Source organism: Helianthus annuus, chromosome 9, assembly GCF_002127325.2.
Source record: "Helianthus annuus cultivar XRQ/B chromosome 9, HanXRQr2.0-SUNRISE, whole genome shotgun sequence".
Classification (NCBI taxonomy): Eukaryota; Viridiplantae; Streptophyta; class Magnoliopsida; order Asterales; family Asteraceae; genus Helianthus; species Helianthus annuus.
Window position 1 is genome coordinate 163,832,846 of NC_035441.2, and position 71,607 is coordinate 163,904,452.

The 71,607-nt window shown below is 37.3% G+C and overlaps 6 protein-coding genes across 15 annotated transcripts; 2 read left to right on the forward strand and 4 right to left on the reverse strand.

Moving 5' to 3' along the window:
* Nucleotides 1–19,308: 19,308 nt before the first annotated feature.
* Nucleotides 19,309–20,768, reverse strand: LOC110876658 (flavonoid 3'-monooxygenase). Its single transcript, XM_022124823.1, has 2 exons — nt 20,727–20,768; nt 19,309–19,770 (listed from the first exon to the last, which is right to left on the reverse strand). The coding sequence occupies exons 1-2, from the start codon at nt 20,766–20,768 to the stop codon at nt 19,309–19,311; spliced, it is 504 nt and encodes a 167-aa protein (XP_021980515.1).
* Nucleotides 20,769–23,592: 2,824 nt separating this feature from the next.
* Nucleotides 23,593–26,471, forward strand: LOC110876657 (protein FAR1-RELATED SEQUENCE 5-like). The gene is made up of 5 exons (XM_022124822.1): nt 23,593–23,679; nt 23,772–24,582; nt 24,688–24,946; nt 25,059–25,622; nt 25,713–26,471. The coding sequence occupies exons 2-5, from the start codon at nt 23,876–23,878 to the stop codon at nt 26,469–26,471; spliced, it is 2,289 nt and encodes a 762-aa protein (XP_021980514.1). The 5' UTR covers nt 23,593–23,679; nt 23,772–23,875.
* A 4,229-nt stretch (nt 26,472–30,700) lies between these two features.
* Nucleotides 30,701–42,892, reverse strand: LOC110874877. Its single transcript, XM_022123244.2, has 6 exons — nt 42,739–42,892; nt 42,533–42,639; nt 42,255–42,381; nt 41,903–42,172; nt 31,638–32,098; nt 30,701–31,356 (listed from the first exon to the last, which is right to left on the reverse strand). Exons 1-6 carry the CDS (start codon nt 42,890–42,892, stop codon nt 30,913–30,915), a joined length of 1,563 nt encoding a protein of 520 aa, XP_021978936.2. The 3' UTR covers nt 30,701–30,912.
* Nucleotides 42,893–46,421: 3,529 nt separating this feature from the next.
* Nucleotides 46,422–51,312, reverse strand: LOC110879342. 9 transcript variants are annotated; one of them, XR_002558614.2, is made up of 7 exons: nt 50,728–51,309; nt 49,302–49,389; nt 49,034–49,109; nt 48,755–48,849; nt 48,459–48,594; nt 47,868–48,081; nt 46,422–46,590 (listed from the first exon to the last, which is right to left on the reverse strand). XR_002558614.2 is itself a non-coding variant. In XM_022127787.2 (6 exons), exons 1-5 carry the CDS (start codon nt 50,840–50,842, stop codon nt 48,483–48,485), a joined length of 486 nt encoding a protein of 161 aa, XP_021983479.1. In that variant the 5' UTR covers nt 50,843–51,312; the 3' UTR covers nt 46,422–48,073; nt 48,463–48,482. The 9 variants fall into 9 exon arrangements, 4 of the variants coding, with proteins under 4 accessions (XP_021983479.1, XP_021983478.1, XP_021983477.1 ...); XR_002558615.2 differs by having other exon boundaries at nt 46,422–47,784; XR_004867730.1 differs by having other exon boundaries at nt 47,654–48,081.
* A 1,902-nt stretch (nt 51,313–53,214) lies between these two features.
* LOC110879341 (adenine phosphoribosyltransferase 1) lies at nt 53,215–55,925 on the reverse strand. The gene is made up of 6 exons (XM_022127783.2): nt 55,548–55,925; nt 55,362–55,472; nt 54,558–54,650; nt 54,160–54,309; nt 54,009–54,067; nt 53,215–53,496 (listed from the first exon to the last, which is right to left on the reverse strand). The coding sequence occupies exons 1-6, from the start codon at nt 55,828–55,830 to the stop codon at nt 53,449–53,451; spliced, it is 744 nt and encodes a 247-aa protein (XP_021983475.1). The 5' UTR covers nt 55,831–55,925; the 3' UTR covers nt 53,215–53,448.
* A 7,246-nt stretch (nt 55,926–63,171) lies between these two features.
* LOC110879340 (UV-B-induced protein At3g17800, chloroplastic) lies at nt 63,172–65,705 on the forward strand. Of its 2 annotated transcripts, none has more exons than XM_022127782.2 (3): nt 63,172–63,475; nt 64,354–64,652; nt 64,718–65,705. In XM_022127782.2, the coding sequence occupies exons 1-3, from the start codon at nt 63,359–63,361 to the stop codon at nt 65,502–65,504; spliced, it is 1,203 nt and encodes a 400-aa protein (XP_021983474.1). In that variant the 5' UTR covers nt 63,172–63,358; the 3' UTR covers nt 65,505–65,705. The 2 variants fall into 2 exon arrangements, with proteins under 2 accessions (XP_021983474.1, XP_021983473.1); XM_022127781.2 differs by having other exon boundaries at nt 63,203–63,475; nt 64,351–64,652.
* Nucleotides 65,706–71,607: the final 5,902 nt, after the last annotated feature.

Below are 71,607 nucleotides of genomic sequence, written 5' to 3' on the forward strand. Positions count from 1 at the left end.
TGATTTGGAACCACATGCATAATATACTCAGGAAATTGAACGAATCCTCTCAACGTATATACATGCGATTGCATGATCACATAGAAGAAGAATTGAAGTGTATATTCCTTTTAAGTGCATTTAATCTTGAATTAACAAGATGTCAACGTACTTGATATGTGATGATGACAAGTGACATATGTAAAGATTTTTAATTTGAGTTGTGTTCTCGTTAAGTGTTTTGTCTATGTCAGTGATCTAAAACTAATATAACTATATTATCTCTTAGCTAGTGTGATCATGAAACGGTAATGAGAAAGAGAATAACGTGAAAGTAAATGATATATGAAAGAAAAAAAATTAAATATAATTGTAAAGAGAATTTTAACGAAACAAGCTCAATAACAATCAATTTAATCTCGAGTTCATATTACAAGTCAGACTATTTCGGCTCATCATCTTAATGTTCAATAAGAAAATTGGGTTCCTTAACCAGAAACCCGGTTAGCTGACTAGTAGGGGTGTTTATCGAATCGAATAACGAATTTTTATTTTTTACATGTATCTGATTCGATTAGTATTTGATTTAATTCAAATTCACCCTAAATAATAACTTATTTTACTTTCATTTTTTAAACTACTACAAATAATTATATTTAACATAACATAAAATAATCTGCAAAATTAATTAACTATCAATATGTCAAAACACCAAAATTTAGAAGATATGTTGGTTAAGTTAGGTAAAAATTTGGAAATAAGTAGTTAGGGCTATTTGTCAGAAGGTTTGTTAATGTTATGAATAATAAACTACCAACTATGGAGGTAATTCATACTTTGGCCAAGTTTAGAAGTTATATATTTGTGTGTATATACATATATTAAAATATATATATATATATATATATATATATATATATATATAGGGAGAAGATCATGCGAGAACCACCTCTTATTGTGAGAACCGCGAGAACCAATGTGAACACACCAAAAATGCCTAAAAATAGCTAAAAATCACACAAAAAATTTTTTTTTGAGTTTTTTAATATTTTTTATAAAAAAATCGCTACTTTTCGAAGCAAAAAAAAAAAAAAATTTTTAATTTTTTTTTTTTTAAAAAAATTTTTTTTTTTTGGCTTCTAAAATTAGCGATTTTAACATAAAAAATATTAAAAAATTCAAAAAAAAAATTTTAGATTTTTTTAAGATTTTTTTAGGTTTTTTGGGGGTTTAGTTTTTAGCATTTTAGCTTGGTTGGGGGGGGGGGGGGGTTAGGTTATTTTTTTTGGGGGGTGGGGGTTAGGTTTTTTTAGCTATTTTAGGTTGTGTTCACATTGGTTCTCAAGGTTCTCACAATAAGGGTGGTTCTCGCATGAGCCCCTCCCTATATATATATATATATAAAGTGAATTCGAATTTCGAATCGAATTAAAAATCATAAATTTGTATTCGATTCTAATTCGATTACTGAACTCGAATACGAATCAACTCAAATTCAAATATTTTTAATCGAATTCGAATCGAGTCGAATTTCGAAATTTTCGAATTCGAATCGAATTCTGAATACCCCTACTAGCTAGTATATTATATTTTTTTTTATAATTTTATCATGGCCGGCCCTGGAGGTGGGCAGGGAGGACCACCGGCCAGGGCCCGATATTTCGAGGGGCACGTTTTTTATGAAAAAAAACCCGATATGTATATGTAAAATATTTTTTAAATCGGGTATATCCATACAAACACGAACATAGGTCCTCTTACAAAACTATTTTTATGGTTTAGATTAGTTATTAATCCCTTTGGCAATAGGTTTAGACCATTAGTGAGCCAAATACCCAATTTCGTTAAGGCCTAAGGGCACATTTTTTCGAGCTCGAAAAGGGTACACGAATTCTCAGGGCCGACCCTGAATTTTACATGTCTTAACAAACATACAACTAGAATCTTGATATGCAAGAAATTAAAAACAGGCGAACTTTTACCAATCCATTAGTATGAACGAGTTGTGATTTATAGGTGTTTTCGATTCTCATATATCTTTTTAAACAATATAGACTTACACATCTAACACAAATGATACACATTTGTCTAAAATTAATCACAATTAATTTCAATTAAATGGATTAAAACGTTCTCATTGTTTAACTAGGTATATTTTAAACGTTTCCTAGTTTTTTTTTAATAGCAAATAAGCTAGGTTTTCTAATTAATTAAGTGGTGAAATTATTATAAAGAAAGTTAAAAGTATCGCATTAATTATCACATTCAAAAATATAATAACCTCAAAATCATGCGTAAGTTAAAGAAGATGATATGTCCCAAGGAATCACAAGATACAAGGACAAAACCTAGCTGTGATATATTTGCATTCATCATAGAAAGATGAATGTGTGAAACAAGAAATAAATAAAAAAATAAAACCCTAGAAGTACCATGAAACTAAATCTAAATCAAAATGGTATAACAAGTAAGAGTGTTCACAGATGAGTTGAACTTGGTCTTTAATTGACAAATCCAACCCATTGATTCTGCCGGTTTCCCTGGTTAAGTCCACGCGTCCAATCCTCGAACATCAATATTAATTTTAAAATATTACCGTCTAATTGATTATTAGTTAATAAACACCATCAGTTTAACATTGGCATGTGTTATAACGTTATATATTATCCATATACAGAATCTTATTTATTTTATTTTTTCCAACATCGATTTTTTTTCTTCATATTTGTCGTTAGTTGGACTTTAACCCAAGACATCCCTTCCCAAACCTATGTATTTAAAAGTTTTACATTCACCAACTCACCACCACCCCATTAGTCAGAATCTTATTAATTTGATCGACCATTCACTCTAGCTACCACACTTACCATTTTGTAACCAAAAGCAGGCTGTAGTTGACCCCGCATCCTGCGTTTTCTATTTCTTGGGAAATTTTGAAGGCGAGAAACGAAAAAGTTTTTAATGAGAATCAAACTCACTTCAATCGAACGATGGAATTAATCAAAGAAAACTCTTATCTTTGGATTTGTAATAGATCTGAATTTTGAAATCTTGGATGGAGTAGGTGGTATGATTTCAATGTTAGAGACGTGATCTTGTAATTGTCGGGTGTTCAGTTGCTTGCTGGCCAATTTTTCTATATTTTATATAGAAGTTTCGCCTTTCAAAACAAGTGTAAATGTGAAATTTGATGATTATATGAATACATTGTTTAAACGTAAAATCACAAGAATGTGGTCAGTTTACGCAAACTCACGAGAATATAGTCAGTTTCGTGTAAAGACAACCATCTGTGTCTATTAGACTAGACATTGACAAAAAAACAGTATCATTTTTTCGCCGGTTAAACATTGACCATAGTTGCAAAAATCTCATATACTTTTGCGCAACTTGACCAAATATTGGCAATTTGGCACGGTGTCTTGTGATATTTTTCCTTGTAACTGAAAATTATGTATAATGGTTAGGGGTGTTCATGAACCGATCCGATCCAATCGAGGGTCTGCTCATGCTCGGATTGAATTACAACCGATCTGATCGGATCGAATTTGCAAAACCGAGCACAAAAGTGATGCTCATGCTCGGATTGAATTTGAATCGATCGGATCGTTTTCGCTCGGTTTTTATCAAATCCTAAAAAAATCGAGCGGATCGTTTTCGCTCGGTTTCGCTCGATTGAATTATAAGGCTGCGTTCAAGAAAAACAAATCCTAACTTAATTAAAACATGTCCAACACTTTACTAACAAAAGAAATACATAACTAAAATCATGATTAGGAATTTAGGGTTAGATTTTGGTGTGTTTCTGGAGCGGTGATATGCAGATCTTCACACAATCAAATTATGACTATGTGAATATTATTTAGGAATAGGGATTTATAGTTAGATATTGATATTAACTATTAAGTTGGGCTGAATATTTTTTGAGCTTTTAATTTTTTTTTTTGCTACTAAATTTTTTGGGTTTTTAATCTTTAAAATCTATAATATATATATATATATATATATATATATATATATATATATATATATATATATATATATATATATATATATATATATATATATATGTAGAGTAAGGTTAACATACAAAAAGGCTTATCATACATCACGTAGGAGACAATGATAACCGTTAGATCAGGGGTATAATCACGCATGAGCCCACATAATCACGCATGGGACCACATAATCACGCATGGAACTATAATCACGCACGTTCTATGATAATAACGCACGTTATATTTTTTGTCATGTATGTTAATGTAGGTTAAGCCTTGAAGTACATTATACTTTCTCTCTCTCTCTCTCTCTCTCTCTCTCTCTATATATATATATATATATAGGGAAGGTTCAAATGAAAACCACTAGTTATTGTGAAAACTCGAAAACTAATTAAAAAAGCCAAAAAAACATACCAATTTTTTTTTGCATACCAATTTCGCAGGTTTATGTATATAAAAAAAATTTGTAGTGCACATGTGTAATACTACACATGTGTATTATTACACATGTGTAATACAAAATTTTTTTTTTTTTTGAAAAAAAAAATTTTTATATACAAAAACCTGCGATTTTTTATAAAAAAATTGAAAATTTTTTTTTGGTGTGTTTTTTAGGCTTTTTTTAGTTAGTTTTCGAGTTTTCACAATAAAAATGGTTTTCATTTGAACCATCCCCATATATATATTTATTAATAAAAATAATTCGAGCGGCGAAACCGAGCGATCGACGAGCGAGCGGACCTTTGCTCATGCTTGGATTGAATTTGAATCGAACCGATCCGAGCGGCTCATTTACAAACTTAGCAGGAATCGAACAAGCATTTTTCGAGTGATCGTCGAGCGATCCTCGATCGTCGAGCAGTTTGGACCCCTAATAATGGTGAAGTTGATGATTTATAAAAATGTCAACGCATGGTTATTTTGATTAATACATTTGGCCGAACATTTATCTCGTGACTTTCCCTTGTTTAAACCTACTATTTCCTTTTTAATTGTATCAGTTTCGAGCTGTATCTTTTTTTAAGGTAAATATTTTAAATAAGATCGTCAAGATACAATACACACATGTTCTAGCATATTAGGTATTACCGTTATCATGAACTACGTGATCTATCATAAATAATCATCACGTATATATAGCTTATCATTTGATTTGCTATCTCTTTAACATCTACACATGTACCTAAAGTGATCATCATGGTCATCTCATGCTAATGCTATTAACCAGACCGTATGTTTTACCCTTTTCAAATCCTGCTTGGTTATGCATAATGAGTTTACGGATAGAAGAAATTCAATTGGTTAGATAAGCAAAAGTTCGTTTACTGATCAGCGCATTACTAAATGCAACCAAACCTCGTGAAAAAAGAGATCAACTTCTAATAATTATTCACTAAATCCAAAAGTGAGCAAGCAAAATACACTAGTCACTAGCTATGCCTAACATTGAGTAGCTTATTCCACATTTTTCAAGAGTTGACATTGCTTCTAGGGCGAAAAAGGCTAACACGTTCTTTATTAAAAAAAACTAAAACAGGTCTTTTTTGGGTGATCCCCACCGTTGCTGGTTGGCATTGAGAAAACTCATATATTATCGTAGTAATTTTAATATCTTTTTATAAGCTCTATATTTGTTAAGAAGATAACTTCTTTTTTTTATATCAATCAAACTTGTCAAGTTACATCAAAACAAGGTAGACGAGTAACAAGCTGCTCCGCCAACCATTTCTGAATTACAAACCCTAATTTACAAAAGACAAAACCCTGCCCCCTAGGGTGGATGACCCGTTGGACTCTGGTCAGGAATTGGATAGCTTCTGGCGTTAGAGAGCCAAATGTGTCAAAGGAGAAAGGGACAAAAACATTTGGTTCTCTGCACAAGCTTTAGCGTGTTTAAGAAGATAATAAAATTTTAAGGAAAATATCATATGATGAACGGTAAATAAGTAGTTAAAAGTTGAAAAGATATCATCCAAAATAACACAATGGTCTATAGTGATCCTGATTGTTCAGTCGAGATCGTCTTCACTATCTTTTATCTTCTTCACTATCTTTTATCTGGCCAGCACAAAAGATCATTTACAAATATTCTCACCAATCGTAGTATGCATAACCAATCTACTCTCTAATGAATATACAAGTCTCCATAGTCTTTGGTGGAGATTACCACTCACAAGTTTTACCATAAGTGTTTGATATGGTATAGAAATGGACTTAAGGGTGGTGCGAGTGGTGTCGGCAAAACCAAATGGCAACCACACGCAGAATCTCGACAAGCACCAGTCCACGGCAAGTTGGAACCGGGAGCATGTGCTCGGTGAGGGAGGTTAAACATTTTCTACTCTTGCAACAAGGTGAGGGAGAGAGAGGTGGGTCCCTCCTCAAAATCTAACCAATCACATTCTAGTTAACTTTTTTTAGATTTAATTAAAAAAATTAGTGTTGCCATGAGAAATGTATGAAGCGCGTAGCATTTCCTTTGATTCGGCAAGTAGTGGCAAGTAAAATGTAAGTAGTGGAAAAGGCTAATATGTCGCTAATGTGGAGGAGATAGAGGTTGTGGCAGTTTGACATCGGAGACAGGCACTCCCTCCACCCTAAAACGCTTCCTATCTTGCCAATCCATGATATTCTGTTTATTATGGTCTTTAAATATTATAAGATCACTTCATATATATTTTATTATGCGTAGGAAGTTGCAAAACAAATAACTATACTTTTTTATTAACTTTTATTTAATGTCGTCAGAAATTCGTAGGAATGGGGTGTTAGAAATGCGTCAGAAAGGAGAGAGTCGGAAATCCGTCAAAAAGAAGAGTGTCAGAAATGCGTCAGAAAATTGTGTCAGAATTGTGTAACATAACTAAAAGTAATAATTATATTATTATTAATAATAACCGTTATAATGTGTAGAAAATGCGTAGGAATTATCGACACCAAATTTTGGTCGGAAATGCGTCGTAAGTTGCGTAGGAAATGCGTAACAAACCAGCTTCCTACGAGGGGTTTTCCTACGTATACATTTTGTCAAAGATTTGTCAGGAATCGCGATTTGTGACGCATTTTCTACGAAAAACGGTGTATAAAAGTTTGGATTTTCTAGTAGTTATAACAAGTTATAAGGGGACCCGAGGTGGAAGAAGTTTATCACGTGAGGATTGCCAACACGCGTGATGGGGAGAATAACTCCACCACCGGTTGATTTCATAATGCGTGGATTTCATAACGCGTGAAGTTTATCACGCGTGAAGAACTTGATTTGAATTCAGTTTTGTTTTGGTTTTTTTTTTTTTGAATGATTTTATAGTGTGTGGTAAGTGATGGGCATTTCCACTAAAATTCATCCCTAGTGATGGAATAATGCTTAATGACATTGCATAACTTGATTCGAAGTTGTGAGTGAGTGATGAGTGATTAAAAGCATTATTAACGAAAGTAAAGTTACAAATAAAATAAAAAAGACACGGAAAAGACAGGAATAAGATGCCGTATCTTAAGATTTGCAACCCATATATAGTGTTATCAGATTGTGTTCTTAATTATGGCCGGCTTTGCACGACTTAGGTTTAAGGGTTGTCTGTGTGGTTTACGTGTGTGTTTGTGAATTTTATAATAAAACAAAAAAGCTGTCACTTTATTATTATTATTATTATTCTACAAGTAGCATATGTTAACAAAGTAAAATGGATGTGTACCCTTTGGCCCAAAACAAGAGTTAGAGGAGCCAGCTAGTTATGTCTCAAAATACCATCAACAAAATCTATTTATTTATTTTGAAGTAATCCTACCATCCACCAAATATATAACTAGTTTCCCCCCAAAACATATGTGGAAAATAGTATGTGTTGTCCATTTGGAACGACGATGGAGCGTTAGATACTAGGAAAAAGAAGAGGAGACAAGAGAGGAGGTATTTCCTTTTTTTGTTATCATACTATAAAAGATATAAGGATATGTATCTCATACAAACGAGATACAATACAAAATAGATAATAGATAGAAACCTAACTCATCTGAAACCCTAGAACCCATTTGTATAATGACAAATTGCGCTCAAACTTATCTACATGGATAGCTTATGAAGCGAATACATGTAATTTATTTAACGGGTATTAACTTAAAAGAAGTAAGGTTGTTTACGAGTTGACTCGGACTCAACTTGGTTTTGAGCTCGAAATTGTATGAGTCATCTCAGATTGGGTCGGAATCTCTCTACTAATGTGAATTTTGAGGTCAAACTTGACTCATTTACAACTAAAGCCAACTGGTTTTAGAAAAACCGAGTCAAAATGATCGATGGATGTGAAACTAGAATCGGAGGGATTTGGTTGAGCTTGTGGCTTTTTTGTGAGACCTTGGAGAATTGGATGATGCACTCAGATCATTTTAGTATAATTAGATTAAAATGAATTTCTTATATACATCTGTACACCTTAGAAGGTATGAAAGACACACTTGGTTAGGCTAGTAATTTTAGGAACCAACGGACCGCTGTTCAAGGGGCAGGGCCCCCTTGGTGGGGTTTGGTGGCCCCATGCGGGGTCAAGGGGTATAGCTTGTGTGGAGTCTTATTGAATGGAAGTTGTTCCGGATTTACATGATTGATCAAAAGTTGCACAGAAGTTGATCATCAGTCCCAGCCGATTACCAGTGGTAATCGTCAATCGTCATTTGTAAGTTAATAATGATCAGTATTAACTAGGATGAGCATATTTTACTGAATATTGGTACCGTACTGATAGTATCGACACCGTGCCAAACCTCAACCAACCAAAAAATCGATACCAGTACCGGTATTCATTTATAGAGTTTCCTTTTCGGTATTTTTGCACTACCGGTACCCTACGCTATAATCTGTACAGTATTTGTACAGTATTTGATTTATATTTTTACTCGTTTCGGTACCAATACTGTACTGTCTCACCCCTTGTAGTAACAACTTAACAACCAACCCAGAAATAACAACCTGGTCATAGTGGCAATTACACCATCCGTAGCAACTTGGAATTATCGATACTTGTTGATGGAGTTTCAACTAATGGTTTTACTGTTAATGTAACTGAATAATTGATGATAATACTGAGTTACTGACAACTAACATTTTTTCACAAAGATTTGTTTGTTTCAACCTAGTGATTATGATGGTCCCTAATTCACAAAAGGAGAGTCTTTGGTCTGATTCCATTAACATAACTTATGTATTTGTTCTAGCTTGTTTTCTCTTTTAGTTGTCCGACTAATTAAATTTTTGAGAGTAACATCAACAAATTCCATCCTAATCATGATGTTTACATGATTCATTGAGTTATCTAGACACTTACAAAATACATAACATAGAGTTGTTACAAGATTTAGGAAGTGTTACATCATATAACTTACAGTTGTTACAACATTTAATGGTTGGTGCTATCTCACGATTAAAGTTGAAATATAGCTCGGAATCATAATTTGCTTGGACAATTTTTAGTAGTTTCTTCAATTTCCTCGGTTACGGGTTGTTTATAAGAACATTCATTGATGTCTCCTCAACTCACAAAAGAGCTAAGGCTTATATCACTATTCAAAGCTTCATAAGTTAACTCTAATTGTTAATTAAGATCATGGACCATGCATGCATTAGTTTAAGTAAGGCAGGTTAATTAAGTACTCAATTAATTCAGGAAAAAATAATAAAACTAATTGACTTATATTGACTTTGATTAGCCAGGTGCAACAAAATTTAAATGATAATAATTGTAATAAAATACTAATATTGACTATGATGATGATTTGATGCTAGTAGGCAAATCTAGATAAAGTCGTATTTGTAGTTTAAAATATTTTCTTCTTTCTAGATATGTGATAAATAAAGTACGTGTTAAAAATGCTGGAAATAATTATAAAAAAACTGTTAATCAATGTAAGGAAATATTAAAAGATACATCCTTATAAATATGACGATAATGGTTTAAATATAATGGTGGTTAACAATTATAATAAGGAATCATACGTGCTTCCCCACGAATTCAAGTTGAATTTATAGAGTATATAATGATATTCTCCATTCTTTTTTGTGGGTATTTCCCCATTCCCCTCCTTTGGTGAATTGCCAAGAACCTTCACAAATGCCTTCTCTAGTCACATAAGAGCTGAGACTTACACAGTTCAAAACTGCTGTTAGTTAATTAATTACTCATAATTAGTTATATATTATTCAAAATATATATATATATAATATATATATAATTATTAGCTAGCTCCATGGATCATGAATACATTACTTTAACCAAATCAAGTTTATGACTGGATCACTTCAGCAACAAAAAAAGACTTAATTAAGACCTAGAATGGAAATGATATATTCTAATGTAACATTCAATAAGCTTGATCTTTTCCAGATAGACGCCTTCTCAATTAAAACAAACGGCAGTTACTCTTTAACCTCATTAAATATCTATTCGAACATCTTAAAGCAATGTATCATATTTGCATATGGTGGCGATTGTGTTGGGTTGGGCTGAGGGGTTAAAATAGATAAGCATCACTGTAAAAGACATCAACTCTAACATTAACATGCTTAAAACCACCTAACACGAATACGACTTATTTAACCTATTTATCTATACAAGTTAACGGGTTGTAATAATAGTTTAAATAAAGTTGTTGACGATTTAAAAGAGTGGTAAACGAGTTGACATGTTGTAAATTGTAATAAGATGATAAATCATAATTATGGAAGTTTTCTAACTATAAATAAGTTGACAGACTGACCCATTTTATTTTAGTAGAACATGACCACATGAGCATTGCATGTTTAGGCTATGGGGTGTGGGGACTATGGATTGGAACATTATTTCCACATACGATCATTAATTAAATCGTACACCACCCCCTCCTTAGTTGATTGTGGTTTCCATGGATTAAACCACGATTACCATGACACTTCCATTTGATAATTTTAAGACAAAATATATTAAAAAGATAAAGGGGATAGTGGTTTGGGTCATGATCATACCCTTAGGTTGAACGTAGTGGGCGCCATGTAGCGCCGGAAATGGAGTTCGCGCCCTTATAGCGCCGGAAACACCGCCCCCAAGGGCGCCATGTTTCAGAAATTGGGGGGAGGCGCTATTATCTTCGCGGCGTTATTTGTTGTTTGGTTAATCATTTGGCCAATCAAAAATGAGAAGAGTTTTTTATATTAATTAATAAAACTTAAAATTATTAAATAGGTAATGATGGGTAGGGGCTTTATGACTACGGCCTCAAATTGCATAACGCCCCATAAAGCCCCGGGGTGACGTGGCACGACACGTGTCGCATAACGCCCCCGAAAGGGCTTTATGACTACACATGGCCTTAGGGTAGTGATCTTGAATGGTGGATTAAAGATGGATGACATGACGCCTATATGGAGGGTCATGATGGTCATAAGAATCATGACCACACCCTATAACAACGGATCAGACAAGATCACAAGACAACTCAAACAAAGTCTGTTTAATTAACGAGGATACTTACAACACAAAACCCAATTATTCCGTATTGTGTTTTAGGTCGGGTCAAAAAATATCAACTTGTATTTGAAACCCTAGAAGTGAATTGTCTTTTGGTAAGGCACGAGAACAGTTGGTGAAAGTTAAAAAAATTAATTTGTAATTCTATTTCACCAAAAAAATCTTTCTTTTAACAACAAATACATTTATATTATAAGCAATGAAAATTGTTAGAAATAAACATAACCAAATTCATATACAAGGAGTTACATGTATAAAAGCAGATTTTTCATCAATTCAACCCCGGTAATATTAACCTTTCTACTTCTATTACAAATCCAAAGAAAAGAATAATGCATAATATTCTTGAAAATAATACTTTTCATGGATCATTGGCTCGAAATACCACTTTATTTCTAGAATTCCAAATCACCCACCCTATCGTTGAGAAGATGCCTTTCACCACCGATTTTTTTAGAGTACCCAACTTTGAACCATCTAGCCATTCCAAAGGAGATACTAGGCGGAATGAACATGTATAAGAAATCTCTAGCCATTGGAAAATCGATATCCAAGTGCATTACCACAAGAAGCAAATAAATGGTCAACCGTCTCTCTCCATTGAGCAAAAAGGCCACATAATATACGGTTTGTCAACACCTCTATTATAAAGAATACCTCTCGTCGGGTGAGAATATCAACCTTTTGGGCACCCCTATACACCATCTAATTTTCAATGGATTAATGTGAAGCATGACTTTGTCAATGAATTTCCTTATCTTTTCACCTTAAAACCATCTTAAAGATAAATCCTACCACCACTCATCTGCTTTATCTGAGAACTTAATTGGCACACCCCAACCGATGGCGAAAGCACCGGAATGAGCAGGGCCGGCCCTGAGAATTCGTGTACCCTGTTCGAGCTCCAAAAAACGTGCCCTTAGGCTTTAACGAAATTGAGTATTGAGCTCAATAAAGGTCTAAACCTAATGCTAATGGGCTAATAACTTATCTAAAGCATAAGAATAGTTTTGTAAGTGGGCCTATGTTGGTGTTTGTATTGGTATACCCTATTAAAAAAGAAATTTTTTCATATACATATCGGTTTTTTCTAAAAATATTGGGCCCTGGCCGGTGGTCCTCCCCGCCCACCCCCAGGGCCGGCCTTGGGAATGAGACGAAAACGAGATTATAAGAGACTTCATAACACTATTTGTGACAATATTTAATAAAATCAAAATTTCATTTCATTGCTAAATTCAAGTACATCGTTTTGAAGCAAATACAACAACATAATCAAAGAAACAAAATACAACATAAGTACTAAAATTTAAAGGTGTGTTTCTAGTCTTCCTACTAGATTTCATTCATTCATTCATCATCATCATCAATTTCTTGCAATACGTATTAAAGTATTGGCGAGCATACAAGTTTGATTACTAGCATAAGTATAAAAGTTTAAACGAATCCACATTGTATAATTGTTATCTTAAAACTAACATACGATACTAGCATGCAACTATAAATGTCAACCTAAAGATTCATGCTAACATAATCTTATCGTAGCAATGATAAGACTGTTTTGTTTAACTTAACATGACCTTAAGAATATGGGCGATCCGTTAATCCTATAGCACTATACATGTTAAGGGAGGCTTGTACAAAGTTAATGACAAGTATAAAGCATAAAGAATTCAAGCATATATGAGTCCAGGTATAACCTATTAAGCATCTATGCTGGATTGTTTGTTTGTGATTTAAGCATAAAGTATGTGATTGTGTGAGTTTAATAGCATTTACATGTAGCACCCAAAAGTGTTAAAGGTAAAAAGGGAGTCATGTATACTCACGGTTTTGTAAACTTTCCGAGTTAAACCGCGAACTTAATAAGTTGTTGGAGATGGAACACCGAAGTTACCCTACACCGGGGAAACATATGTGTGTGCGTATTCAGATTTGGTGGAAGAATCGGATTCGGAATTAAGTATATAAAAGTATAAGTACACGAAAGTATATCTTGTCTAAATACTTGTTTTGACATTAAGTTCTTATGTGATTTCATAGGTCCTAACTTGCCCATTAGAATCACAAACGAGAAATAAAGAACAAAGATAATATAGCCTAAGTTCACAACATCTAACCATAGTTCGGTTAGTATAATGATTTCGGCTAAAGATATATATTTTATATTATATAGTATAAGTCCATCATATATTATCATGTAGTGTTATATAAGTCAAGCATTGAGGTATGATTAACCTCATTGTATGATTCACCAAAGCACAAGGTTATCAACATAATTGATAACGAGGTTGGCCATGAATAACAAGAATTATAAATTTACTAGTTTTACCAAGTAGCCAAGTAAGATCAATGCAGGTGTTCCATATATACCCATCATGTTAAATGTTGGAGGTGTGGCAGAGCTGTGTTACTTTAAGTCTCGGAAGCTACTTGGATGAACATAAACAATATAAACAAGTGAGATAGTGGAACTATTTTGGAAAGCCAAGGCTCCCACGGTTCACACATAACACATGCCCAAGCTTTTCAACATAGAAGGTTGAAGCTTGGATGGTTTCAATCACTTGGAACATGTATGAGCAGAATTTAAAGAGTCTTTAAGCTTGTTTCTTGGTGGAAATCAACCACAACACAAACCCACAACTATGAGCTTAGTTGGGTGCTTGGTGGGTACAAGATTTCACCAAGTTTTAGTCAAGAAATGCAAGATACAAGAACATCAATGAAATCAGAATTTTAACTCTACTTTGGACCTCAAATATGGTGAGGTTCTACCTTAGTTTGCCATGACAAACTTGTGGAAACCTTCCTAGAGGTTATCCAACTATAATGAAAGAAGAAAACATGAAGAAATAAGGAGAAAAGTGAGTGAAAACTCACATAGAATGCTTGAAACTTTCTGCCAAAGTCTTGAAGATTAGAGTGAAATAAGAAAATTTGAGACTGTTTTAGATGTTTGATGTTTGGAAAGTGTTTAGGAGTGTATGGAGGCTCCAATTTATAATGGGGTTGATTAGGGTTAGAGTTAAATGAGTTAGAAGGTGACTTGTGGTGAAAAGGTGGAAAAAAAGGGAAATTCGCACTTTTTAAACAAGTTGTCCGCCCAACACCATAGGCTACGGCTGGCAGGCTGTAGGCTGCGGTCAGCTCTTGTTTTGGGTGTCTTAAGGGATATATATGTGTGTGTGAATATCAAGAAGGTATATGAGTACGATTCCAAATATAATTTAAACATCAAGTATAATTCGGTTTCGTATATAAAGCACGTATTCGAGATTGATTAAGTATCATGTATTTGTGCATAAACAAGTGTGAATAAAAATGCATTCCCATTATGATCAAGGTCTCGGATTAAAAGATTCGAAAATGAAATACGAATTACGATACAATTACAAGTTTCTAAAAAATAGAAATACGATTACAACTTCCTAAATAAGGAAGTGCAGAAATGTGAAGCGCTACATTAATACTTTCCAATAAAGAGCAAAAAGAACCAATTTGTGCTTGCTTCGTGCCGCCTCTTGGACATCTCCTCCAATTCTATGCCCAATTCACACCCGAATGGTGATTAGCAATCATGCATTCCTTATAAACTTATAGAGCTGCAAGGGTAGGAAAATAGGAGGCAATAGAAGAATCTCCTAACTAAGTAATTAGTCAAAACCTTGTAGTTTTCCCATTACTCACTTTTCTTTTATTCGCCGAGAAAGAAATTAACCCTTTTAACATTAAGATTGTTTACACACTTCACAATTTGGTTCCAAATACCATTTCCTTTCCCCATTTTATCGCAACCAAAAACATCGGGATTCCCTTTATACATAGAATCAATTATTAAAGCCCAAAGTGAACTAGGACAATTGAAATACATCCACCTCTATTTTAGAAGAAGAGCCAATTTAAGAGAGTGTAAACTCCCTAAACCCAATCCTCCACAAGAATTCTCGACCTTAGTTTACTCTCAATTAATAAACCATGTCATTTTGCTATCGCCCTCTGATCCACCCCAAAAGAAACTAGAACGTAAACTTTCTAGTCTCTTGCAAACAATTGTGGGCATAAAAAATAAAGACAAATAACAATTACCAACTGCGCCATTAACCGATGTAACGAGGGTACTCCTACCTCCAATCGAGAGAAAATTTTCTTTCTATTGAGAAAGTTTATTGCTAAGTTTTTCCTCAATCATATTCCAACTTTCATACAAAGCAAGATTTCGCCAAACGGAATCCCTAAATATTTGATTGGAAACAATTCTGTTTTACAACCAATAATAGCTGCCAAGGAGTTTACCTCGTTGACTTTCACCTCAACTCCACGGATGCTCGGTTTTTGGATATTGGTTTTGAGACGCGATGCAAGAAAAAAAATTTAATGCCTATAAAATAGGCATTCACCTTTGACCATTCCTCCTAAATAATCACATCATCTGCGTAGAATAAATGCGAGAGAAAAGATTATGACATGTAAACCTTCCATGGTAAGGAAAAAAGAGAAATGGAGAAACTTGGTTTTATTGTCTTAAAGCTCTTTCCAATTTGAACTCCACCGAAGGGCTTCCATTAATCAATATCGAAGCGTAACCTAAATCAAGGCAAGCCTCAATCCACGATATCTAAGTCTTTCCAAAACCCACAAACTACATCATAGATAATAAATATATACTCCCATGATAAAGAATCATATGCTTTAGCAAAATCTGCTTTGAAAAGCATTATTTTCTGTTTACTTCTTTTGCACTATTCCACCACTTCATTAAGAATGAGAGCTCCGTTAAGAATCTGACAACCTTTAATAAACGTTGACTGATGATGATTAACAATTGAATCCACAACTAAAGCCAACTGATTAGCCATCAATTTTGCAATGATCTTATAGTGAAGATTAATTAGGCTTATAGGTCTGACACCCGACCCAATAAGAGGATTTTACACTTTCAAGGTCATGTAATAAAAGCAGCATTGCAATCTTAGGTATTTTACATTTCTTACAGAACTCCAGAACAACATAAAAAATATCACCTTTTGAATCTCCCAATGTGTCTTAACTAAACCGAACGTAAACCTGTCCGGACCCAGGGATTTATCATTCCCACAATCTCATACCGTCGGGTTAAATATCATCCAACAATTTTATAAGATGTAATATGTTTTTTAAAAATCACACATTTTCTATGAATAACTTATATAATGTATTTTTTCAATATATAAGTTTGTTTCATTTTCAATTTAACCATTTGTAACTTATTTATTTTAACTAAAAATATACATTGTATATAAATATAACATATAACATGTAATATGCAGTATTACATGATTTTTTCTTAAAGGGTTTGTTTTAGTAATACATATAAATTTATATATTATTAACTAATAACATTTTAGAGCTTTGGTAGGTTATACCAAATGCTTACATGATGTTATAAGATGTTGGTTTGTACTTTGTGGTTTATAGATTGTACCCTTAGTGGGTATATAAGCCTTTTTTGTGTGTTATCTACTTCATTTGGAAGCTTTGTTCTTCTGTTCCGGCCACCGCAAAAGCACACCTCTACCACATACGATGAAAAGGGTGTTCCACTCGTCCTTCTTTCGCACCAACTTTGCCTTTCTAGCCTTATTTAAGGTAAATCATTACCTTATGTGATGTTTAAGTCATTGATTTCAAGGGTCTTAACCCTTTTGGGGTGTAGTCACTCCGATCGTTCTTATATTTGGTGATGTGTTTCGCTGGCTTTTCGATGTGCCTTCATGTATTGTTGGTTGCGTGTGGTGATTTAGCTTTGTTCGATTAGTTGTTCTGATGTTTTGGTTATGATTTTTTTTCGTTAAGGCTTAATGCATGTTGTTCTGATCTCGAGGTTGGTTAGGATATTGGTTTTTCCGGCAAAGCCTTGATGTGTAGCCGCTATGGATGACTACTATACTGTGAAATAGGCTTCCTTTTACGATTTCTTTGTGTTCTTTGTCTTTTGGTTTCGTGAAGATGAACCATTGTTGTTCATCCGAGATTTTGGGTTAAGTTATACAAGATCTTTGGGAATTGGTTATCGAAGAAGACAAACGCTTGTTGTTCGTCCGAGATTTTTGGTTCTGTATTAACTGTTGTTTTGGATTTTGTTTACCACGGTTGAACCCTTGTGTTATTCTAGTATGAATGAATTTCAAGCCGTTAGGTTTGGTTGTTTGATCTGATAAATTTATGTTGTTTGTCGTTTGATTTCGATGAAGATGAATCGTTGTTGTTCATCGAAGAATTTTTTGGTGATAGAGGTTGTTGGTAATGCATGGTTGTTTGGCTAGCTTAATAATTATTTTTGGGTCTCGATTGAGATGATTTGTTGCTCGTGCGAGAGAAATGGCAATGATGGCACCTCTGTTTCGTTGTGGCAGTCTTAGGTGCAGCCATCGTGAGGTTATAAGCCTAACATAATGCTTCTTTGTGTCTCGATGAAGATGGTAGCTCGGTCATCTAAGAGCAATGACTATGATGGGGCTTCTTATGTGGCGTGGCATAGTATATTGCGGCCATGCGGAAGTTTTGAACTTGGGTTTTTGTAACAATGACAGCTTATATATATGTTACTAATTAGTAACATTGTTGTGCTTTGGTTGGTTTGTACTTTGTGCTTTTGTGTTGTTAGAAGCTTTATTGGTTTGGACTTCATGCTCTTAAGTTTCTACACTAACTTAGTATACGATATTGCATGTGTTTGTTCTCAGCTTCATTTGGAAGCTATTATTCTCCTATATATTAAAAACCGAATGGAATGAACAGTAGAAGGTTATTTTGGTCAAATTTTAGTATAACCAATTTAAAATATAGATAACAGTGAGAGAAGATAAACTGAGAGAGAAAGATAGTCATTGTGGCTGCGGTCATCGCCTCCGGACGATTATAGCCGGCCATGGCCTCCGGCCGACCGATCTAACAGCGCCACTGAACGACAACGACGACTAGGGTTATCGGAATGTCTACAGGAGGCGGAAGTTTTCTGCAGAGGGCCTTTGGTTCGAAACGGCAGCAGCGACGGTGGAGTTTAGGGTTCCGACGACCCTTTTTGGTACTCCGACGAGTAGCTGCGGTCATGGCTTCCGACCGATTGTAGTCGGTCATGGCCTTCGGCCGATTGTAGCCGGCCATGGTCTCCGGTCGACCGATCTAACAGCGTCACTGAATGACGACGGCGGCTAGGATTACTGGAATGTCTACAGGAGGTGGAAGTTTTCTGTAGAGGTGATTTGGTTCGACACGGCAGCGGCGACGATGGAGTTTAGGGTTCCGATTACCCTTTTGGTACTCCGACGAGAAGCTCCAGGCCTGAATGTCATTTTCTCGGCTACAAGTTAGACGACATGCAACCCTCCGACGAAGATCCGACGAAGTTCAGGTAATCCCTCTTTACCTGCATGTTCTGCTTTTACAAGAATTGACAACCTGAATATGATGAGGATTATGATTAACTGATGAATATTGTGATTTTTTTTCTACAAAATAACTTAACTTTCTAAACGAAAAAGAAAACTTATGAAAAATCCAGGTAGATTCCACGTATTTGAATAGATATCAAAGAAAAATAGGGATTTCAGTTTGATGTCAGTGGTTTATATGTTAGTTAATGTTTGAATAATGACATGTATATAGTGAATATCATAGCTTTGATCATAATTGTTCTTTTGTGAAATAAGCTCTATGTCAGAATTAATACAAGTACTCATTTTTATGTCGGTATCGTATTAGGCATTTTGTTTTTTTCTTCACCAAGTGCCCATACCCTAAGGGGGAGCGGGGTGCATGCAGCAAAGTATGCGAGGAACCCGTTTGCCGGTTTAGGAACATACCAGAAGAAAAGCTTTGATTTCGACATCCGAAAGCTTCCCTCCCTCTCCATCAGCATCCTCCTTGAGTCCAATCAGCGTGCTCAACAAGTCACCATGCCCTGACCCGCCACCTTTGCCGGACTTATGCTCCTCCAGAATCACATTAAGAAACGAATCGAATTGCGCGTGCAGCTTCTTCATCTTCTTTGTAATTCCTTGTAGGTCTAGCCAGTCAAGCACCGGAATAAAATCACCAATATTAAATTCGCCGGCCAACACCATCAACTCAACCACCATATCTTTAAACTCATTCGCCTTCGGATCACCGCCTCCACTACCATCACCGAACACTCTCCGGCCTAACATCACTCGCGCTAATACGTTCGTGGTGCACACGTTGAGTAATTGACCTAATTTTACTGTTGATTTCATGGCACCGTCTAATGCACGCGTGAGTATTGCTACCTCCTCCTACATGTTCAAAATTCCACATCACACACGATTCGAATCAAGATGCTCACAGGTAACAACAGATTCGGAGGAGTTTAGGGAGTCATGGTGGTTATAATCCTGCGGCGGTATGACGGGGTTAGGTTTTCCAGGCCCGATCTGTTGTGTTGTCTATATTGTCTTTGCTTTCACAGAACACATAACTATCTTCCAGAATTATGATTGCCGGCGATAAACCATCGTAATCATGTAAAAACCTCACTTTGTTTCTTTTTTTGCATATTGGAAAATGGAAGAACAAATGAATTGGTTCAAAGAACTTAGACTACATACATAAAAAGAGAGAAAGATAGAGATAGCGAGAGAGAGTAGAATGTTAGATTCACGTTTTATACATTGCATAGAATATTGTTTAGAAGCAAAATTGATCCAAAATATGTTTGAAGGTGTTGAAGTCACTGAGTTTTAATTCCTTAGTAAGATCAAGATTCGATTAACTTCTTCTGGCATCCTTACTTAAATATAGTTCTTTGATTTCGTGTATATATATTACCTTCGTAGTATATACATCTACATATATAATAAGTTTGCAAGTATGCATGCCTTTGTTTTGTTCCTATTTGATTATTGATCGCAGAAACTTGCACATGAAAAAGTTTAAGAGTGGAAATTCAGTTTGGCTACAGCCTTTGGACTTTTTTTATAAAGATGGAAGTGGCTTCATAACTATGTATAAATTTTAGCAAGTTAATGATATGTTAATTCTAGGAGTTATGTTTTCTTACTTCATACATAATCATTTAAAATTCCCATTAGACATTAACTTAAAAGTTCCACATCTATATTTGTAACTTACTGTTTCATGAATTTAGTGGTAGCTTTTCAGGTGTACTACCTGATGAGCTTACTTCAGAGTTGGTTATTTGACCCATTCACTCCTCATTATTTGTTAAATTGCCTTACAAACTATTTCTTACTCCTACTAGAAGGACTGGTATCTGTATTATTATAACCGACATCGTTGTTTGTTTGTATGGTTCTAGACAGATATGTTGATTTCTTTTTTGGAACATCACGACTTTAAAATTTAGATTTGCTCTTCTGGTTGCCATATCACAAGACGGTACCGTGCCAAACCAATACCACTGGTTTATATATATATATATATATGATTGCGCTAAAATAAGAACCACCTCGAGTTGTAAGAACCGCGAGAACTTTTTGATCCGGGGCGAGGTGGACCAAATTTTTTTCATAAACGTAGATGCATGTATTATAAACACATTTGTAAAAAAAAATTTAAAAAAAAATGTCGTGTGCGTAGTTTTGAGCACCACAAGTTTGTCTTTACGGGTACCGTAAATTTTCCGGTAAGATTTACGGTACCCGTAAACACAAACTTGTGGTGCTCAAAACTACACACACAACATTTTTTTTTTTTGAATTTTTTTACAAATGTGTTTATAATACACGCATCTACGTTTATGAAAACAAATTTTGGTCCACCTCGCCCCGTACGGTGTAGTTCTCACGGTTCTTACAACTCGAGGTGGTTCTCATTGTAGCGGTCCCCTATATATATATATATATATATATATATATATATATATATATATATATATATATATATATATATATATATATATATATATATATATATATATATATATAGGAGGAGTTGGGTAGAAAGTAGGTTTTTCCTAGAAAGTCTAGGAAGCAATAAGAATGTGACACATGGCATGGAGAGATTTTAACTAAAAGGGCACTTGTGTAATAAGAATGTGACACATGGCATGGAGAGATTTTAACAAAGTCTAGGAAGCAATAAGAATGTGACACATGGCAGATTCATACAGTTGTGTTTTAACAGCAAGCAGATTCATACAGTTGTGTTTTAGCAGCAAGCAGATTCATACAGTTGTGTTTTCGCATTCAGATTCATACAGTTGTGTTTTAACAGCAAGCAGATTCATACAGTTATGTTTTAGCATTCAGATTCATACAGTTGTGTTTTAACAGCAAGCAGATTCATACAGTTGTGTTTTAGCATTCAGATTCATACAGTTGTGTTTTAACAGCAAGCAGATTAATTCGCTGTGTTTTACCATCCATGCTGGTAATGCTGGAGGATTTCTTGATGATGTGTTTTAACAGCAAACAGATTAGCAAGCAGATTAATACGATGTGTTTTGTTGATGTGTTTCTTCATAAATGATAGAAGGAAGAGAGAGAGAGAGAAAGGGAGAGAGAGAGAAAGGGAGAGAGAGAGAAAGGGAGAGAGAGAGAAAGGGAGAGAGAGAAAAAAAATCGCATGAAATGTGGGGTGGTTATGGAATGACAATTATTTCCATATTTAAAACAAGCTAAATGACATATCTACCCCTGATTAACTAAATAATCCTATTTTTAAGAAACAAATATTACCAAAATGCCATCAAGATGATCTCAACCATTAAACACACCCATTGGATGGCCCAGATCGCTTCCTAGACTTTCTAGGAAAAACACACTTTCTGTAGGATCCCCACTCTACGAGATTATGTGGGTCGGTTTATATATATATATAGAGTAGGAGTTGTGTGGAAAGTCATATTTTCCTAGAAAGTCTAGGAAGCAATAGTATAGTGACATGTGGCAGGGATGTATTTTAACTAGAAGGGCAAACATGTAATTGCATATATTTTTTTTATTTTTGGTAATTATCTCAATTTATATATTTTTGCATGTTTCGTTTTTGTAACTGATTTCTATGCATCAAATTCGGGATTGTAGTTTCTTTTCAATCCAAATCTATTCCAAATTCCACGAACACGAGACACACATCTATATATTATAATCCGATCATTCTATTATTCACTAGCAAAGTTCTTATTCTATATTTTTTAAGTCTGAAAGATCATGGCTTCGAACACCCTCGCTGATGGTGGAGATGGTAATTGCAGTTACTTTTTTAGCAGTTTGTCTTGTTTTACTATAACCTTTAGTCAAAATATTCAGATTGTTCTTCATGCTGTGTTTTAACAGCAGAGTTATTGAGCTTTAGTAAGTACATAAGATTACACATGGTTTTTCCTAATCTTGATGCTGTGTTTTAACAGCAGAGGTCACCTTGTTAAAATCCACAGTTGTTTTTTACGAGCAAAACCATCAAGCTTTGTTATTGGTGATGTGTTTTAACAGTCATACAGATTCTTATTGCATGTGTTTTAACCGTATTGTGTTTAACAAGTTTCCTGTTGTAACAGATATTGAGGTTGTAGTCAACGTTTTATATAAATCATCTGAATGTTGTCTTTTAAATAGTGTTGTGTTTTAACAGTTATTGAGTCTGAAGACAATTTTTTTTTTTAATGTTCCAAATTGGATGTTGTGTTTTTTAAAGTAATGTGTTTTACTAGTTATGTGTTCTAATTTAGTTTCTCATTGAATGAATGTGTTCTAAATGTACTGTGTTTTACTAGTTATGTGTTCTAATGTAGTTTCTTATTGAATGATGTGTTCTAAATGTACTGTGTTCTACTAGTTACGTGTTCTTATTGGATGTTGTGTTTTAAAAGTAATGTGTTTTACTAGTTATGAGTTCTTTTTTGTAGTTTCTTATTAAACGATGTTTTTTAACTGTAATGTGTTTTACCAATTAGGTGTTTCAACAGTTGCTGAGGTTGTGGCAAACCATCATCATGTTATTGGTGTTGTGTTTTAACAGTCATACATGTTCAGGGTGTTTTTGTTCATTGTTTCAAATGAGTTGGATGATGGTTTGTAGTCCGAAGGTCACCCCTTTTTTACATAGTTGAATGGTGTGTTCTAAATTCCATAGTTGCAGTTTTTTGTTCATGTTTATTTAAACTCTTTATGTGTAAACATCAGTTTGTTATATGTGATGTGTTTTCAACAGTTGTTGAGTTTGATGTGAATGTTTTTTTATAGGTTCACCTTTTATCATTGATTCGCTGTTTTTTAAATTGCATTATGTTTGGTTAGTAATGTGTTTTATACCCTTTTTTTGTCATGTGTTGTAGATGCACCTAATTACCAATTACGTGGTGTTGAACAAGTTTCTCCAAACACTGGAACGAAGAGATATATTCCGGATTCACCCTCTTCGTTGACGCCAGCAGAGGGAATGTTATTCGACACAGTTGATGACGCATATAACTTTTATAAAACTTACGCAGAAGCGGGAGGTTGGACTGTAAGGAAGGGCACACAGCACGAGAACCGTGGTATTGTTATAAACAAGTACTTTTTCTGTTCAAAGGAGGGTCAAAAAGACTTTCGACCAGTTGATACTTTAGTTGAACAGCCGTCCGATAGGTGGGTACGTAGGGTACCATCCAAAAGGACCGGATGCCAGGCTGCGATCAGAATAAAACTTACCGATGCTAAGAAGTATTTGCTTTATCATTTTATAGAGGCGCACAACCACGATTTTGTGCATGAAGAAGATTTACATCTTCTCAAGGAAAACAGGGGTATTAATCGTGCACACGAAGAGATGATAAACAAGATGTCACATCTCAACATCGGGCCTGTTCGTGCATTTAACATTATGAAGGAAGTGTATGGTGGGTTCGACAAAGTCGGTGCTACCAAAGTCGATTTTAAAAATTTCAAGAAAGAGTTAAATCTTTTTATCGGAGAGTTTGATGCGGAAATGTTTGTCAAGCGTCTGATGAGGAAAAAGGAGTTTTTACCGAACTTCTCTTGTGAATATGAAACCACAGACGAAGGTGTGTTGAAGTGCATTTTTTGGGCCGACGAGGATATGAAGAGAAATTATTATATGTTTGGGGACGTTATATCATTTGATGCTACATACAAGCGTAACAAGTAACGATGAGTTTATTTTTTTACATATTCATTGTGTTTTAAATCTTACTGTGTTATAAATACATCATGATTTTTTTTCATCGCTGATTGTGTGTTTTTTTAAAGGTATAACATGATGTTTGTCCCTTTCACTGGGATTGATAATCATAATAGGAACGTGACACTTGGTGCTGCAATTCTCGGTTCGGAAACGGCAGAGACGTATAGCTGGTTACTTAGGGCGATCAAGAACGCATACGGGTACGCGCCTCCTGTAATCGTTACTGACCAAGACCCTGCGATGAAAAGGGCTATAGCTGATGTTTGGCCTGAGTCGAGGCATCGGTTATGTATGTGGCATATCATGGATAAACTCACTACAAAGGTCTGGGTTTTATATGGCAGGGTTTTATTTTTTTTATTTTTGTGTGATTTGTTCTGTGTTTTAAAAATTTTTCTTTTTTTTTTGTCATTCACGATACAATGTGCCATTTTAGGTCGGGGCTGCCCTATGTTCAAATACAGATTTCAGGAAAAGATTGTCTGCAGTTGTTTGGACTGATTCTCTATTGCCCGAAGCTTTTGAGGCTGAATGGGCCGCTATTATTCATGATTTCGGTTTAACCGACCATGAATGGCTGACGTATATATATGGGCTACGTGAATCATGGATTCCAGCTTACTATCGTAAAGAAGAAATGTCTGGTCTTATGCGGACATCATCTAGGTCCGAAAGCGAGAATCACTTTTTTGGAAAAATTAGCAATCCAAAGTGCACGTTAGTTGAATTTCTTAGCCACTTTGATACGGCTATTGAAGCGCAAAGGCATGAGCACCGAAAAAACGATCATGACACTCGATACACCAACCCTGGAGAGTGGAGTGATTTTGTTCTCGAGAAGCAAGCAGCTCAAATATATACTAGAACTTTATTTTTGGATGTTCAACTCGAGATTCAACATGCTATTCATCGTTGTACGAGTGTCAGATTAGATCACGTCGGTGATTTCATTAAGTTTTTTATAAAGGATCTCGATCAGCCATGTTCTTCGTTCTTCGAGGTGATTGTTTATTTTTCTTTATGTGTTCTTATTTTTTGTTTATTATTTATTTGTTTATGAACTGTGTTTTATTGATATTAAATGTTACAGGTTATGATACGAGAGGAGGATGTTACTGTTAAGTGTATCTGCAACAGGTTTGAGCAGTTTGGGCTGTTGTGTAGTCACATTTTTTGTGTGTTACGGATTCTTGATATAAGGGAGTTTCCTAAACAATATATATTGAGGCGTTGGACGCGTGAAGCTGTTCCAAATAGTTCCCCCGGGTCCATTCTTACGGATGGTGGAGATCCAGATCGTAGTGACGAGGTTAACCGGTGTGTTCGGGAGATTAGTCACGCAACGGAGTATGTCGTGAACAAGTTGATTTCAAAATTTGATAAGTTGTCTGATTTTCGAGACCATATCAAGCAGTTTATGTCAGTCGCGGATGAAGCTCAAATAAATGCACCTCCCAAGACACGACGTAATCGATTTGCTGAACTGCTAGGAGTTGCTCCAGAGAGCACGGCCACTATCCGTGTTCCAGTTGGTACCAGGTTCAAGGGCTGTGGTTCTCATAAACGCCTTAAATCTCAAAAGGAGCGAGCCATAAGTCAGTCTGGAAGTAAAGGTCGTCAATGTTCATTATGTAAAAAATACGGTCATAACAGAGTAACGTGCTGGAAATACACCGTGGCTGGGGCTGAGGCAGGTTCTTCGCGGAATGCTGGAGGTAATGAAGACACAATTCCTGAAGGAGATGCAGCTATGGTTGTTCAAGGTGATGGTACTGGATTGAACGATGATGATGATGTGTTTTACACATCTGGAAACGATGCAGATATGGACGATGAGGAGATGGCATAGTAGGATCTTTTTTTATCAATATTCTAAGTATTTTGCTGAACTATCCGTTTTTCAGTTTTATTTTTTTATCGTATGTTTGTTTTGGGATTTGGTTTTGGTGAATTTAAGACTGATTTGTATTCGACATTTTATGAAAATCGTTGCTTTTGTGTTTTAGTTTTAAGCTCTTTATTTAGTAGCCATCTGTGTTTTACGGGATTCTTGATTTGTTAGTGGCTTTGGCATATTGTTTACTTCGTTAAAAATGTGTTTTAAACGTGTTTTAATCCATAAATGTTAATGTGTTTTGCTAGCCATATGTGTTTTATACGATTTCTGATTTGTTCGTGGTTTTGGGTATACTGGTTACTGTGCAACAAAGTGTTTTACATGTGGTTTTAACTATAAAGTGCAGTCTTTCAACTGTGTTTTAAGTATTAACTTTGTTCCAGACAAAACACAAGCCTTTTAAATGTTAATGTGTTTTAACATTTTTAATTTGGATTATGTTCCTTAGAATCCATCCGCCTGTTATACGTAATGTGTTTTCACAGATATTCGAACCTGAAGTCATTCTTTTTTATACTTGAAGGTTTTTGTAAACTATTTAGTTTCTTTTATTGTTTTAATATTCGAAGTTGAAGTCAATCTTTTTAATACTTGAAGGTTTTTGTAAACTCTTTAGTTTCTGTATTGATATTAATGTGTTTTAAGTTTGTTTTAAGGTATAGATGCTTGATGACATAGATAGGTTGGTTCCCAGATCACATTATTGGCACTGTGTTTTAAGTATCTAGACTGTGTTTTAATAGGTCATAGAACTGTATGTCCTTTGTAGATTGAAACAAAGTAATAATATAGCCATAAATTCACAAGGTTGAAGAGGTTCAAAGTTAACATATTCGTACTTGTTAAAGTCACTGAGATAACTGAACAAAACGGTTAAACTGGGTTTTAAGAAAATCAGTGCACAATACGTCAACAAACTACCGCTAACAAAGTTTTTTTTTCGAGAACATGTCATTTTAAGCTAGTTATCCAATCTTGCAAGGATTGTGTCATAGGCTTTTGCTTCTAGCCTCTTTTTTTCATCCGCCGACAACTTGTTATATTTAGCAACCTCAGCTTTAACAAAACCTCTGTACTCGTTTCCTTCACTTAGGAGCATCTTCGTAATGTACTTACGCCGCAGATCATCAATCTCTTTGCTCTGCTTGTATGAAATCTCACCCGCATCAGTGCACTCATTTGAGAATCCGCATTCCCAACCTTTTCCAGATACGCCCTTGTATGTTTCCATATGGCGCATCAGGAAGACGCCACAATCGATTACATTATTTTTTGTACGCCATGGCATTTCCAATCGTACCGGCTCAACTTTATCGATCACCCCGCCCGCCGGATGCCCATTTTTTTCCAAGTACACCGATAAAGCATCACGCTGCACGATAAACACTTTAAATCAGCGCTTGTGTTTTAAACTGAATGCATTAAAATGATCAACGTAATTAACAAAGAGATAAATTTAAATTTCTGACTTAGTGTGTTTTAAGCTCTTAATACCGTTATTATGTATAGGCACAATACTGTAGTAAAGTAATAAAGTAATACACATGTAGAGGCACAATACAACGTAGAATTAAGTAACAGTGTGTTTTAATTTAATATTATATGTTATTATGTTTTACACTGTGTTTTAAACATTCACTAGTGCTGATAACGTATCATTCATTTTATCAACTGTGTTTTAGCACATTAAACTTATAATTCTCATGAAGTGGGTTTTAACACATTAAGTAACAGTTTAAGTAACAGTTTAATGTGTTTTAACACATTAACCTTATAATATCATCATTTAGAGTCATTTTATTATCACATGTGTTTTAACATCAAACCTTATTCATCTATCCGAACACCTTTTGTAAACATTTTTTTTTGCAGTTTTTAATTTTTTGTAATCGAATGGCATGCATCTATATAACACAGGACTTTTGTATTTTATATATAGACGGGCGTACCAATTTTTCCGGCCTTTTTTTGTGTTTCGCTTGCATTGAGACTTCCTTAGCGCTGTTGTCCAAAACTTCTACCTTCATGTCCCTTAAATTAAAGCATACACAATAGAAATGAGCTTCGTGTAAGACTGGTACAAAGATGAGGGCATGTTCAGGTATCTTTTTGACATCAGCTGAAACTAAAACCGGTTCCATGTTGTCTCCGAACGTTTTTGCTCTTGATTTTGCATTTTTAATGTAGTCGTCTTCATTCTGCATTTCAAATTAATCGTGTTAAACAATATTACTAAAGTTGACAACTTAAATTGCAATTCCAATATGATCAGCCTTACCAACATATTTACTGAACAGAACAGGCGTGCGATGCTCCCCTTTTGCTTGAATTTTTCTTCGTAATTCAACAAATCCGCCCACGCGCTTATTACCAATATGTGCACCTCGATTCCCGGCAATAATGATTCGAGCGGAGATCTCATCACCGGCACTCCTTTCTTAGTTCTAAAGACAACATCCCTAATGTATACAAATGTGTTTTATTAAATGTGTTACAATTTATTCATCAGAATCTGTTTCAAACTATTGTGTGAAAATATTATTTGTAGAAACATTCTTAAATTAAAGTGCATGTTGATAACATACCACATTGATCCCCAGGCTGAGAACATGTATGAGCTGACGGAGAGCTCAGCGTTTTCAAGCTTTGCCTTAATCGACACTGCCCGCTTCACGTAAGGAGACCTTAGAGCATCGGTCAACTCTGTTTGTCTTTCCGGTCTTATTTTCGGCTTTCCAAGGTCCAGATCGTGTATAAGCTGCCCACGTCTAATCGTATATTCGTACTCCTCCTGTGTTTTCTGAGAGATTGGTGTGACGGCGAGTGCGGTCTTCTCCATTTCTTCAACCTGAGTCTTCTGTGCGGGCGGCTCAATTACTGCAAGCTGAGTCGTTTGTGTGGTTGTCTTGTCAACCGTCTTGCATACCTCTTCTGCCAATGAAGGTGTCCACTGCGACAACTGTGACATATCCAAATTCTCCTTATTTGCCTCTTTTTCCGGTGTTTTATCATCAGGAGTCTGTGGCTGTTTGGTTGTCGTACACGGTGATCCGACCTTTTTCAACTTATCTGTCCACAATTTGTGTACTTCTTTGATTTTTTCACTTTGGGGGTACAATTGGAAACCTTCTGTAAAAGTGTCGGTTATCCTTTTTACACATTCGTCGAATTGATTCAAGAACACCTCCAACATTCCCGCATGTACTTGAATTACATCATACACACTTTATCATATTCTTATTTCTCCAATTATGCAACGTGTTTTTACCAGAGTTATAATGTGTTTTTTCCTATCAATATTTGTGGTTCTTTTTTAATTTTTTTTGTTATTTGTGTTTTACCTACCAGCAGTGTGTTTTAGCAATCAGAAGGTGTATTAAATCAGCATTTGTGCTAGTTCCTAATCCTGCAATATGTTTTTACCATTATTAAAGTGTTTTACCATTTTGGAAAATGATATTTACCAATCATTAGTTTGTTTTTTTATTATGCTCATCAGTATTCTGTTTTACCAATAAATAGTGTGTTTTAATAATTCCAGATTCAGTTTTTTGGTATTCTGAATGTGTTTTTTTAGCAAACAGAATGTGTGTTTTAAATGATCAGGCTGTTAAACCTGTAATGTGTTTTACCATTCTTAAAGTGTTTTACCATATTGAAAAATGATATTTATAAATCATTATTTGGTTTTTATATTTTTTCCATCATTATTCTGTTTTAACATTTAGCAGTGTGTTTTACTAATACCAAATATGGTTTTTAGGTATTATAATGGTTTTTACCATTATTAAAGTGTTTTACCATTTTGGAAAATGATATTTACCAATCATTAGTTTGTTTTTTTATTATGCTCATCAGTATTCTGTTTTACCAGTAAATAGTGTGTTTTAATAATTCCAGATTCAGTTTTTTGGTATTCTGAATGTGTTTTTTAGCAAACAGAATGTGTGTTTTAAATGATCAGGCTGTTAAACCTGTAATGTGTTTTACCATTCCTAAAGTGTTTTACCATATTGAAAAATGATATTTATAAATCATTATTTGGTTTTTATATTTTTTCCATCATTATTCTGTTTTAACATTTAGCAGTGTGTTTACTAATACCAAATATGGTTTTTAGGTATTATGATTGTGTTTTAAGATGTTAAGTATAAATACTTGGAAAATTAAAAGATTACCTCGTCGCTTTGTGTCGCTGGTGTCGATCCATATTGAGATGCCATAGATGAGCTAATTCCCGGCTGACTTTGTTGTGTTTGTCCCCACTCGCCGGTTTCTCGGTAGTATCTTTCTATATCAGATGTATCTATAAAAGGCACTCGTTCCTGGCCAGCTTCTTCATTCATGCAATCTGCGAAATCGGTATGGAAACCCGCATTAACCGGGATTTCATCTACAACACGCGCATTTTCCGGGCCACTTTCATTACAAATTTTCTTCTTCCCAGCTTCTCCGGCTTTCGGCAGTTGCTTTTCAGTCTGTTTTTTTTTTTCGGTACCGGTGAGACCGGAGGTTTACCATGTGTTTTACCGGCCGGCTTCACAACAGATTTTTTCCTTTTTTCCGGAACACATTTGGTAATGTGTTTTTCAGCCTTGGGTTCATCTTTTTGCTTTGTTTTCACTACTTCTGCTTCGATGTCATCATCACTCTTTTTTGCAAATGGATACCTTTGTTCCGGTTGCAACTCATACTCTTCCACTAAGATTTGATCTAATCTGACCGAGTCCAACTTTATGCTTACTGCCTCGATATCGTCATCATTGATATCTTCGATGAGATGCGTTGCTCTTTGTTCACCTTCTTTGTATATCTTCTGGTCACGTATCAACGCAGCCTGTAAAAAACCAAATAACGAAACTGACGTCAGATGTGTTTTAAAGTTTTGGTATACTTCAGGTTGTGTTATATCACCTATAATACTGTTTAACTTTTCTTAGAATGTGTGTTGATGGTTTTTATATACATAATGGTCTTCAAAATATGTTTGTGAGTATTGTTGGTGCGTTACCATTTTTTCGAATACAACATTAATGTGTTTTACCAAAAACAGATGTGTTTTAAAGCACATTAATTTTTGTTTTGACTTAGGAAATTACATATGTATTTAGAACATACCACTAGCAATGGCATTGGTCCAAGGAAGGGCTCCTTTGGTGTCCATGCTTCCACCGTTCGATCCAGACATCTGATCATGTACTCACACCAGTTAAAACTTTTGATATCCTTCCCTTGACGCAAGGCTGGTAAAAACTTCATATTAATTGATGAATTCGTAGTTGTCTCTCCCAGAAGTGTGTTGTAGAACAACAAAAAGTTCAACACAAAGATCCGTCCGCTAGCTTGTTGCCCCTTCATGTATGTTTTGAATTGAACAGGCGTCAAGCGTGCAGGATCACTTTCGAATTGTCCTTTCCATTCTGCCACAACCTCGTGGAAATCAGCCCTTGCTCTCCCTACTTCCTTTATTTCTTCATTCCCTCTCGGTACTCCGAACACATCGTGCACCAATTCCTCTGTTATTTGAATGTGGTGGCTACCGCAATTCAAGACCCGTGTTTTAGTGTCGTAATTATTTACTGTCACACCCCCAAAATCCACCCGCGGAATACCACCGCTTGGGAGCGTGACTGACCAGGATCAAGCCACCAATCATATCAAACATAGCATTTAATATAAAAGTAAGTAATGTAAATCATCGTGACATGATTGATGTTCATAAACCAAACATCGTTTAAGTAGCGGAAGCAATGTAAAGTAAATCCAAATAAAGTTATAAGTTCAATAATGTTCCTGATCCATCTGCCCACAACGACCTGCTCCTTCCTTGTGCAAGCTCCTATAAGTACCTAGGGTCCTGCAAGGCATGCAGCAAATAATCAACAAACTAGTTGAGCGAGTTCACAGAAAGTAGGTTCATAACATGCATAAGTATAGCTAGTGGGGGCTTCCCATACTAGTGCGTACTAAAGGTGGGGGCTTCCCATGTTCATCCTGGTTAATGAGGGCTTCTCATTAACGGTACTTACTAGACTAACTTCCGACCATGTGTTCTTCTTTACCGAGAACAGGAAAACGTACAGGGTCACGTAGGCTTTACGTGACGTGCCCTTCCCCGAGGACAGTGGTACGCGTGGGGGCTACGTAGGCTTTACGCAGCGTGGCCTTCCGACCTGGAAGCCAATAGATGGTATTGGGTTACGTAGGTTTTACGTAACGTGTCCTTCCGACCTGGAAGCCAATAGATGGTATTGGGTTACGTAGGTTTTACGTAACGTGTCCTCCCGACCCGGGAGACATACGGCAAATAAACTGGGTTACGTAGGCTTTACGTAACGTGTCCTGACTAACCTGAGGACGATGGTCTATAGTCTGGTATATGCGTAAGTACGAGTAATCATTCCACATTCATCATATCCAACCCAATTCCCAACCCGGGAATCCCATGCCTTGGCTGTGTGAACTCACCTTGGTTTGCTCGGCAGATACACAAGGAATATAAGTAGCAAGTAAATGGTCACTCACGTCCTATCATGGTTATTATACGAGTCAGGTTCGTATATAGCACGTATATAGTAATCACGTATAGTCATGGCAAACATGCACGCACGTAAGCAGATAAGACATAGCATGTGAGGATCCAATTGTCTAAGTCCAATCATACCCGGCCCAAAAGACATAAGCAGCCCAAACAAAACAGTCCAGATTCCCAATCGGCCCAAAATAGCAAATACATACAAGTCCATAATTAAACAGCCCATAAATCAAATCATTGGGCCCGTGACAGTGAAGGCCCAATAGTGTGCATGTGCAACGATGGTCTCGACTCGCAACGGGAGATCTCGACTCGCAACGGGAGATCTCGACTCGCCCGGTTACGAGTCACAGCCGGAGATTACGAGTCGCAACAGCTGGTTGCGAGTCGCAATGGTGGTCTCGGTTCATCATGGTCTGGTTACGAGTCGCAACGGGACTCGCAACCGTGGTTCCGGCTTGTGCTGTTCGTGGTCTCGAGTGGGGTTCCGACTCGCAACGAGTGATGCCGAGTCGCAACCGCGTGTGTAACGACTTTCCTGATTTCATGCAATTCATTTAGGCAATTCAATCATCGTTGACAGTTTCCAAAAATCAATTATCAACTAACAGTTTGCCATTCAAGAATTCATCGATCAAACAGGGAAATAAATCATCAATTCTTATGAACCCTAATAATCACACTTATGAACAATAACAATAATCATAACACTCAATCATATTATGATCCGATTTCATGAACATTAAACTCGAATTGCATAACTTCACAGTCAATCAACAAGACATTATCATTAACATCATCAACAACAAATCCGATTTTATATCAATCAATACGAGGACCAACATAACCACAATATCTAACCGGCCCTAGTTCATCATCATGCAAATTCTAATCGGTTCGATCAAAACATGTAATCAAAACATCACTTAACACACAAGCATAAAACATCATACTAACCGAGTGAAAGAGGATGAGAGGGTGATCCGAGTTTGTGTGGATCTTGTGCCGTCGGGTTCCAAGCAAACGAGAGAGAGAGCAAAGCTTCTAGGGTTTGTGTGTGTGTTTGTGATTTGCAAAAGTGGTAAAACAATCCCCTAGTTCCGGTTTTGTGTGTGTTGCGAGTGGGGAGTGGGCCGAGCCCAACTCGGTTACCTCATGGAGTCCGAATTCAAGTGTGGCCCAAAGGGCTTGTGTGACCGGTTTAAGTAATTTCGGCTCGTGCAACACATAACATACAAATATAACACACAATACACATAACGACATCTCATAAATCACGTAATATTCAATAGCTCAAAATGTCACATAAACACGTAACGTTACATCAAGCAAGCCTAAAGTTCGAGTTGTCACATTATCCCCAACTAATTGGAAATTTCGTCCCGAAATTTGGTATGCACTCACTGAGGAAGCTAGGTAAACTGTACTGTTCACTGATTTTCCTGGGGTGTCACATCCTCCCCCCGTTGATCTGGAATTTCGTCCCGAAATTCCGAAGTAGTAGCTTCAGCCTCAGTAGTGGTTGCCTTGTTCCCAAATAACTGGGGGTACTTTTCTGTCATCCTGTCTTCGCGTTCCCAGGTGTACTCTGGGCCACGTTTGGAGTTCCAACGAACTCGGACAAGAGGGATTCTCTTGTGTTTGAGGACCTTCACATCCCGGTCCGTGATTTCTACTGGTTCCTCGACGAACTGCAACCGCTCATCGATAGTGAGTTCCTTGAAAGGAATGATGAGGTTTTCATCTGATAGGCACTTCTTTAGGTTCGATACATGAAAGACATTGTGAACTGCCCCGAGTTCAGCTGGTAGGTTCAACTTGTAGGCTACCGTGCCAATCTTTTCTACGATTTCAAATGGTCCGACGTATCGCGGATTTAGTTTACCCCGTTTGCCAAAACGAACCACACCCTTCCAGGGTGAAACTTTCAATAAAACCCGGTCCCCGACCTCAAATTCCAATGGCTTTCTACGCTTGTCTGCGTAGGCTTTCTGACGGTCGCGTGCTGCCGCCATACGTTGTCGTATCTGTGCAATCTTTTCTGTGGCGTCCACAACAATCTCTGGACCCGTGATCTGACTATCTCCCACCTCTGCCCAACAGAGAGGTGACCGGCATTTACGCCCGTACAATGCCTCAAATGGAGCGGCTTGAATGCTGGTGTGATAACTGTTATTGTAAGAGAACTCCACCAAAGGGAGATGTTTTTCCCAGCCGTTGCCGAAATCGATAACGCATGCCCTAAGCATGTCTTCGAGTGTCTGAATCGTACGCTCAGACTGCCCATCCGTCTGAGGGTGGTATGCTGTGCTCATGTCTAATCGTGAGCCAAAAGATTTATGCATTGCTTGCCATAGTTCTGACGTGAATCGTGCGTCGCGATCCGAAATGATGGACGTGGGCACCCCGTGCCTCGAAACAACTTCTTTGAGATAGACGTCTGCAAGTGTGGAGAACTTGTCCGTTTCCTTAATCGGCAGGAAGTGTGCAGACTTGGTGAGTCGATCAACTATGACCCATATCGTATCGTTCCCACGCTGGGATCTAGGTAGGCCTGTAACGAAATCCATGGAAATTTCCTCCCATTTCCATTGCGGTATTTTAGGCTGCTGCAGTAGGCCAGCTGGTTTCTGATATTCGACCTTGACTCTTGCACAGGTCAAGCATTTTCCGACGTATGTAGCGATGTGGGCCTTCATGCTAGGCCACCAATAAGTAGTGCTGATGTCGTGGTACATTTTATCCGACCCTGGATGTACCGAGTAGCGAGACTTGTGAGCTTCATCCATTACAAGTTCGCGTAAACCGCCATAGAGAGGGACCCAAATCCGGCCCGTAACATAGTAGGCGCCGTCTGCCTTCTGTTCCATTTGTTGCCGTGAGCCGCGTAAGGCTTCAGCCTTGATATTTTCGGGCTTCAATGCTTCTATCTGAGCATCTCGTATCTGTGCTGGAAGGCTAGACTGAATCGTAAGCTGTAGCGCTCGCACGCGCTTTGGTAAAGTGTCTTTCCGACTGAGGGCATCAGCCACAACATTGGCTTTGCCTGGATGATACTTGATAGCGCATTCGTAGTCATTAAGTAACTCGACCCATCGTCGTTGACGCATATTCAAATCCTTCTGCTTAAGAATATGCTCGAGACTCCTGTGATCGGTGTAAATTGTGCACCTGGTACCGTACAGGTAGTGTCGCCATATCTTAAGCGCAAAAACAACAGCTCCCAGCTCTAAATCGTGCGTTGTGTAGTTGCGTTCATGAATCTTGAGTTGACGAGAGGCATAAGCGATAACCTTGTCGCGCTGCATTAACACACATCCCAATCCCCGAATGGATGCATCACAATATACTACGAAGTCTTCTGTGCCCTCTGGCAATGAGAGGATAGGTGCACTGCAAAGTCTATCCTTTAAGTGCTGGAAAGCAGTCTCCTGGGGCTCTCCCCAGCGATAGGTAACACCTTTCTGTGTCAGTAACGTAAGCGGCTGAGCAATCTTCGAGAAATCCTTGATAAACCGTCTGTAGTAACCTGCCAGACCCAAGAATTGACGTATCTCGGTCGGTGTACGCGGTGCAGGCCAGTTCCTGATCGAATCTACCTTGGATGGATCGACATGGATCCCATCCCTGTTCACTACATGGCCTAAGAAGTGGACTTCACGAAGCCAGAAGTCGCATTTAGAAAGTTTGGCGTACAACTGTTCCTTCCGAAGGAGTTCCAATATAAGGCGAAGATGTTGCTCGTGTTCCTCCTGACTCTTGGAGTAAATTAGAATGTCGTCGATGAATACTATGACGAACTTGTCGAGATAGGGTTTGCAGACCCTGTTCATAAGATCCATAAATACAGCAGGCGCGTTCGTTAACCCGAATGGCATGACGAGAAACTCGTAGTGACCGTAACGAGTTCTGAAGGCTGTCTTGGAGACGTCCTCATCCCGGACTCTCAACTGATGGTACCCCGACCTTAAGTCTATCTTCGAGTAGTAGCACGACCCTTGCAACTGGTCGAATAAGTCGTCGATGCGCGGAAGAGGATAACGGTTCTTCACCGTCACCTTGTTGAGTTCACGGTAGTCGATGCACATCCTGAACGTACCGTCTTTCTTTTTCACAAAGAGTACTGGAGCTCCCCAAGGCGAAGAGCTTGGTCGAATGAAACCCTTTTCCAAGAGTTCCTGCAGTTGCTTTGACAATTCCTCCAGTTCCGATGGAGCTAGACGATATGGTGCGCGAGCTATGGGTGCTGCTCCTGGAGCGAGCTCGATCTGAAATTCGACCTGACGATGAGGCGGTAAGCCAGGTAAGTCTTCAGGAAACACCTGAGAGTAATCACGTACAACTGGAATGTCTTCCAATCTCTTTTCCTTTGCTGAGGCGTCTGTAACAAGAGCCAAAATGGCTGTATGACCCTTACGTAAGCATTTCTGAGCCTTTAAGAAAGAGATGATGCCAACCACTGCACCACTCTTGTCGCCTTGAACTTCTAGAGGTTCCTGACCCAAACGAGGAATGCGAATAACCTTTTCGCTGCATAAGATTTCTGCCTGGTGTTGGGAAAGCCAATCCATCCCAATCACGACGTCGAAACTACCCAAAACTATGGGAATGAGATCAATAGAGAAGGCTTGACCAGCTAAGATAAGATTACAACCTTGAACTACGTGCGTGGCTTCTAGACTTTTACCGTTAGCTAACTCTACTACATGTTTGGTGGGTAAAAGTGTTGGTGCACGTTTTAGCAGTTGACACATTTTCACAGACATATAGCTTGTATCCGCACCCGAATCAAATAAAACAGTAACGTAAATATTGTCGAGGAGAAACTTACCCATAACAACGTTGGGATCGTTCACTGCGTCACCTCGACCTAGCACGAATGCACGACCACGAGCTTCATTGCCGTTGTTGTTGTTGTTTCCACCGTTGTTGTTGCCGTTGCCCTGATTGTTATTGTTGTTGCGGTTCTGGTTCAACTGGGGGCAATCGCGTTTGAAGTGACCTTCAGCCCCACACTGGAAACACCCCCGGTTCCCACGCTGTGGCTGCTGCTGCTGCTGGTTCTGTGGAGCTGGTTGCTGAGGCTGCTGATTCTGATTCGCAGGACGGGGGCTCCTGCAGTCTTTGGCCTCGTGCCCCATCTTAAGACACCTTTGACAGCGACCCTTGTTACATGGGCCGTGGTGATGCCTGTTGCAGTTGTGGCACCTAGGTTGACTACCCTGATATTTCCTCTGTCTGTGACCACTAGAGGATTGCTGACTGGGACTCTGGTACTGATCGATCTTCTGTTGCTGAGCTTGTGGCTGAACAGATGCTGAACCTTTGCTGGAATCCCCATCCCATTTCCTTTTACTGTCACCAGATGTAGCAGGAGTAACTGAGGTGGTGACGTTAGCAGAAGCATTAACACGCTTGGGCAGTTTATTCTGATCCACTGCCTGATCGGTGATACGGTGAGCGAGGCGTTGGATTTCCTGAATGTTTTCGAGGTTAGCCGACATCACGTGGCTCTGAATTTCTGGCGCCAATCCCTTGAGATACAACTCAATGCGCTTGTACGGAGGGTCCACCATAGTAGGACACAGAACGGCCAGCTCATTTGACCGTTTGGTATACGCTTCGATTTCCGATCCAACCATTTTCAGGTTATACAGCTCGTCTTCCAGCTTATGAATATCTTCACGCGTGCAATACTCACGCTTGATGAGTTCCTTAAAGTCGTTCCATGGGGTGGCGTTAGCAGCTGCCAACCCTAAGATCTGGACTTGGGCGTTCCACCAAGTCAGTGCTATCCCTTCCAAAGTACCGGTGGCAAACTTAACCTTGCGAGCCTCAGGGCACTCGCACATTTCGAATACTGATTCTAACTTTTCAAACCAATGGAGGAGTCCAACCGCTCCTTCTGTGCCGCTGAAAGAGTTTGGACGACAGTCCATGAAGTTCTTGAACGTGCAGACTGGCTGCTGCGCGTGTTGACCTATTGTGTACGAATAGGACGAAGTTAAATACGAGAGTTAATGTAGGATCTAAAGATCCTAGTGTGTGCCTATACTGCAGGATATACTACCTGCTTGAGCTGCTGCAACTGCCGCAGCCACTTGAGCTTGAACAAGAGCCTCTAGCTGGGCTTGTGTCATGTTGATTCGTCCAGACATGATCTTCATAGTAACAAGTAGCATACGTAAGAATGGTTCGCGAGTAGGGCGATGACAGAAAAGCGTAGGCATATAGGTGTTCTCACGAAATCAAAGCATGTGTATCTAAGCGTAATGCGAGCAAAGTTCTAAACAGTTCTAGCAAACAGGCAATAAACATAAACCTTATTACCTAGGATGTCGAGTCTTGCACGTGGAGCGAAGCGTCGTTGTGGATCGTTGAGAGCACTGTTCTGGTTATAGTCCGGTTTTAATAAAAACGTTTTCCCATATTAAAACCAAGTTCTCTATAACCAATGGCTCTGATACCAATCTGTCACACCCCCAAAATCCACCCGCGGAATACCACCGCTTGGGAGCGTGACTGACCAGGATCAAGCCACCAATCATATCAAACATAGCATTTAATATAAAAGTAAGTAATGTAAATCATCGTGACATGATTGATGTTCATAAACCAAACATCGTTTAAGTAGCGGAAGCAATGTAAAGTAAATCCAAATAAAGTTATAAGTTCAATAATGTTCCTGATCCATCTGCCCACAACGACCTGCTCCTTCCTTGTGCAAGCTCCTATAAGTACCTAGGGTCCTGCAAGGCATGCAGCAAATAATCAACAAACTAGTTGAGCGAGTTCACAGAAAGTAGGTTCATAACATGCATAAGTATAGCTAGTGGGGGCTTCCCATACTAGTGCGTACTAAAGGTGGGGGCTTCCCATGTTCATCCTGGTTAATGAGGGCTTCTCATTAACGGTACTTACTAGACTAACTTCCGACCATGTGTTCTTCTTTACCGAGAACAGGAAAACGTACAGGGTCACGTAGGCTTTACGTGACGTGCCCTTCCCCGAGGACAGTGGTACGCGTGGGGGCTACGTAGGCTTTACGCAGCGTGGCCTTCCGACCTGGAAGCCAATAGATGGTATTGGGTTACGTAGGTTTTACGTAACGTGTCCTTCCGACCTGGAAGCCAATAGATGGTATTGGGTTACGTAGGTTTTACGTAACGTGTCCTCCCGACCCGGGAGACATACGGCAAATAAACTGGGTTACGTAGGCTTTACGTAACGTGTCCTGACTAACCTGAGGACGATGGTCTATAGTCTGGTATATGCGTAAGTACGAGTAATCATTCCACATTCATCATATCCAACCCAATTCCCAACCCGGGAATCCCATGCCTTGGCTGTGTGAACTCACCTTGGTTTGCTCGGCAGATACACAAGGAATATAAGTAGCAAGTAAATGGTCACTCACGTCCTATCATGGTTATTATACGAGTCAGGTTCGTATATAGCACGTATATAGTAATCACGTATAGTCATGGCAAACATGCACGCACGTAAGCAGATAAGACATAGCATGTGAGGATCCAATTGTCTAAGTCCAATCATACCCGGCCCAAAAGACATAAGCAGCCCAAACAAAACAGTCCAGATTCCCAATCGGCCCAAAATAGCAAATACATACAAGTCCATAATTAAACAGCCCATAAATCAAATCATTGGGCCCGTGACAGTGAAGGCCCAATAGTGTGCATGTGCAACGATGGTCTCGACTCGCAACGGGAGATCTCGACTCGCAACGGGAGATCTCGACTCGCCCGGTTACGAGTCACAGCCGGAGATTACGAGTCGCAACAGCTGGTTGCGAGTCGCAATGGTGGTCTCGGTTCATCATGGTCTGGTTACGAGTCGCAACGGGACTCGCAACCGTGGTTCCGGCTTGTGCTGTTCGTGGTCTCGAGTGGGGTTCCGACTCGCAACGAGTGATGCCGAGTCGCAACCGCGTGTGTAACGACTTTCCTGATTTCATGCAATTCATTTAGGCAATTCAATCATCGTTGACAGTTTCCAAAAATCAATTATCAACTAACAGTTTGCCATTCAAGAATTCATCGATCAAACAGGGAAATAAATCATCAATTCTTATGAACCCTAATAATCACACTTATGAACAATAACAATAATCATAACACTCAATCATATTATGATCCGATTTCATGAACATTAAACTCGAATTGCATAACTTCACAGTCAATCAACAAGACATTATCATTAACATCATCAACAACAAATCCGATTTTATATCAATCAATACGAGGACCAACATAACCACAATATCTAACCGGCCCTAGTTCATCATCATGCAAATTCTAATCGGTTCGATCAAAACATGTAATCAAAACATCACTTAACACACAAGCATAAAACATCATACTAACCGAGTGAAAGAGGATGAGAGGGTGATCCGAGTTTGTGTGGATCTTGTGCCGTCGGGTTCCAAGCAAACGAGAGAGAGAGCAAAGCTTCTAGGGTTTGTGTGTGTGTTTGTGATTTGCAAAAGTGGTAAAACAATCCCCTAGTTCCGGTTTTGTGTGTGTTGCGAGTGGGGAGTGGGCCGAGCCCAACTCGGTTACCTCATGGAGTCCGAATTCAAGTGTGGCCCAAAGGGCTTGTGTGACCGGTTTAAGTAATTTCGGCTCGTGCAACACATAACATACAAATATAACACACAATACACATAACGACATCTCATAAATCACGTAATATTCAATAGCTCAAAATGTCACATAAACACGTAACGTTACATCAAGCAAGCCTAAAGTTCGAGTTGTCACATTTACCAACCACCAACTCAGACTTGAGGGAATCTGACCCATTCGAAAGCTAAGTATTGACCCGAAACCTATGTTTTGGACAGCCCCCCGTTGATTTTCGTTCAAAGATTCCACTAACTCCCCCATGTGCTTAAGAGCCAATCGCAAAGTTAGTTTCCCATCAGCAAGTGGTATGTAATTCTTTACCGGTTGTCGCTTCTTGCGTGTTTTAGAGTCTTTGATTGATGTAGCATCTGCGGGTTGTTGTGTTTTCTCAACAACTTGTGGACCCGCACCTGACCTTGTTTTTTTCCAAGGTGGGTTGTCAAAATCATCATCAGAATCGTCTATTGTCGTACCTGACAAAACACCAATATACCAAGCCGGTCAGCAAGTCAGTCTTTTAAGTATCTGAAATTTAGTTCTTAATATTAAGTTTACCGTGTGCTGCTTCTTTAATCGGCTTAACTGTTTGTACATTCGCAGCTTTCTTTTCATCCGGTATGATTCCAGCCTTTTTGTGCTTCCTCTTCTTACCGGTATTGTTTCCCTTTTTTGATTGTGTCGGCTGATTTAAAGCCCGTAAAATTTGTTAGTATTATGCTGTTGTGTTTTAACTCATTAAACATATGGTTTCACGTTTGTTCATTTAACTTACATATGGGAATTTCACTTTTTTCGTTTGGTTCCGACTGTAATACGACATTTGTATCCATTACGTTCGGAAAGAGATGTGCAATGTCAGACAGAAGGGTACCGGCAGGCGGTTGTTGTGTGGACGATACTTTGTTGTCTATTGTTTCTTTATGTTTTTTAACACGCTCAACTGTTTGTAACAAAAAATAACACAACTGATCAGACAGGTGGCCATATAAGTTACCCACCCCCCCCCACACACACCCTTATCTGCCACAATTAACCGTACCCTGTAAAGGTGATCCTTCTTCTGTGTCTGATTCATCCAGTATTATCGGCTTGTCCGGTGGGTTTCCGGGTACCCTTGAAAGCCATTTTCCTTTTATTCTCTCACTTTTTCTCCGTTTGACTGAAAACACATCTTTATTATTTATAAAACACATTTCTACTGCCTTATCTAATAAGTTAACCTTAAAACAAAGCATGTTCACCGTAAACTTATAACCAAAATGACCTTAAAACACATATGCTTTAGGCACACCTCTAATAAAAAACCCATTAACAAAAACAGTTTTTGGATAACACATCATTAACCTAACCGTAAAACACAACATGCTAAAACATTCCAATAAAACACATCTTGTTCAAAACGTGTAAATCAAACATATTTTTTACGAAAAAAGCACTTACAGGCTGACAGTAAAACACATCTGCACTGTTCAAGTAACAGGCTGACATTAAAACACATTTCAAGTAACATAATCATTAACAAACACAGTTTATGGAGAACCCACCACACAACCTATCCTTAAAACACATTATCTTTACACCTTTCCCATAGTACATAAAACACATTTGTCCATTGAAACCATCTAACTGCCTAACCTTAAAACACATCACTGGAAACACACCCATAAAACACATTTGGGGCAAAATCATTAACACAGAGAATTGGTCCACACACAACTCACACTCAAAAATTGATACTCTACACAGAGTGTAAAACCTATATAAACATTCCATATCACACATAACCAACAACAAAAAAATCAAAACAAAAAAAACACAGTCATCCCCAACAATCGGAAATCATACTCACATTTTTTACTCTAAAACACATACCTAAGGTTCTCGCTACTACAACTTTGCTCCCGGATACTGGGTTTTCACTTTCACGACTTTGATTTTGCTGGAATCCATCTTGTTTAAATCGTCTTTTTTTTTGAATTTCTTACCTGCAAACATAAAACACCTCAATGTAGACAACTATCGAACCCTAATCGCCTTCTAAAACACAGCAACCAATGTCCAATTGATCTTACGTATATAAAAGGTTGAAAATCTCTTATCTTCATCCATGATTCTAGGTATTTTTGGTATGAATTTTTTCTGATTTCCTCGATGGTTTAGAGAGAGAAAATGAGAGAGAGGGAACTTCGCGTGGATTAAGGAGATGTGATGTGTTGACGGTTATACTTGATTGTTTTAAAACACTGTTAAGACGATTTTGCCCCTCATCATTTAAAACATTCTATTAAATTTAGTTGAATATTACAATCTTGCCATTGATTTGATCTCAACCATTAAACACACCAATCCAATGGACAAGATCGCTTCCTAGACTTTCTAGGAAAAACACACTTTCCGTGCGAACCCTACTCTATATATATATAGAGTAGGAGTTGGGTGGAAAGTCTATTTTTCCTAGAAAGTCTAGGAAGGAATAAGAATTGGACATGTGTCATTGAGGGATTTTAAGTAGAAGGGCTATCATGTAATTTCACATTTTAATTTTATTTTTGGAATGTATCTTCATTAACTAAAATTCCATGATTTTCGGAATTTTTATTATGATCGAATTCAAATCTGGAAGTCAATGTGTTCATTAACTAAAATTCCATGTCACATTACATCGCATATTCCATTGTTTAGAAGATTACTGGAATTTATCAGCATGTTCTTGGTGCTGTGTTTTAACAGTTTACAGGGCTAAAGTCAATTTTTTTTTATAGATCCCACAATATAAAGATGGTAAAACACAGGCTATAAATCTGATTGCTGTTAAAACACAACTGTATGAATCTGAATGCTAAAACACAACTGTATGAATCTGATTGCTGTTAAAACACAACTGTATGAATCTGAATGCTAAAACACAAGTGTATGAATCTGCTTGCTGTTAAAACACAACTGTATGAATCTGTTTGCTGTTAAACACAACTGTATGAATATGAATGCTAAAACACAACTGTATGAATCTGTTTGCTGTTAAAACACATCTGTATGAATTTGGATGTTAAAACACATCTGTATGAATCTGCTTGCCGTTAAAACACATCTGTATGAATCTGCTTGCTGTTAAAACACATCTGTTTGAATCTGCTTACTGTTAAAACACATCTGTATGAATCTGGATGTTAAAACACATCTGTATGAATCTGCTTGCTGTTAAAACATAACTGTATGAATCTGCTTGCTGTTAAAACACATCTGTATGAATCTGGATGTTAAAACTCATCTGTATGAATCTGCTTGCTATTAAAACACATCTGTATGAATCCGCTTGCTGTTAAAACACAACTGTATGAATCTGTTTGCTGTTAAAACACATCTGTATGAATCTGAATGCTAAAACACAACTGTATGAATCTGCTTGCTGTTAAAACACATATGTATGAATCTGGATGCTAAACCACAACTGTATGAATCTGCTTGCTGCTAAAACATAACTGTATTAATTTGCTTGCTGTTAAAACACATCGTCAAGAAAACGGAGATGATAAGAACAATATTTGAATGGTGATGATGAACTCGGATATGGTGGAGATGGAGAAGTATTTTAATTTGATCTGGTGCTCTCCATCGTTTCTAAAGTTATCTTCTTCCATGATTGTAGTTATTTTTTGTAGGAATTGGGGTTTCCAAGATGGGTTTGGAGAGAGAGAGAGAGGGAAAATCGCTTGAATTTAGGAACTGGGCGGTTATCTAATTGATTTAAAACACGGCCATTGACAAAATTGCCCCTACTCATTTAAAACAATCAATTAATTAAACTCAAATATTACAAGATTGCCATTGATTTAATCTCAACCCTTAAACACACCAATCGGATGGACCAGATCGCTTCCTAGACTTTCTAGGAAAAACACACTTTCCGTGCGAACCCTACTCTATATATATATATATATATATATATATATATAAACGAGGTTATGTTTTCGTCGGTTTTATTACAAGTTGGTCTGCCACGCCGTTAAAAATTGGTTTGCCATGCCGCGAAGCGCGTGTGGATAACACTAGTTCTATTAATTTGGTAGACTTCGAATGTTGAAACCATATTCTGCCTATGGGCATTGATTGTATTAAAAATGGGCAAGCGAGTTGTTGATATATATGCATATTTTCGTAGTTATTGATCATATGATTGTTGCATGTCGTGTAAATTGGCAATGATGTTCAATGTATGGGTTTGTAATACTGAGATGGCTTGATAAAAGCAACCGGTAAAACCTAGGCTTATGAGCCCAGAAAAATCATATTTACATGTTGGTTACGCGTATAAATGGTTTAGGATTATATAATTTTAAATGTTTTGTTTGTAAATATTTTTCGTTGTCGTATGTTATTTTTATTCAGGTCAACTGCTTTTTTGGGGCGGTGATGAATCGAGCATCTATATACAAGCATCTTTGTAAAGATGTTAATTTCAATTTCGGTTTACTTCATTTGTTTTTTTTTTTTTTTTTTTGGTTAAAAGTAGTTTAAATTTTTGGCTAACTTATTGGTGTGCAAAGTCTAATTCCAATGAAGACATGGGTGTTTATGAATAACTTAGGCGTGTGTTAGACGAGCTGGTGGAGTCGGATAATAGAATTAGCCAAAAGCTCGACGAGCTAACGGAACGTGTCGCCAAGATACACGAGAAACAAGCCAAGCTTCAGACTGAAATAAACGCGTTTTATGCACGTTACATGCAATCTAATGGTGTGACTAAATATTCATAATATGTGCATATATTTCAGTATGTTTGGTCACTGATTATAAATTTTGTAACTTTTATTTTTTTTACAATCAATGTCAGAAAATATAAATTCCGGTTGTCTTCATTGCTACCGAAACCCATTGTGTTCGGGGCTATATCCTATTTAAAAGTACATAAGTAATAGAAGTTAGTACAATCAATGTAAGAAAATTCAAATTTCGGTTGTCGTCATTGCTACCGAATCCCACTGTGTTCGGAGCTATATCCTAATTAAAACAATTTTCAAATGTTTTATGTTTTATAAATTGATTTAAAAAATTTATAATTCATATAAATATAGTAAAATAGAATGTATATAAATTAATAGGTATGTAATAAAATTAGGTGTGTGTGGAGTTGGGTTTAATTGGCAAGTCATTGGAGTTAAGGTTTTGCTCCCTTTGAGGTCTAGGGTTCAAACTCCGTTCAAATATATATATAAAGTTAGGCTGTGTTTGTTTCGTGAAATTAATGGAATTGGAATTTGCAAATTTGATTTGCAATTAGGTATGTTTGTTTTACATAATGGAATGGAATCCATTAGATTCTCAAAAAACTAAGAAATGAAATCCAACATTCCAATTCCATTAAGGGTATGTTTGGCATGGAGCTTTTAGAAGTTTTTAGGAGCTTCTAGCTTTAAGCTTTTAAGAAAAAACTTCTACTTAATAAAAAGTCTTGTTTGTTTGAAGGAGCTTTAAGCTTTTAGGTTAGGAGCTTGAAGCTTTTGGTTGAACGCTACTACTAGTAGCGTTTAGAAGGAGCTACAAGCTTTTAGGAAAAAATGACTATTTTAACCTTTCAAAATAAGAAACTTTTTAATGCACAAACTTTCTAAATTTTTAGTTATGTCCATTTTGGTAATTTTATACATTTTATTAAAAGCTCCAGCTACTCTACCAAACACCAAATATATCTAAAAAGCTACAGCTACTAGCTACCAGCTACAGCTACCAGCTTTCAGCCATCAGCTACCAGCTTCCAGCTTCCAGCTACCAGCCACCAGCTAGTTTTGCCAAACATACCCTAAGATTCCATTTTATTACCTGAAACGAACACAACCTTGATATTTTTTACATTATCAAGTGGTGGGTGAACCCAATTGGTGAGTCCATGACTGTTGTGTTGACATTCATTCAACACTGATAGAACTATCTTTTTTTCGTTCATGCACACCACCCACCTCAATGAGGTATTCGTCAATAACATGGGTTCTTCAAGATCCAGTTACGGATGTGTCAAAACAACGTATTGAGATAGAAGCGAACAACCAGTTTTTGGGCCAAACAGGAGCGGTTTTAAAACTGGTTCATGCTGAGTCAAAGAAAGTCAAAGCTGGTTTCACCCAAACCGGTACGTATTATATATATATATGGAACCCATTAAGTGACGGTTACCTTTGAAATCAATATCATCCGTTCGATCATGCTAAGATTAAATCTGGGCCGTATAAACTCTTCATTTTAACCGCTGTTGACATCAGTTCTAAGCAGCACCATCCACGTTTGAGCAGTTTCTGTCCATGTTCCTACATAACTGAACCGAACAGCAGCAGTTCTGAGCAGCACCATCCCACGTTTGAGCAGTTTTTCTGTCCATGTTCCTACATAACTGAACCGAACAGCAGTTAAATCCATTTTTTTGGCATATATTTAACTGAACGTTTGAGCAGTTTTTCTGTCCACTACCCATTTTTTTCTGTCCAGTTTTTCTGCTCCTATAAATTTGGGTAATGTTGTCGATACACTGTTTTTTATTCAGTTTTTATTCAGTTTTTAGTTACCCTAAATAAATGGCCCATGTTCTCCACCTTCCTAATTTTTAGCAAATAAGCAGTTATATCTATGTTTATATATATTCAATACTGACCATAAAAAACTACAACTAATTAAACCTAATTGGGGATATTATAATCGGTGGACATGGAGCAGCACATTCATCTATTCAAGATGCAACAAAGGATAAGGATGTTAAAGTAAGCTTCATACCTACCCATGAATTGCGGCTGTTTCTCAACTCCACCTTTCATGTTTCTTTTTTTTTCCTTTCAGGTTGCATCCATGGGGTCCTTCCATCTTTGCTCTCCTCTTCCTCCTTCCATCGTTTGCCCGATAATGTGTAAACCTACATATGAATCGGCTCAGGTAAGTACAATTTTTATAACCAATTTTAGATTACATTTTTTTATTCCTATTATAGCATTGTTAATATTTGTCATGTTCTCAGATAATATTTTGTAAAAAACAGGAAACAGCCCATTAGTCTATATAACGAGGAGACTTACTGAATCATTTCGCATTTTTCTTTTCTGAAAACAGCAAGCATGAACCAGTCACCACCAAAGCCTTTAGTTATGAATGATGAACAACATGCTGGAAACTGTGGCATGCAAATGAAGCAGGTTAACATAATTATTTCAATTGGCCTTTGTTTTTTTATAAATACTAAATTTATGTTAACTGCGGAAGCTTCAAAATAGTGCTGAAATAATCAACAGCAACCAATTCAGATCAGACAAGGTACTTTCTAATCCATTTTAATTTAATCTGCAATTAATACATACCTTACTTTCTAATTCATATTTCTTTGTGTAGTCACCAGTTGTAGTCGAAAAGGCACTAAATGATGTAACGTCTAACCTGCAAGTCAAGGTTAAATCTATTATTTTACATTAGTTATTTGTAGTTTAATGTTAACATATGTTATTTTTGCAATGTACAGTCTCCTGAAGATACCATTCACATAGTTGTTCCCACGAAATGGTATACTTAATACTTCAGTTTGTTTTTAAATAGCATAAGTAAAAAAACATTTATGCAACTTCAGCTTACATCAATCTGTTACATTCAAGGTGGATCCAACGATGAAGACCATAGTTTATGGTTCTGTCAAGGTAGCTTCTTGAATCAATGCACATAACTAGATTTAAAACCCAAATTACAAAATAATTGTTAGATTTCATGTCAGATGATGCAGATGAAATGAAGATGCGTGTGAATCATGTACCAAAGGTAAAGTTGATTAAAGTTAAGATGCATATGAAAGATGGCTCAAAGCTAAATTTTCATGTCATGTGAAACAAAACATGTCTAAGTGTTAAATTTTTTAAGGTTACAGGAAGATGACATGAACGGCATTTGAATCCCTACAAATGCGAACGAAAACGGGCAACAGTGATGAGGTTTTTTTTTTTCAAATTTCATTAAATAGTTCACTAAATTTACGTTTTATTTCTATAATTTAATATTCAAATGTTGTTTGGTTTGTTTGACATGTAAAATGTACAAGAATTTATTTCCAATGAATGATAGGTAGATGATAAATCTAAAACTTCAAATATATAGTGACACTTTTGAGATAGTGATATTGTCAAGATTGTTTCCTTTTTTGTGACTATTACAGATTTCCAAACTATAGTCACAGTGCAAAGATATTTCCCTACGTTCAGCACCTACGAATCTCAAATGCACTAAGACCACACGGTGTGGAGGAGCTTGAAGGGAGGGCGTTGAGCAACACGTGGGAAGTGGCGTGAAAGAGAATAAAAAAAATTAAAAAAATAAGCATCAACCAATCAAAACAAACCTAAACTACCCCCACCAATCAAGAGCCTCCACCTCATCCACCCATTTGCCCCCATGCCGGTGGAAATCCTCAAGCCCACCCACAATGCCGCCCTCCACGCCATACACGGGGTGGTGTTCTCGGCGTGAAGGGACTTCCACGCCCTTTTTCCATGCCCACACTGTATGGTCTAAGGGACAAGGTAATACGTTTTTTTTTTCTATTTCAAGTGCTTAAGTGCATTAAATTGTTTATCTTATTGGACACGAGAGTGTGATAAAAGAAGATATTGACACTTTAGAGATAGTGATGGTGTCTAGATTATTTCCTAATTTTATATTTATTACAAATTTCAGGAAACTAGTGATGGTGTTAACATTATTTCCTGCAGCCTCTACAAATCCCAAATGCATCGCGAGATTAGTGATGAGGGTATAAATAAGATTTCAGTTTACTGAAGAGTATGAGGGCATACGAGGTTCCTTTATTATGTTATTTTTCTAATTTATAAAAAGGTAAATGTAGATAAGTTTATCAAGAAAATAACATTAGTAATTGTTTTTTTTTTAAATAAGATAGTATCACATTTAAATTTGTTTACTGATATAATTTTGTAAGGAATATATATGAAAACAAATAATATAAATTGTTAAACCGTAATAAGTTGCTAAGATAAGTAAAAAAATCACAAACCTCTATTCACAATCCGGAAATAGAAGACATGGTCGCCGATCGAAACATAAAACCAAAAATCGTTCTGCCGCTGTTGCCCGATCCATGTCAGCGGCGGATCTTCGTTATCTTTCATCTCCTCATTGTCAATATAAGTGTAGCACCCCGAACGAATCAGCCGTTTATTGTCATTATAACTTTCCCGGAACCCTAACAATAATCACTGGCAACGCGTATCCGCCGTCGATATCGTTGTCTCCAACCGGATCTCAACCCGTCATCACAATCTCCGATCTCGTCTTGTAAAACCCTAAACCGCCGTTGTGGCCGTCATTAAACTACCATGGATCGACACCGAAAACCATCTCTGTTGAAGTGGAAGAACATGGATTGAGGTTGTTGATAACGATACGAGTCCATCAGAGCTAGCTTAACCACTCACCGACAACGCTACTCGCGGGCCGGTTTTCGGCAACAGCTGGCTCCTCTTTTCTTTGTCTCTCTCGCATATCTTTCTATATCTAATTAACTGAGAATCTTTTGAATTTGATAATGAGGATGGGCCGCCTGAGAGAGAGAGAGACAAAGGAAAAGCTTGGATCCGGATGTATAGATATAAAATATCTTAGGTTTTGTGTATTTGACCCGTATTCTATACCCACTTCCCTTTAAAATAAACCAATATCTTTTATTTGTAAATTGTAATAATCAAACACTTGCAATTTGTTAATTGTTTTTAAGGTCCCGTGTTTACAAAGCTAAGGCTTAGATCAACTCGAAAACCACAACGATATAATAAACGCTTGCAATTTGTTAATTGTTTTTAAGGTCCCGTGTTTTCAAAAGCTAAGGCTAGAGGGTATGGTGCTCATCCTCCCTTGGAGGTTGATCCGTCACGTAGGCGTCACATCATAGTCCTCCCAAGGATGGTTCATCCCACAAAACTAGTGGAAATGGGAGGATAGTCCTAGATAATCCTACCCCACCACTTTTATATTTTTTTATCAAATGGTCACATTTCTCATCGTTCCTCACAAAAATTTGTCCTTTAGTGGACCGTCTCAAACGTCGTGATGTCGACGGAGAGGACAGGGACCCGGGGGGGGGGGGGGGGGGATGGTGTGAAGGTGGCGCCGGTCCTCGACGGGTATGGGGACGTACCCCATACCACACAGCCTAAGGCCTAGATCAACTCGAAAACCATAATGATATAATGGGTAGATAACATAAGCGTTTTACGTAACATTTCACGTATTTTGGCTCTTATTTATCATGAACATATTTTGGCAACCTTTGAGGTTAAAGAGGACGATCCAAAAGCGGAAAAAGTTGAGGCAGTAATCCATCTTTGAATGTTGCATGTCATTTACTTTTGCATTAAAATGACACCATTTCATGTTTTACCACTCTATCACTTTTATTTTATATTGTTTTGTAGTTGTAAACTGTTCATGTTTGTTTTTCCTTTTATAAATTAAAGAATGGTGCTTTTGTTTGTAATGTTGTTTATATTAGTGTCCACTTAATGTGGGTGTTTAGGATTAGCTTATTTTGAGATCCTTTTAACTTTTTGATTTTTTAAAAGTTAATAAATCATTTTTATAGTGTTTGGAAAATGTGTTGAGAAGGATTTTTTTGTTTGAAAAGAAGAAAAGGAGATGGAAAAAGAGAAAAGAAGAAAAGGAGAAACAATCTCAAACACCCTTAATATAGATTAGCTTTGTTTGTTAAGTTGTTAGCGTAACCCGTCCAACGGACGGGTATTAAACTAGTTAGGATTAGAAACCGGTTTATAAGGGGAAAGGCAGTTAGTTCAGTTTGAAACCAGCTTTTATCTGGTTTGGGTCTTATTAGCCGATTTTAACAAAAGAGTTCTCAAACCAATTACAAACTTGTGGTACGGTTCATTTCAAACCGAATTCTGGATCGGATATGTTTCAGTTTAGGAACCAATTTCGATGTGCACCTCTGGTTTGAGACACGTTTTTGTGCCGCTATTTAGGCTTATATTAGTGACAATTATTTGTTACGGTTGAGGGGAAATGACAAAAAGAAGCATCTGACTTATATTTTGACGTATCAAATTTTTTTATTTAAATTAGTTTTGCTCAAAATGAGGGTTTTTAATAGGTTTTCAGAAAACAATTGTATTGTAAATATGTTTTTTTTTTTATTTACGTGACTTGATGTCAGCCGGCAATTACTTGTCACGCATACACTAGTAACAATACAATATTAAAACAAAGTATTGCTCTTTTAAAGCATGTAAAAATATTATCAACATTATTTTAAATAAAAACATAATTAATTTTATCGTCAGTTGACACTGATGAGTACTTAAAACAGAGGTCTCTCATTCAAATCCAGTTTTCACAACATAAACTACGTATTATCTGATCTCATTGGTTATTATGGAACTAGTAGGATTGTGAGTTCTGTAACAGTTCTTGCAGTCAACAGAAAAAAAACATTTACAAGAGTTGTGGTATTTTGGTGAATAATAGAAACTATCTTGAAAACAATCCTTCATAATTTAACAACTTAAGGGATGAGAAAAAAGAATGATGTTGTGTTCTTCAACCTTAATAAGGTTGCCTTCACCACCACCAAGTAATGTATACAAGAGTACATATTACATATTTAGATTCCCGCAAGGTGTAAATCAACATTTTATTTTAGTTCCATAAACCCAAATAAACCTCTTTGTTAAAAATCATTTTGATTTCCACACAGTCATAAGACTCACGAGACGAGGACAAACAGCGGCTTGTCTCCTAATCGATCCCGACCCTAAAACAAGGAATATAATAAATAGATTATTGAAAGCCATTTCATACTCACGAACTACAAAGATAAAAACCCAGTACAATTATGAATAAATTACGAAAGTAGCCGTTTTTTAGTGTGTTTTGTCTATGGTCATGTAAGAACAATTTGAAGCATATAGCCATGAGATACGCGAATCTTTCATCCCGTATCTACTTTTTCTCACTCTGAAGATTTTTATTCAATATGCGCTTAATAATACACAGGTGAAACCATTGCGAATAACAATGCATACGTGAAACTATACGGTTTGCATATCAAGTTAGTTTAAGTCATTATTAATGGGAAAAAGTCTGGTACACAATAAAAGTAGATGTGTGTCTCTCAATCGCGTACATCACATGGCTAGATGAATAATTTGTTTCCGACATGGCTATACAGGTATAGCATACTCAAAAAGACAGCTACTTTCGTGGTTTTGTCAAAAAAATAGTAATTATAGGTGATCATTTTAAGTTGATAGAGAGCTGCTGTACCTTCAGTTCAGGCAATTCAATAACACAAGCACACTCGACTACATGAGCTCCAACCCGCTCTGAAATGGGAAAGATGAGAGTTTAATAACAACAAATAATGATAAAGAAAACGTGTGTGTGTTTGTGGTGGGGAGAAAGACAAAAATTATACCAAGTAAATTGATTGCAGCACACAAGGTTCCACCAGTTGCAATTAAATCATCTATTACGAGAGCACGATCTCCTGCTTCTACAGCTCCGACGTGCATCTCAATTTTGTCTTTGCCATACTCCAATGAATACTCTTCTGATATAACAGGTCCTGAGATAACAATGAATAATCAGCATGAGATATGCAAACTTACTAAACATTATGCGTATATCTACACGAGCATGGATAAATGCCAAACAATGATATTCTATACAGCCATTACGAAAGTACAACAAATGTCACGACTTGCTACCTAGTTCTGTTTTATTTGCTAGGAGTCTTAAACAACAAGACGGATATAAACGCAGTAAGATATAAGGTCATAAATAAGGTAACACAGAATGGGAGAAACGATGTACCGGGTAACTTGTTTGGTTTTCTCATAGGGACAAATTTTGCTCCGATGGCCAATGCAATAGGAGGACCAAATATGAAACCTCTTGCTTCAACACCTGCGTTATCACAACTCAAATCAGCCCATACCGACACATACAAAGTGGCCATCCATTATCCATAGTGCCCATTCTGTCACACAATAAAGTGCCTTAATAATTTCTATATTTATTTTTATAATCGTCAAATAAACAACGTAACGGGTTACAACTCCAAAGAACATTTCAAGTTTCTCAATTCCACGTTAACAGCAAAAGAAACATAAATAAAAGCTGTATTGCAAAAGATTAGTTACTACTTATTAGTTACTACTTATTACAGAAAACACTATTAAAGCCTTCTCAACAAGTCAGCTCATCGACAAGGATAACGCACGTTTTGTGAACAATTCTTGGTCATGAATGTCATTGCAAAGGTGACGCATCCCAAGAAAAAACGTCAAAGGTAACACAAATTAAGAAAAGGAGCAAATCCTAAATTGTTCAGATGTCAAATTTCAGATAATAAGTTGGTAAGCATGAACCCTAAAGAAAAATTGCATTTCTCTATTTGTCAGTAGTTTTCAACAGATATGATAATTCAGAGATCCCAGGCTTATAAAAAAAATTAAAAAAAAAACTGTAAACAACCATTAGTTTATCCATTTTTTATAAAATTTTACAGATCTTGTCTTTTCATATGTATCAACTATAGCTACTAATAACTCCTAAAACTTTCAAAACAAACAAAAGTCAAAAGGCCATAACAAAAAGTCAAACGAGAGATTTTACCAGCAACAACCGAGATATCCTTATCTTTATACCGCTCAACGAACAGATCAATCGTATCCTTAAAAGCTACCGGATCAAGCAACAACGTCGTAATATCCTGAAACAAAATCCCTAAACACCAAAACGAAAACACCTCAATCAGCTAAAATCAACGGTCATGATCCTAATTCGAGTTGATCTTCGTACCTGGCTTGGGAAAGTCTGGAATGACGCGAATTGCTGATGTAATTCGGGAGATGCGATCGTCATCGGAAGTAGGAGCAGCCATGTGAGAAGAGGAGGAGTAGGTGTGAAAGTGGTGGCGGGCGGTGGTGGCTGCTGGTGGCGCTGACGCGGAGATGGGTTGGTATTTTTGACAAGTGGTTGGAAAAGAGGGGGTGGGGGATTTTAGTGGATTGACGAAATTGCCACTGTGAGAGAATCTTTGGATGACGACATTGGAGTTGAAGAGGATTTTATGCGTATTCATGGCTTTCTGGGAAGACAAATTGGAATTTTGCCCTAATCTTGTAAAGGTGTGATTTGGTTAAAAGTTAGTAAGTTACACGTTAGAAAGTAGAAACACACCTAAACACCCAATTTTGGGCAATTGTTATTACAAGTAAAACGAACCCATCACTCAAAACACCCGTTTCAACTGTTTAAATTAACTTATTTTGTGTAAATCACCCTCATAAAAATATATTACCATCACTCAACACCATATCTCATTAGTATATGTCGTCCAATATACCTTTTGTCACTGACACCGACACTCTCACCATTGTCACCGTCACCTAAAGCTTGTCGTAACCAACGCGATCATCATCTCTACCGTCGTTACTAGCTGTCACAAAAACAAGAGTAAATTACTTTTTGAGTCAATGTGGTTTAGTGGTTTTAACCACTTAAGTCCAAAATCAAAACGTTTAATGCCCTGAGTCTAATGAGATAATAAAAAAACAAATAGTTTAAATTTGAATATCTAGAGTTTATTGAAGATGTTTTAGGTTCGAATAAAATTTAGGTGTCGTTTATTTTTTCTGAAAAGCTTTGCGTAGGCTCTTCTATCTGTGCCACACAGACTGTTTGTTTTTCTTAAGACGTTTCATTAAAAAAAGTCTGCTCGAGCTCTTCTTGGTGCAGACTTGTCCCAAACACTTCTATAACCTTCTAAGGTCTGCAAAGGGTTAAACACCACCACTGTCCATCACCACCACCACCACCGTCCAGGCGTCCACCACCATCCATCACCACCACCACCGTCCATCGTCCATCACCACCACCATCGTCCATCACCACCACCATCGTCCATCACCACCACCACCACCGTCTACCACCATCATTGTCCACCACCACCGTTCATACATCACCACCAGTTTATTTTAGAAGTCTACATACGTTAAAAAACAAACAGTCCTTTTATTACAGACTGCAGAGATTTGATCTACTTTTTCTTCTACAGATGTCTACAGATGTCTTAAAAACAAAGAACACCTTAAGCTCTTTGGATTGGATGCTTCGTGTCAATAAAAAAAATGGTTAAAAGTTTGAAAACCTTTTAATGAAATGGGAGGTAATTGAGGATTTGAGGTTATTGTGAGGTTTTTATTGAAACCAAACAAACCTTTTAAATTTACGATTAAGAGTTAATAGCGGATTGATATTCAAAGTTTAATTAACATTTTCTTTATACATTTTTTGCAATGTTTTTTGTATGCGGCTTTGTTGAGTTAATATTTTAACATGCTTTTTTCATAGTGCACGTGAACTTTTAATGAGATATCATTTTTTTGTTCTTTCTACTTTATTGTCCTCGTTGTTATGATCACTACCTAGGGACTGTTTGTTTACCTTTTAATGAGGCTCTTAATGGTTCAAACCAAGGGCGGACTTAAGGAGTGCCGAAGGTGGGCGGGCGCACCCCCGGGAAAAAAAAATTTAGTGTTAAGTTCCGTCGAAAATCCCGTCCGCACCCCTTGAAATTTTCCGTCCGCACCCCTTGGAATTTTCCGTACGCACCCCTTGGAATTTTTTGTCCGCTCCCCTTAGGTAAAAAGTGTTATCAATTTATATTTTAAATTTTTTTTAGTAAACTCTTATTTTTTTAAAAACACTACCTAAATTATATAACTTTTAATACCTAAATAACTAAACTCAAATACCCAATACCTTTAACTAGCCCACTACTAAGTCTTAGCCTAATACACAAACCCAACAAATTAACAATATTTCAAACTAAAATAAAATATACAAGCCCAAAACCCTTACATATTCTCTCCCGCTCTCTATCATCCCTGCACGCACGCCAGCGATCAGAACATCAGCGACAACAGCAGCCGCATACCACCGTAATCAGCCATCATACCACCGTCGATCGAACACGGGTAATTTTCTTTGTTATTTTTGATGATTTTTTGGTTGATTTTTGGTGGGGTGGGACGGAACCGGTAGCCACCGGAAGTGATTTTTTGATGGCAGGAGACATGTGCTTGTTAGTGATGATATTTTATTTTGTGGTAGGTTATATATTTATATTTTGTTAGTGATGATGATGATATTTTGTCTTTTTTATGGTGGGTCATATACGAGATGTTTAGGTTTTTTTTAATGGTGTATATGATGTTTAGATGAATTTTAGTGTGATTTACATTATGATTTCTAGTGTTTGAATACTTGATACATTATGTAATATGTTATGGAGCCATGAACTTATAGATCAATTTGTTTGTGATAGCCGATAGGAACCATGAGTAGGGACGTTATGGCGCGATTTCTCAAGAGGAAAGTTGATACATCTTCCGATTTCGTTGATGTGGATACTCTTCCTTCGGATCCTTATAATCGCAAGCCGATTGAATCATATAACGTGAATCAACGAGATGAGATTAGAAGGGCATATCTACTAAGAGGACCATATCAACCATTTTCGTTTGATGTTCTTTTGTTTCATATGACCCGACCCGACCCGACTCGAACCGACCCGACCCGACTCGAACCGACCCGATACGAACCAATATTTTTACTTATATACCTTGGGGCCTAAAATCTTTAAAAATGTTCCGCACCCCCATGAAAAAATTCCTAGGTCCGCCACTGGTTCAAACATCTTACTAGTCATGCACTTAATAATAGATAACCGCATACTCATAGACCATGTGTCCAACTTTTTATTTTGAATAGTTAAGGATAAGGGTCATCAATGATCATTAGACTTAAAGCAGGTTTTTATTAGGAGTGGATGTAGTAGCGGATCTAGAAAATTCTTATATAGGAGTAACGTTTAAAAAAACGGCGTAACAAAATCGAAAAAAGGTCAAAAAATATCATTTTTTTCCAAAATTACATCACCATCGGATCGTCAAGGGGTAGCGGAGGCTACCCCTTATTATAAGGTAGGTCCACCACTTCCCGGTTCGACCGAACGCAACACGAATCAAATGACTTTAAAGTGGGGAGATTTGACCAAAAAAATGAGTAAATTTAACGCTTGTTTCATTCAATTGGTAACTTTTTTTTTAAGTTGTTACTATATTTTGTTATTTTTTTATCTTGTTATAAAATAGTGTTCTTTGCATTTTTTGTAGACCCGAAATTCACAAAGCGGAGCGAGCGAGACGGCTATCATAAAAAACGCCCTAGAAGAGTATTGCAAGAAATACAAGCATAAATCTTTTCCACACTTGGTGTCATGGGAGGTTGCGAGACATCACTCGAAATGGGTACCGGTTGCGTTGGTCGACATGGATGGGTTGATGGCTCCAAAGAAAAGAGGAGGTTCCAAAAAATCAAAAACTTCCGAGTCTGGGAACTACACTACTTCCGAGTCCAGCGACATGCCCAAAATGAATCTGATCGACGAACCCGAACAAGATGATACACCCACAAGGCCGCATCTCAAGAAAAGTGGTGATTCGTCAAGTAGAGGAAAGGAAGCGATGACGGGCTCCATTACCGAATTCAAAGCGGCTAAATTGATGGAAATGGCCGAATCCAAGGAAAGAACAGAAAAACTTGTGGCTTTAAACACTTGACCAAAATGAAAAAATAGTGATTTAAACGTCTTGGTACAACCACACAACACTCTTGACGAACTCTTTAAGTCGATCATACTTTAACGCAAACGCGAAATATATGAAAAGTGGGGTTGGGCGATGCCGTAGATTTTTTTTAGGTTTTTTTTAATTTGCAATGTTTAGTTTTTTTTTTTACTTTGTAGTTTAGAATTTTTTTAATGTAATTTTTATTTAAATAAAATTGTTGTTGTTAATTTATAATTAAAAAAACATCACTAGTGATGGGCACCCCTACTAAAATACATCACTAGTGATAGAATCATGCTCAATAACGTGAAGGACAATGACTAGGTGTGATGAGTGATGGAAAGTGAAGCACCCCTACCCCGTTAATATATTATGTTACATCATGTTTTGTGTGTTAATCTACTAATTGTTTTTACGGAACACTTAGTTTTCAGAAAAGTTGTTGAAATGAGAACCTTGTAAGATGACAAAAATGAAATATTTCATGTAAGTATGATAAGAGGTAAAAATCTTGTGTTTAATTTTCCAAGGGTTTTCTTTAAGACAATGTACGTTTTGAATATTGATTAGTATATTTGGTATGCTTTACAAGGATGATGTGTATAAAGATTTGTAATATTAATATGACGATGTGTATAAAGATATGTAATATTAATATAGAAATGTTACAATTATGAATATGACGGTCTTGGTAGTTTGTAACTTTTTTTGGGTTTGTGTTGGTTTGCGATCCAGGTTTATTCTTTTATGAAGTTGTTAGATTTGTGTTCGTTAGCGAGGCATGCTTATTCTTTTTAATTTTTATAGAGTTGTCCTCATTGCATCCATGGCCTTTACAAGGTCTGAAAGTTGTTGTTTAGGCAAGAATTAGACACCTTTCCATGTGTTCTTGTATACATTCTATTGTAGAAGTTGAAGCGTCTCTGAGAAGTTGCAGACTTCTCCAGCGAGTTGCTGACTTCCAACGAGTTCAAGCACTTGAAACGTTTGGAAGGACTTGTAGAAGCTGGTGCGTCTCCGACAAGTTGCAGACTTCTTCGGCGAGTTTCAATTGTACCCCCGACGAGTTGAGGTCGTCTCCGGTGAGTTGCTGACTTCCGGCGAGTTCATTTGACCTCACTTGCAACTTTTGAAAATACTATGGTTTCATTTTGTGACTGGTTAAATGATTGAGATTATTTCTGTTTTTAATGCCTTGTAGGTATTGAGATGAACTTTACTTGTTACTGGCGTTCTGGCGATTGAGATGAACTTGACTTGTTGCTCCTGCTGACGCAGACCTCCTAGACATTTCAATATCACCATGTGTTTGGGACCCCACTTGCAACTTTTGAAAACGTCACATGTTCATTTTTTATTGGGTATCAGTGACGTCGCTCCAAAAGTGTTTTAGGTGCTTGAAATGTCGTTTCAAGACGTTTGAGATGACTAGTTTTTAAAGAGGGCGTGATCACTAGTTTTTGTAATTTTCTCTAAAAATATTGTCATCCTGAAAAATATTGGTGCAAATATGGGAGTCTAGATCGTAATATATTGGTACGTTATTTTTATAAACAATATTTGGGTATAGTTATATATTTTTTGTAACAAAATACTAAACAAAAAGTCAAATATGTGTACTGAATTGAATATTCAAACGTTATTATTTCTAATCGATAGCTCCACGTGGATATTTGAGATGCAGGAACAAAAAATGATTTCGTAACTATTTGCACTCACCACAAAAAAACAAGAGCCAACCTAGACGATACTAGAACCTTCAAGAGCCACACACGCAACCGTCCCGTTTAAACTTGGACGCGTATCACACCATGCAGCCTCATGAATGGTCACACGATTATATATTGATATTTCATCGATTTACATATAGATATTTTTTTTTAAATAATGTTTTGTTGTATTTTTATTATCTTATTCTACGTTTTATTTATTAGGTAGGATAGGTGTTGCAATTTAAAAGAGAGTTGCGACGCAGCTTATTGCCCATTTATCCGTCACTATTATGTAATCTCCTAATGGTTTTATTATAAAATTACAACTAAAGGTTTTATTATAAAATTATTTCCTAAAGGTTTTATTATAAAATTACAACTTTTAAAAAAATTAATGTAACAACAAATTTAGGTTTCATAAATTATAACGTTTGTTTAGTATATATCAATCAATTATATTATAAATACAAATAAAATCAAGCATGAGCCACAATGATCTCAATTTGTTAAAAAAGAAAATTATCAGTGAAAATAAGCCTTCAAAAGTCAAGAGAAGACTATGGTTTTATATAATATATTTTGTTCCCTTAATATGACTTATTGATTCATTATTAAAGTAAAATATGTTGATTTTGTTCCCTTAATATGACTTATTGATTCATTATTAAAGTAAAATATGTTGATATATTTAAGGCAACTTAACACAAAGTATATTTTTTATTTTCCTTTGCGAAGTGCTAAACTAAATTGTGGACGGTATTATTTACAGTTTAGTCCTCAAGCTATTTGACCATTGATGGATTTCAGTTTTTATGTAATTTATAATCTAGTCCTTGAACTATTTATCAACGTGTAGTCTTGTTTATTGAGAACCTTATTTTGCCTTTCGTTCCAAATACAATTTTTTGTTTAGTTTTAGCCCCAAACCTGATTGTCTCATGCTCATGCTCCCATTTCTTTAGTTCGTATTTGTAAAAAGTTCAATGGAAATATGACGTTATTAGTGTTAAGAGACCAATAATGAAATGAAATGGTTAATTTGAATAAATTATTTTTTTTTACTAAACCAAGTTTAAAAAGAATTCTAGTAGCCATAGTTTCATATAAATATACTACAACTATTATATGTTACGACTTACGAGTAGATGTTAAAAGCGTCTTCTTTAATGAAGAATATGTTTGATGATGTGCATATTACACCACCAAAAAGTTAGATAACAAGAATTGCATGAAGGTATGCAAACTGCAAAAAAATCAATTATTCAAACAAAAATCTAGAATATGTAACATATGATTTGATGACAAAGTTTGGCAGCAAGTTCGCTTACGTTTGTTCGCTTAATAAATGAACGGACATGAACAAGAAATTCCGTTCGATTAGTTAAATGAACGAACATGAACAGAGATCTCGTTCGTTCGAGAATGTTCGATAATGCGTTCATGAATGTTCATTCGTTCATATTCATTTATTTATGTTCTTCATGAAAGATTTTTGTATATTTATTTATTATATGTAAACTTTTTTTATAATATTTCATTTATTACCCTAACAATTAAAACATGAAATCTTATTCCTACCTTGTTTTTGCATCATTCCTCTTTCCTTCCTTATTATTCACAACATGGATGAATACATCGACCTTTGTTCCCTATTAAGACTTCAAGTACCAACGTTGCTCCCTCTGCCATCCATTTCTAGACCCAACCGCCTTCGCCAACTTTCCTTTTGTCCATTTGTGTTTATGAACACATTAATATCCTTAATGAACGAACACAAACATAAAATCTTGTTCGATAAGTGTTCATAAACAGTTCGTTAACACATTATATCCTTATGAAGACAAACCCCTAACATATTCATACCATATACGATATAGATAGGTAACATATTGGGAGGTTGCAATTACGTAAGATCATGTGTAGTTGTGTACCATTAAAGTAGAGACAATAAATATAAAATATATGATTGACTAATATTCAAAAGTAACAACATGGGTTACATCTACTACTACTGTAATAGTCAAGGGGCCTAAACTACAACTTCTTTAAAATAACATTTTCACATGAACATGAACCACTATAAATAATAGTTTCCTTCAATCTTCACCTAATAATATCATTATCTCGTTACTCCATAACTCAATATCTTCTTGTCATTTTGTCTCTACCTACCTCTTATCAATCTTCAAAACCATTACAAATTCGTCAACGTTAGAACTAATTTACGCATCTAGGGTTTCTGATTATTATTATTCGATCGGAGATGGAAACAGCTACTGCTCTTCGATCTTCTTTCAGTACTTGCGTTAGATCATCCAATAGAACCGATTATGCTCGTTCCCGCAGTGGATCTCTCGCGTTTGTTACTGTTTCCAATAAGGTAATTTCATGTTTTAAGATAAATTGAATTTTTATGTGAATTGAATGGATCTGTTAGATGAATTTTAGTTTTTTTATGTTATGTACTGTTTGGATATGTGTCAAGTTATAATCTTGTTTTGATTTGTTAGTGGAATTTGATGAGATATATGTTCGGTGAATTGTAAATTAGGGCTTGGAGTTATTAATTTAAGCTAAATTGTTTAGTTTTTTTTTAAGTTTGAATTATGGATACCTTTGACCGGGTCAAATAAGAGTCTGTTGAAAGAAAAACTTAAATAAAGTAATGAACATAGTTTGATTTTGTAGTTGAAGATGGTTATTATGTATGTATGAAGCATGGTCTGAGGTTAAGTTGACTAATTTTTTGTTAGAGATGAACAGGTGATGATGCTTTCAATAAGTTAAATCATATTTTTTGTATGTTATTGTTAGGTAATCTTTTAATTTTTTAAAAAGTGGGGGTTTTCTGATCTAGAGTGGTTTGATTAATTGTCTCCATATGTAGAACCCTTTTACTAAGATTCTCAAAAAAGTTATGCTTTTTCCGGTATTTATTCTTTTTTGATTGAATTTCATGGATGGTATTGGTGCACAACTGCACTCAGAAAGTCAAAATTGAAAGGGTGAGAAAAAAGAAGAGAAGTGCAATATTAAATATACAAATATAGAGTTAAATACTTTTTTAGTCCCATAATCATCTACTTAACCTGAATAACTATTATCCTAAACTCCCTATGATCTATAACGACATAAACTGGATGCGAATTACTGCATATGTTTTAATTGTCATATGCTTTTGTTTTTCTTGTTGAATACTTTCCTCAGTGTTATTGGATATGTGTTCTAACGTTTTTCGTTGATCGGTTGGGTCAGCAGGGATTTCTTTCGTTTTCTCATCCCAGAGTAGGACTCAAAAGTGTATCATTTCAAAGTCATAAGAAGAGAAGTGCAATCAAAGCCTCATCATCTTCTGATTCCGCGGGACCTACTGCCCCAATCGCTCCGCTTCAACTCGAGTCACCAATCGGGCAGTTTCTTACTCAGATTTTGGTTAGCCACCCGCATTTGGTACCAGCGGCCGTTGATCAACAGCTCGAACAGCTTCAAACTGATCGTGATGCTCAGGAACAAAACGAAGAACCTTCCACTGAAACCACTGATCTTGTCTTATACAAGTGAGTAAAAAACAAAATATTATTTCTCAATTTTGCATCCATCTAATAATCCAGAACACTTGTAGGAGGATAGCTGAGGTGAAAGCTAACGAAAGAAAGAAGGCTCTTGAGGAGATTTTATACGCTTTAGTGGTGCAAAAATTCATGGATGCCAATGTTTCTTTAGTTCCGTCTGTAACACCCTCACCTCCCACATCGCCCGCACAGGACGACAAGCTGGAACTACTCCACTCCCCAGAAGCTCTAGAAATGATTCAAAATCACTTGGCGCTAATTCTCGGGAACCGTGCAGGTGACGCTTCATCGATTGCTGAGATCAGCAAACTGAGAGTCGGCCAGGTGTACGCTGCTTCCGTGATGTACGGTTACTTCCTCAAACGAGTTGACCAACGCTTCCAACTTGAGAAAAGCACAAAAGTCCTTCCAGAAGGTATCGACAGGGCTGACAGTAATATTCAACAGCAAGCCTCGGGAGATGAGCGGGTCCCATCGAGTCACCCGGAAGTCACTTCTTGGGCAGAAGTCCCCAACACGGGCGGTTTTGGTCAGGCTTTGAAATCGTCTCGGTTGAGAAACTATGTGATGTCATTCGATGCTGAATCGCTTCAAAGGTACGCCACGATTAGATCAAAAGAAGCGGTTAGTATTATTGAGAAACACACGGAAGCGTTGTTTGGTAAACCCGAGATTGTGATTACGCCTGAAGGAACGGTTGATTCCTCTAAAGATGAAGTTATTAAGATCAGCTTTGGTGGGTTGAGGAGGCTTGTGTTGGAGGCTGTTACGTTTGGTTCGTTTCTGTGGGATGTTGAGAGCTATGTGGATTCCAGGTACCATTTTGTTGCAAATTAGTTAATATTGTTTGTTATCCAGTGGATACGCATAACTAAAACAAACTCTATACCAAGTTACCAGTGGTTGTGACATTAATTAGATTGTATATAAACTACCATGTTTTCTTTTTCTTTTCTTGTCTTGTTATACTGTTGCATCATACGGTTGATTTGGGTTGGACCTTTTTTTTCTTTGTTTGTATGCTGCTATCCTTATGAACCTGTTTGTTGGTATTAATCCTCGTGTTTTCTTCTAATAACTACACAAGCCAGTGCTCTATATTATTATACATATATTCACTCTTTTATATGTGTGAGAGTGAGCGAGAGGGGGAGGTTAAGTATCTCTCTGGTTCGGTTTTTGGTTTGACCGGAAAAAATCAGAGGAAACTGAATTGGGAACCCGAAATTTGAACTGACGAAGACCCCTAGCATGCATTATATGAGCACTAATTAAGGACCATGCATCCTACTTGTATCAAAACCACATAACTTTGGGTGGGTCGGTTTCTCACCATCCAATAACCCATGAGAAAAATCAAGAACCACAATGCCAATTTCTTTTTTACAAAAAGAATAATAATAAAGGTCAGTGTCGCCTCTTTTCACACGCAAAGGGGTTTGATCACGCTTTGAGAGGTTATCCGGGTGGGTCAGTATCATCCGAACCAAATAAAGTCCACTTATATTGGCACAAAAGTTATATTCCTCTCTAAAGTTGATGAGAGATTACGGAACCAGTTGTGTTCGATGAAGCAAAAGCAATTGAAAGAAATTGAAGGCATAAAGTTGACTAGTAGTATTACTAATACTGTATTAGTCTAGCATAACTTGCTCAAAACTATTAACACACTAGACTGGATTACTGGAAGACTTGTAAAGGTACCATCTATGGGGCTAGTGTTCGGGTTGGGCCGATCCAAACTTAGGCCACTCCTTTCGTAATTCATATAAAGGATGATGACTGCATTTATACTCTCCGGCTCCCTTGACCCTTCATCTTTCTCTCCACACTTAACATATATAATGTTTGGTTAGTGGTTACAGTCTTACTTCCATTGCATAAGCCTTACACACACACACTAAATGCATGCTATACATCTACATGTATGAAAGATTTTTACTTGACTTTGGAGAGTGGTTCCAGAGGCTCCTAACTTGGGTCCATTCTAACAACTTATCTATAGTTTCAACTTCATCCAAGATGGATCAGTGCCTGACATGTTCATCAAGATAGATCCGTTGGTTTGTTGTTGACAAATTAAGCTCCTTGTCAAGAAACCAAATAAGTGGTGCCTCACATTTCATTGTGTATTGACCATTGGTTATAGTTTTAGTTGGTATATCATCATTGTCACTATCTTTGTCCTCACCTACCTGGAATTGTTTGGCTCCACTAATATCCCCTTACATAACTACATGTGAAGCACCATAAAGATATAATACTATTATCATGCTTATGACAAGCAAACTATTGATTATATATGATGTCGGACAATACATCAAGATGTGTATCTTGACACGCATGTGGACGCATTCCACAGCGCCAGACATGTCCTATGATGTTCGAGCACACTCCATATCACATGAACACACTATAACATTTAGACATGTTCTAAGAAGTTCGTACACACAACGCAGTGACTAGGCATGTGTTACGATGTTCAGATACACTCCATAGCCTCTAGGAATGCCCTATGAGTTTGGACACACTCCACAACACAGGAACACACCCCCAAACATGTCTAGGTGCACTCCACTAGCTTTGTGTGTGGGTGTGTTCCAAATAGATTTAGTTATGTATCAGGGTATACCCCACATACATTCGAGTATGTGCCAAGGTACGTCCTCGTATGCATTCGATTGTGTGTTATGGTATGTCCTATGTGCATTCGGTTATGTGCCAAAGTACGGCTCAAATGCTTTAGGCTACGTGCTAGGGTACGTCCCATGTATATTCTAACATGTTAAAGTATGTCTCACATACACTTGGCAACATGCCATAGTATATGCATGTCATATGCATTTTGGCTACGTGTCAAGGTATATCCCACTTAAATTTGGTTGTGTGCGGTACGCCCCACCTACAGTTGTGTAAATGTCGTGGTACGTGTCATATACATTTGGCTACGTGCCCGGGTACGTTTTGCTACGTGCAAAGGTACTCCATGTACATTTGGTTGTCGTTACCTTGGGGGTAGGCCCCATAATAATCCCTGCCTACATGGATGTTCATAACAACCTTGATTTTAGAGCAACAACGTTTATGTTGGATCAAGGTCATCTGGATCAAGTATCAACCAAACTATTCAAAGTACCATCATACCAGCACAAAAATTATATTCATTATCCATGAAAAATCACAAAACCATTTACATTTATTGAAGCGAAAGCAATTGAAAAAAAAAAACGGAAGACACAAAACTCGTAAGTCACAACTAGTGCGACTCTAGTACAACATAGCCAAAACTATATTTTGGGGGCACGTTACAGTACAATCTCTAACACTAAAAACCTTACACGTAGGTTTCATCCAAAGATCCTAGTCGCTCTTTCCGCTTCACACAACCACATAGCAATTCCACTACTTCGGACATCACCACCGGACCTTCTTCCGCCACTGCAGTCGACAATTCCCCATCCCCTTTACTATTGCCGAGTGCCCTGTCTCACTCAAAGTTGCTTTATTTTGTAAGTTTCTATTTACATGAAATGTTAACTAACATTTGCTTATTTTGAAGTTTTTTCTTGTTTACTTAATTATTTATTTTTCAATTTTTTTTGCTACTTTTATCTATTTGTTTTTTTAACTAAGTGTAGTGATTATTAAAAATATTCAAGTGAGTTATTTATTTAAATTAAGTATTTATTTGTTGTAGTATTATGAATTATTTTTATTTTAATTATGTATTTATTCATTGTAATATTATTGAATAATTTTGAACACTTATATAATTTGTGTAGTAGAAAAAGATGAATTTATGGATACGTAGAGACACCATCACCATGTAATGTACTGTCATATGTATTGACATGTGGTTTTCAAGTATCATTTCTTGTCTTTTTTCCAAACGATATTTTCCCCATTTCTGGATCTTAATTTGTATCTGTATATATTTGATGACGGGGTAGCCCAAGATGAAATAAAATGACTTAAGTACATAAACGACTGAAAGCTTAAATGGTTCGAAGGTTGAAAAAGCTGTGGAGTGGGGAAAAGCAATGCGGAAACAATAGCCAGTCACATCCAGGGATTGCTTCACCAACCACAGCCGCAAAAGCAACGCAGGTCTGCAGAGCACATGTTATTATCCAGGGGTCAAAAGGCTTCAACCCCCGAAAGGGCAAGCCCCTCGCTGCAAGCTAGGTCACTAGTCAAATGAATGCCTCTTTGGGAGATGTCTTCTCCTATATAATTGACACTTCATTTACTGAGTTGGGACATTCTGGACCAGACCTGTTTCCTTAAACTCTGGTCATTCACCTAGTGTACTTGCTTCATGCAAGTTACTCCCTTTCACATCCAACTCACACATATTCTATTTGTTTCTTCATCCGAATCTGAACACATTTCAGAGAAGGATCCTTAGCAAACAACAAAAATAAACTAGTGAACCTCCTTCCACGTCTTGCAAACGTGGGGGGACCCCACGACCTGCGTTAGGCAAGGTTAAACCCTTTAACCCTTTTGCCTAACCATCCCCGCTACTACCCTTGGTCTATTATTTGTTGCATCAACAAGTTGACGCCCACCGTAGGGCCACGCCGCTATTTCTCCTCAAAAAGACCTAGTAGTGTAGCTCTTTTCTCTTGAAATCACCATGTCTGAAAGTGAATCCCCGGGTGAAGTAAATCAGGTTCCAAACACTTCAACCCCGGGTAGCAGCCAAGCTCATGTGGCTATACCAACCTCTTTCTCAACTCCGGGGAGCACACCCGAGTTTCTTACCTTTAACACTCCAACTCCTTCCAGATCCAGAGTTCCTTCCCCTAATGGTGGCGTCACTGACACTCCAACGCGTATTGAACTTACCCCCGAGGGGGTTGCCAACAATTTCCTTGAGTTGAGGTCTCTCCTTAACCAGTATGTGAACAAAGAAAAGGATAAGGGAGTGAGGATTCGTCTAGACTATGATGAGCCTGAACCAACACTGTCTCCCGGACCTCCCATTCCACCCTTTACAACCAGGAATGAGGCTGGCCCCAGTAATCCTCCAAATCCTGTTCCATATTTGTCTAAAATGGCAAACCCTACAATACATCATCTCTTTTCATCTCAACCAGTTATGAGTGGTGCTCCTCTGGGCCACGAGCTGACCCTAGATCAGCTCCTGCAATCCCTAGTGATAAGCCTTCCAACCTCTACAACAACTTCGTGGGAGAAAGCCCTATCAGTGCTTCCATTGGCACGAAGTGCAGTTATGAGCACCCCCTTGGAGTTAACTGCCCAGTTGCACCTGGAAGCCTCCAAGGCTTCAACCCTATGTCCCAGATGATGACCCAGATGATGGCCAGCTTCCTGTGGCAACACTTCATCAATCAAGTGCTAGCCACTCAAAGAAACAACAGCAATGGCATTAACACGGGAGTAGGGGTCGAAGAAGACTTGGCCAAACCCTATAAGCCAAGTAACCTTTCATGTTTTTCACAGCAAATAGCCGATTATGATTTTCAAACAAAGATCAAGATGCCGTCCCACATCAGAACGTATGATGGGTCTGAGGACCCAGAGGACCATCTTCAAATCTTCACCGGTGCAACAAGGATTGAGAAGTGGTCAAATGCTGACTGTTGTCTAATGTTCATGCAAACCCTTATCGGATCTGCCAGGATCTGGTTCAACGATTTACCTGCTCGAAGCATTTGAAGCTTCGATGATCTTAGCAAGGGTTTCCTAGCCAACTTCTCCCAATAAAGACGATATGTCAAAGATGCGACAGTGATTTTTCAAATAAAACAACGTGACAATGAAAGTCTTCACGAGTTTATTGAACGATACAAGAAGGAAGGTCTGACCTATGTAGGGGCAGATGAAAAAATGAGGGTAGCCGGTTTCATGAACGCTATCACCTCGAAATATCTCACAAGAGATTTCAACAAATCCCTGCCCAAGACCTTGGAAGAAACTCTCGAAAGGGCAGAAGCCCATATTCGGGGAGAGGAGGCAGTTGATATTAAAGAACAAAGGAAAAGAGGGTCTAGTTGGCGAAGTAACAGCCCAGCCAGAAAAAGAGGGAACTATAACTCTTATGACAGACGACAGAAGGGTTCAGACCATCGAAGGTCTGAAGGTCGGAACCCTCCAACCAGGGAGAAAGGCATGAGCTTCACACCCCTCACAAAGACTCCTCAAGAAATCCTTGCAACAGAAGAAGTCAAGCAGAACTTTAGGCCTCCTAGGCCTCTCCCCAAAAGCAGGAAAAATGAGAACTCCACACAGTATTATGAGTTCCATGAAGAAAAGGGTCACCACACCAATGACTGCTTCCAGCTCAAGAAAAGAATTGAAGAGGCTGTTAAGTACGGGGAACTCGCTCATTTGGTAAAAGGGGTTCGGGACAAAATGGCTGAAGGAAAGGGTAAGGAAGTTAATATGGTGGACTCTGATGAAAGGGTTCCTCATAAAAGACATCGGTTGGAAGCTTGGGAGCTTCAGTGTGTTTACTTTCGCCCAACAGAAAAAGACCCTCTTTCAAGCCCTCTTGTTGTAGAAGCTACTGTGGGAACGTTGAAAACATATAGGGCATACATAAACACTGGGGCGGCCACTGAAATCATGTTCGAGAAGTTCTTCAACCGCTTGAGTAATGAAGAACGTTCAAGGCTTCAACCCTCTGGAACCTCCATAAAAGGTATTGCTGATATCCCCCTCAAGCCTTTAGGGCAGCTGACACTAGATGTTCGTTTTAACGAAGGTCAGAAGGAAAGAATCCAGCCACTCACCTTTGTGGTTATCAACATATCTTCAAACTATGATGTGATCATAGGAAGACCAGGACAGTGTGCCTTCTACATGGCCGTATCTGTTGGACATGGCACAGTAAAATTTCCAACTGAGAGGGGGATAGCAACCCTTCAACCCTCTCAAGAGGCCTACCTGGTTGAAGGTGAAAGTCCCAGAA

Bases quoted from the DNA above. Each gene is read 5' to 3' on its own strand.
- LOC110874877 (XM_022123244.2), bottom strand. From the start codon at position 42,892: ATGTGTTTTATAAATAATAAAGATGTGTTTTCAGTCAAACGGAGAAAA. The intron at 42,382-42,532 runs GTAATGGATACA...GCTTTAAATCAG, and splicing joins TTGCACATCTCTTTCCGAAC to CCGACACAATCAAAAAAGGG. The intron at 31,357-31,637 runs GTATGTTCTAAA...GGTTTTTTACAG, and splicing joins GACCAATGCCATTGCTAGTG to GCTGCGTTGATACGTGACCA.
- LOC110879341 (XM_022127783.2), bottom strand. From the start codon at position 55,830: ATGAATACGCATAAAATCCTCTTCAACTCCAATGTCGTCATCCAAAGA. The intron at 54,651-55,361 runs GTAAAATCTCTC...GTGATAACGCAG, and splicing joins GGATATCTCGGTTGTTGCTG to GTGTTGAAGCAAGAGGTTTC. The intron at 53,497-54,008 runs GTACAGCAGCTC...TCCTTGTTTTAG, and splicing joins TTGAATTGCCTGAACTGAAG to GGTCGGGATCGATTAGGAGA.
- LOC110876658 (XM_022124823.1), bottom strand. From the start codon at position 20,768: ATGTCGGTTATAATAATACAGATACCAGTCCTTCTAGTAGGA. The intron at 19,771-20,726 runs GTAAGAAATAGT...TTGAACATGTAG, and splicing joins TACCAGTCCTTCTAGTAGGA to GAGGAGGTAGCAATACTCAC.
- LOC110879340 (XM_022127781.2), top strand. From the start codon at position 63,359: ATGGAAACAGCTACTGCTCTTCGATCTTCTTTCAGTACTTGCGTTAGA. The intron at 63,476-64,350 runs GTAATTTCATGT...CGGTTGGGTCAG, and splicing joins TTGTTACTGTTTCCAATAAG to CAGGGATTTCTTTCGTTTTC. The intron at 64,653-64,717 runs GTGAGTAAAAAA...GAACACTTGTAG, and splicing joins ACTGATCTTGTCTTATACAA to GAGGATAGCTGAGGTGAAAG.
- LOC110876657 (XM_022124822.1), top strand. From the start codon at position 23,876: ATGTTATTCGACACAGTTGATGACGCATATAACTTTTATAAAACTTAC. The intron at 24,947-25,058 runs GTCTGGGTTTTA...GTGCCATTTTAG, and splicing joins TGGATAAACTCACTACAAAG to GTCGGGGCTGCCCTATGTTC. The intron at 25,623-25,712 runs GTGATTGTTTAT...TAAATGTTACAG, and splicing joins CATGTTCTTCGTTCTTCGAG to GTTATGATACGAGAGGAGGA.
- LOC110879342 (XM_022127787.2), bottom strand. From the start codon at position 50,842: ATGAAAGATAACGAAGATCCGCCGCTGACATGGATCGGGCAACAGCGG. The intron at 49,110-49,301 runs GTAAGCTGAAGT...CTTGACTTGCAG, and splicing joins CTTGAATGTAACAGATTGAT to GTTAGACGTTACATCATTTA. The intron at 48,850-49,033 runs GTATGTATTAAT...TGCATGCCACAG, and splicing joins AATATGAATTAGAAAGTAAG to TTTCCAGCATGTTGTTCATC.